The sequence below is a fragment of the Brachyistius frenatus genome, unplaced genomic scaffold, assembly GCF_029030835.1.
Source record: "Brachyistius frenatus isolate BFR_SWC_R1_liver_20210118 unplaced genomic scaffold, ASM2903083v1 Contig_18, whole genome shotgun sequence".
Classification (NCBI taxonomy): Eukaryota; Metazoa; Chordata; class Actinopteri; family Embiotocidae; genus Brachyistius; species Brachyistius frenatus.
The window spans coordinates 3899509-3963281 of NW_027210617.1; the positions used below are offsets into that span (position 1 = coordinate 3899509).

Below are 63773 nucleotides of genomic sequence, written 5' to 3' on the forward strand. Positions count from 1 at the left end.
TTCTAAATAGACAAATAATTTGTCAGAGGGATAAAGACTAAAATAAAGAGAGAGAGAGAGAGAGAGAGAGAGAGATGGTGAGCTGGTGTTATCCAAAACAGTTCATTTCTGGTGATGTTCATTAGAACAATGACAAATCCATCTAATTAATTTTTTTTTCTCCAAATCTTCCTATTCAATGTCAGCAGCTAATTGGAGACCTAATTTGCTTAATTCCCATGAATTGGTCTCCACATCAAATCCTCTTCAATTCACCAGCTTTAAGGCTTTAATTTGGTTGCATATGTTTGCTGTACACACACACACACACACACACACACACACACACACACACACACACACACACACACACACACACACACACACACACACACACACACACACACACACACACACACACACACACACACAGAGCCATGCAAACACACCCATGTGCAAAAATTTACAATTCACACAACTTCTAAAATTGTTGCATAAACAAACACACTGAGTGCACAGTTTTTCAAAGAACACAATAAGATAACAGGGGAGCTTGCTGAGTGTTTTGTGCTGTTTTGTATAGACTTTAAATAATAGATGAGCAACTGCATAGCGGAGCAATTTTTGATCATGTTTTTCCTGTTAAAATATTGTTGATAACATCACAAATTATAATTAACTACCCTTTTAAGGAGAATCAGATTGAGGTCATGAGCTCTGTGTGTGTGTGTGTGTGTGTGTGTGTGTGTGTGTGTGTGTGTAAAAGTTTGTGTTTGTGTGTGCGTGTGTGTGTTCATACGTGCATGTGATTTTGTTAATCTAATGAGATGGTCGGAGGAGGTGGAGGGGGCCGTAGATTAAGGTCCAAAGATTTGTTGCTGATTAGCAGAGAGTGAGGTAAGAAGATCAGTCCTGCTGAGACGGCGATGAAACATTATGGCCGTGTTTTAATACAATACATTTACAGCAGCATTCCAAAGCTGATTCCGTTAGCTTATATGTATCTCATTGATTTGACTATAGACACCACATATAACTGTTCACACAACATAGGATGAAGCCTGAATCTATGTGCCACATATAGATCAAAGAGATACACTTGAAAAGGGGGATTTAATAGCAGCAGCTCAGTTCAGGTTATCTCGGTTTTCAGCTTGAAACTACTATTGTGTGTGATAATAGTGTTTTGAATGACGACATTAGCAGCACTATATAAATGATCATACTCATTTAAGTTATTTAAGGGCATCTCTGCTTTTGTCTTATTGACTCATTAAATTCAGAACAGTCACTGACTGTCACTGACAGTAGTCAGCGATAGTTAAAAGTTCTTTGCTTATTTCCATTAAATAAAATTCTAATTTAGCTCAATTTATAGCCTAAATTCAGTGAAGAAAACTACCTGATTGCTTGAACAAATGCATTATAAAATGATAATTGGATACCTTGGAATTTATATATGGTATAAGTCATCTAGCTTTGGTAAACAATTTGTTTTGCATCTTTTGACATCTTAAATATAAATTAATTTTCAGTTCAGTTGAGGTCTTTTGCTGTGTAGTAAAACACATTGAATATCACCTGATGCTATTCGACTGGCTTTTAACTGATAAATAGGGTCATGAACAGTTCAAATGTTTTGATTAAATCCTTAAAACTGAAAAATCTTTAATTAATTTGCTTCATTGAAATTTTTTTAAATTTATATTTTTTAGAGGACGTTTTTTGTGTGGTGTGTGTGTGTGTGTAGTGTAAGAATAAACCAAATAAAAATTAAAAAAAATTCAACATGGACCTGTTACAAAGTATGGACATAAATGTAACTATGAAGTAGACTATCAAAAGTAATTAAATGACAATCTTGTATACTATTTGTTTGACTTTATTCACTTAATTATTCGCCTTAGAAATGTAGCTACGTGTCGTCGTGGTGTGCCTGCAGCTGAATCCCTCTCAATGGGCCTAAAGCCTGGAGGAGCCCAAATTGCGGGTCTATTAGAAAGCATGATTGCGTAGAAGTAAGTAGTATTTAAGGCTTAGGAAGCGCTATAGTTGAACCAAAACCAGCCACTATTTTCTGGTTGTGTCCCACTATGAACAATAGCCTGGCGTTACCTCGGCTTCAAAGGCTCCATAATAGTCAATCGATCAGAATGCGAGGCGCTATTCTGCAGATTACTGTTAACAATAATTTGCCTCCCAGAGCACCGTTGCCATCTTTGAAGCAATGTTTTATTGCGTTTTTTTCATCTGCATCTGTCATCCCCGAGGTCCACTGTTTGATCTCTCCCCACCAGTGTCTGCCTCCCCGGGGTCGCGTTGACCTGTTGATTGGCAGCTGCGATCAGACATATGGTGGGACGAGGAATCGACCGGAGCTCCCCGGAGACAAAGCAGACTAGTGGGGTTTTTCCCCTCCTCTTCTCTCCCGGTGCTGTGGAGCCGAGTAGCAGCACCGAGGAAGACGTCTGATCCGGCCACTAGATGACGCAAGGTGCAAGCGAATATTTCCAGCAGCGTTTCGATCATTTAATGTAAGTGGATGTGGCAAACTTTTAGTATTATTATTCAATGCAACATTTCAGTTCGTCCAGTTGTAACGATTTATTGCATATTGTGGCATATAATTGGTCATTACATGGCCTATTTATCCCAAAAGTCATAATTTGAAATCTCTTTTTTCACTCTCTTAAATTAAAATTATTTCCAAGAAGATTGTTCTTCCTTTGAAGTCCACACTGACATAGACTTCTAAAATTGAGCAGAATGACACATATGTGTTGAGCAGATGAAATAAGACCTCTTGCTGTACAGATTCTTAATATGGACGTGACAAACTCGTGTTTTGTGAGTATTTGTACCAAGTTTCCTCGGATTTCGCCAGCTGTGTGATCACTAGAAACTATTTGGGGGAAGATTGCAGTAGAAAAAAAAAGAAGCACAAATGTGTTGTTTTCTACCTTGTGTGTGTGTGTGTGTGTGTGCGCGTGTGTGTGTGTGTTTCTGTGTGTACAGGTTTAGCATACAGCATGCATAACAGTCCCCCATCCCTCCTTCTGTAGTGAGCAGAGTGTTGCCATGGTGATGCATCCCTTGCTAGGGTCTTGCAGTGATCCCCCCACTGACCCTGATTGGTGACCGCTGACATTTAGGCCATGGCCAGGGTCAAAAGGTCAGCAATGGCCGGAGGGCAACAAGAGCACTTCCACAATTGGCACCCTATCATGCTCGCTGCCGCCTTCATCTGCAGAGCTCACCTCCCTCCCAGTTTGCACCTCTCATTTGCATTTGTTACAGAGACAAATCAGCTGCAGAAGCTTCAGTCCACTGTTTCACGTTGGACTTTAGCAGGTAGCCTGCTCTGCGCTCACGGCAATGCAAGGCTCAATATCATCTAATTTGCATTCAGTGCAGCGTCGTCTGTGGGCTACACGTTCTCGTTTTCCACTTTGGTTTTGTGTAAATTGTGATGATAAAATGTAATCTGCGGCAGGCTAGCATCCTGTATCATGATGGTTATGATAGCAGTAATGATCATCAGTACTCCCATGGCCCCTACAATCCACTGTATGTGAGGATATTTATAGTTCTTCATGTGATAGTGTGTGTGTGTGTGTGTTGGTTCGTTTCTGGGGGGGAAGGGCAATGCACCACACCACGGTTCTTCTCGTGGGGAATAATTACAGAATCGTGGGTACTAAAAGTCATGTGACCCTAGCCTTCTGCTCCCAAATAATTTATCCCCCCGGCTGATAGCTCGTCAATATCAATTTATTAATTTAACAGTTCTGGACTGATAAAAGGTAGTGCGCACAGTTAGCTTGCTGAAGCGGAGAATAAGGATGAATTTTACAGTGCAACGGTGTGAGGGGAAGGAAAGAGGGAGAGACTGGAGGACAAAGCGAGGGGGAGAGTGATCAATGGCAACACAGAGGAGAGAGATGCATATTCGCTGTGCAAAAATGGGCCACCATCACTCATATTCCAAGGTTATCGAACCAAAGTTATGAAAATTAATACACTTATTATCACCATATTAAAAATTAAGATTGAAGACAGCATGCTCATTGTATTGATATTCAAATGTCTCCAATATATTGATCAGGACAACCCGCTTTTACTTCTTCAGGTGAGCAAATGCTACAATTCCAGAGCAAAAAACACAATTGGCAAGAAGAAACTTTGACGATTTTAATTTGTCACACAAAGAAAAGCCTTTTCCATTAGTACACAAACCGAGAACCCTCAGAGGTGTTATAAGATGATCACTTCCTGGAGGATGCATTCTCCAAAACAAAGATACTCCAGAAAAACACATAAATGTTACCTCTTCCGTGTGACCCCTCTTGACCTCCCGGCACCTCCTTTGCATTGTCATTTTAAAAAAAGGATAATGAATATGCATCTGGCATAAAGCAGAGCGCATATATCATCCGCTCTCCACCACAAAACAGTCAACCTGGAACCTAACCTATTCCCAGAGCCATTACATAATATCCCAGAAGGAGGCTAAAAGGCATTTTAACAAGATCCACTGCTCTACGACCTCTGACCTCTTCTCAGTTGACCCTGAGCTCCTGACCCCACTTACACTAGCCAGTGACAGTGGTGGACACAGATCACTTCCTGGTGCGAGGATAACAAAGGAGAGGCTCATTTACAAATTGACTCATGTGAGGATTCAGCATTTCTTTTTCTTTGTCAGGAGCTGACAGACCCGTTCAAATCATTGATCTATCATTCTCTCTCTGTGATTTTGCTCATTTGTCCATCCAGAGATCTTAGGAAAAGAAACCAAACAACCACTGAATCTGACCACTTTTCGCTCTGTATGTCTGCGCATTATATAATCCCCCCTTCTCGGCAGGCTCCGAGGCTCCCCTCACACGGACAATCACTGTAGTGGATTCTCCTCGGGTCTTTGGAGAGCTTCAGGGTAGCGAGTGTCAATAGAAGTGAAGTGTGCGAATGTGAGAGATGATAGACTGAGGTTAAGAGGTGTCAACACAGAAAGAGAGAGGGCTCAAGGACTCTTCACCGGAGCCAGCCTGACACTCCGACACTCTCCTCAACCTCTCCTCTGATTAGCCTCTCTAAAGACGCCATTGAGACACATATACACACCATGTTGATTCTTGGACGCACACTTTACAAATCCCAGCCTCTTCCCTCAAAGTCGCACACTTTTGTGTGAGGCTACATTTCATCCGTGTGTCAGACACACATCAGTTCTGAGGTGTGGAAACCTGAAGATGTGTTGTTCACAGGCACAGAAACTCTCTGAAAGGTTCTGGCAGTCAGGAATGGATTTGTTACACCTCTGATGTGCTGTATATGTTCAGCCAAGTGTAAGACACAACAGAGCCTTCCCACAGGGCTTTGCACCTGTCAGGTGGTGTAGTGCAACATACAAAGTGCAGAACACACACCGACATACATTGTCACTCACATGCACTAAACCACTGCTTCAGGCAGGCGGTCTTTGTGACATTAACATGATCACAGCTCTCATGCACCATATATCAGTTTCCTGTTTAGTCCTTCTTTAGAGCCACACTCATCTGATTGACTCTGAGAAAACAGCACATGCTAGATATATAATCCTTATTTTGCCAGATGCGTACTCCTCAGCAGTTATTTCTTCACAGTTAACACATTAAAGAACATTTTATCTCCTGAACTTGGCTCCATATCAAAGGTGTACATTTTGTTGTGGCTCTATTCCAGTTCGATCTTTCGTTAGTTAGTTTTGATTTGAATTTAATAAGCTAAATTATCTGCAGAGTTCGGCTGGATTGATATGAGTTTATGAGGAGCATTTAATTGGTATTTTCTTTTCTGCTGTTATAGTCATGTGAGATAGTTTAGTTTTTAATCTGCTGTGGTGCTCGCAGCATTGAAAAAGCACAGGTAGGAACTTCAGCAGCAACATGTCCGTCCTTTAGTTGTGCAAAATTCTCATTTTAATAAGTAACTCACATGTTTGATATACACAGAGTGGGGTTTGCAATGCATTTATTAATACCAGCTGAACAGTTTGAATGAATATTTGACTACAGAATATCCCTAGCTGCATGGACTCCATAGATTTGTTCAGACCTGATAACCCATGTTTATCCCTGTATGATCTTCATGTCACGTCAGGGATGTTTTGCTTTATCAGTCTTCAAGTGTCCATAAATGCTCAGTGGGGTTGAGGTCAGGTGACTAAGAAGAAAAGTCCATGACATTTAGCTCTTTGGTCTTCTTTGGTCTTCAGGTAGATCTTCAAAGTTTTTGAGGTATGTTTGAGCTCATTATCCTGCTGCAGTATGAACCCTTCTCTGCAAAGATGCAAATATGAATTTGGAGCAAGTCTCTGAAGAATGGAGTGCTGCTTCTCCTTGGTCAGAGTGGAGTCGACTCAGTGCAGGTGTCCAACTCCAAGACTTAAATAGTCTTAACTCGATGTATCACTGTGTGTTTGATCCACTGCAGTATCATGTTCTCTCCATACACCCTACATACTCTTCTGTTACTGCCACAAATCTCTAACTTGGATTAATCAGTAAACAGAATGTTTTATCGTCGCCCACTATGAAATGCTGGCATGTCTGAGCCCACCTCAAGTGTTTGGCCTCGTTTCTCCTTCTGAGAGATGGTTTAGATACACTGCATGTCCTCTGAGAATACGACTAAGCAGCATCTTTTTGACAGGATTTGAAATGAGTGGTGTCTTGCGTTCTTTATTTAGAAAATGTTGTATCAGTGAGTAAGTTGCTTTTCTATCTCAGTCAACAAAGCAACGGTGCTTCAATGGAAGGACACAACTAAAAGAAATCTGACCTTTTGTACAAACGAGTTACCGCAGTCAATATCACAAAATGTCCTATAGGGTGTGTACACAGTATATAAATCCCAACATTTTCCCTTTCAGTGACAGCGTCTATCTCAACTCCTATTTTATTAATTTGGAAGATAATTCTATTAAAAGCAGCTTATATTTAGGGAGGAATTTTGCATCCGTTATTTGACTTGAAACCAAACAGAATCTCTCATACCAGGAGTCCAAACCACGACAACATATAAACCACATTATAACCACAGCCCATGTTGTTCCACAGAACATGCTGCACAGTTTTTGGAGAGACCATTTCCTTAAAAGTAAACGGATAGTTTTAACGTATAAGTATCATATTAATGCAGAATAACACCATAAGGGTTGACTGACTTAATATTACAACCTATCTTTACTTACCAAGCGCCTCATTAATTCACAGGATGCTATACTAACACTGCATGCTATGCTCATACACCAAAGTGAAATACTACCTGGAACAAACCTTTAGCATCAAGGTGAGAGTGTGTAGTATCTAACTGGGGTTATCAAGTGGGCACCTCCCTTCACCAGCGTTTCATCACGTTAGGCCCATGACACCTCATGAAGACTTAATAGCAGGCGTCCCAGGACTACTCCCCTCAATACTCACATCCACTAAACCTGCTCTACCTTTTTTTTTTACATATAAACTACCGTGACTTGTACCTATATACATTGGCAACATTATCTTTGCTCAAAGTCACAAGTTCATACCTGCTACGCATATTTTAAAATGCAAATAAAATAAACCTAAAACTGCACACAGTAGTGGGAGTAGTCCTGGGACAGCTGCTATTAAGTCTTCATGAGGTGTCGTGGGCCTCACGTGTTGAAACACTAGTGAAGGGAGGTGCCCACTTGATAACCCCAGTTAGATACTTAAAGATAAGTGATAATATATGCTTAATGGTGGGTATAATAATACTTTAATAACTTATAAAACAATCCATTCCCTAAAAACCTTCTGTATAGCTGCCATCTCCATTTTCCTATTGATGGGCCCTGCTCTCACTGGTCTTTAAATGCACCGTAGGCGACATGTCACATGTCACCACATACAGTCTGATTTAAGTGAACTGCTGCTGAGTTCTGCTGGCATTGGCTTGACTTTGTTGTTTGTATAGTGAGTTTGGTTTCTGCTTACTTACAGGAAAGGCTTAATCTCTCTTGTGGCAGACTTTAAATCCATACTAATTCTGTACACTATAACGCACTAATGATCATATGGTGTTTTATAGTAACAGAAAATGATACGTGCAACTGCCAATTAAAATGAACACAGAGAGAGCAAAATGTCTTATATTTAGATTTCCTTTCTGGAGCTCACCACCTCCCAAGAAGCTCTTTGTTTCTTTTGTGCATTACGTTATGAAAAAAACACAATGCCCATCAATGGCAAACTCAAAAATCAACCATATTTAGCGTGCATGCTGTCTTGTTTGAGAATGCAGCACCTCATTTTGTAATTTTTGCTATATTAACACACCACATACTCAAAACCTGCACACAATTACAGTGTTTTATTGATTTGAGACACAAAGGCGCTTCAGCTTTAAACAACCTGCTATTTGAATTTTTGACTTTCTTGCGTCAGTCCAGTTGTTCTAAATACTGTTTGTGTAAGTGTGTGTTACAAGGTCGTTTTATTCAATGCGGCCGGGCTCAGTCCAGCTTTTTTGTACTACTTCACTATTAAGCCTCTCTCTGTGACATGCCCTTTCTCCATCACTATTTAGCATAACGCAAATGGCAGTTCTTAAGTGACCAGACCAAAACTGTACAGAAATAAAGATATAACACACACACTGTGTGGGCTATAGATTGCAGAAAGTGAGAACGCGGCATGAGTCAATACCTAAATGAAGAAAGATGCTGATGTGAACACAGATATATGAGTCATATCTGTAAGAGTTGACATGCAGGCAGGTTCATGAATCTTAATAATCAGAGATGAGAATCAAGTAGGTTGAATGGTATTCGCAAGATATGTCAACGTAACGACATGTGGGTATTTAAAACAAATGGTCACGTTGACAGCGACGGATACAAGACTCTGCTGCCAAAGACCATCTCTCTCTCCCCCATCCCCTCCCTCTCCTCCTCAAACCCTGTGAGGTAGAAACTAGGGAGATGTGAAGAGGTGGGGATGGAGGGAGATAAGCTGAGGTGGAGATAGAGACAGGTGAAAGAGGCAAGGGTCATAGCACATGCTCCTCTCGGCCTTCTCTCGCCAATGTTGTTTTATTAGCCCTGTCAGATTGTAATTTGCCCATCGGTAAACATACAGAACGGGCTTAATTAAGAATTTTTGAACGGGGATACGGTCGAGTCCGGAAACATTAGAGAGATGCAACCGGGTGTCGTAAAGATTGATTGAGACAGAGGATGGAAGGACGTGGTTAGAAACAAAGGGTGGAGGGAGGGGGGTGGGAGTGCTGTGTATGTTACAACGGAGGGGTATTCTTGTGTTGCTCAGGGCAGTAGGGCGAGATAAGTTTGGAAAGATAGGGCCCAACGATTTTTAATGCATTAACAACCCGGCAGTGCGAGGCAATAACAAGGACGAGATCGGCGTTAAAATGTTTGACATCCTGCTTCGAGATCAATGCATCCCGGACAGGGCACACAGACGCAGGCCGCACATTCACCTCGACTACCGGCACAGATAACACACACACACACACACACACACACACACACACACACACACACACACACACACACACACACACACACACACACACACACACACACACACACACACACACACACACACACACACACACACACACACACACACACACACATGCACACATATAGCCATATAGCAGTCTGAGCAGGGTACAGAGCATGTGGGTGGGTGCATGAGTTAACAGCCTTCGAACCTCAGGGCGATGTGTAGGAAATAAAAAATGATACCTATATCCATAACAATATCCGCAGGTAAAAGCATCTTTAAATCAAAACAAAGAGAGGGAGCATCTGGAGTCGATTGGTAAGAGCTGTGCGCACTATGTAAAAGGCCAGCAAACTGAAAGAGTAATGAGCCTATCCATATCTCCCTGTGGACCTTAAGTTTGCATTCAATACATTATTTACAGCTGAATTTTTACTGAGGTATAGGTTTCTCTCAGGGGTGTTTACAGAGTAGTGCTCTAACTGCTCTCCACCGCAAGTAGTTGAGTTGAGCAACATCTTGAAGTAGTCCTTGTTTTTACCCGCATTTACAAGCCTGTACGGTCTGTGCGACATGCACAATTAGTTCTGTCGACACGTTTGTGGGCGAAGAACATGTGGAAGACATAGGAAAATAATCTTCACTTTGTTTGTTTACCAGATATGGATTAATAAACCTTTAACATGTACAGTGTTTTGGTGCGCAAGCGTGGAAATTATTGTAGTTTGACAGGGAACTCTACGGAGGAACTTTCAAAAATAGTAGCTGAGTTCTGAATCGCACACTTTTTCTTTATAATTTCAGTACGTACTGCAGCTGCCATTACAAAGTATGTACTGTTGCGGCAGTATGATTACAATTGGGAGATACCACATCATAAAAATGTGCCTTGAACTTTGACCCTCTTGGTCATATCCGTCACCATCTGTAGGACGACATTTAAAGTAAAAGGAAATAGGATGCGATTTTGAACAAGTATGCGTCTTTTTAATGCCTCTTCTTCTTTTATCTTTTGTAAATTGCAAACGGGTAGAGCATTAGCACCAACAACTCTCTTGATGGCTCAGTCAATGTGATGTTTTTTTTTTTGCTGCACAGAGGATTGTGGGTCAGAACAGCAAGAGCAGCATGCTGGCCTGCACACTGCAAAATAGGACCGGATGCAGTAGGTCATCCTGGTACTTTTGGCATACTACATTTTTAAATACTATGTATTGGGACACGCTGAATCATTTTTCTGGCATACTAAATGGTATGGTAGTAAGGGTATTCGAAAGCACAGTTAGTTAAAGTGATACTGAAACAAATGCAGAGACAAATCTACATTTTCTGTTCTGTTTGCACTTGAATAAAAGTGGATTAAACTGAAACAAATATGACTCTCTGGGCTTTTAAATGATCAAATCTTTGTTGAGGTTGAGTAAGGAATGAAACTGATATTATTCCTATAAGAATATAACAAGCTCCACCCTGGTCTGTACACAGGCTACTGCTTGTTAAGGGGTTTTACCACGTGGGGAAACAAAAAATTAAACAATGCATGAATGCATAGTTTTGGGCGCTATTTACATTCTCTGGTAAAAGTGACCTAATGCTCATACTTAGCCCACATATGGCACAAACCAAATGTGATGAGAACACACTGTACACATGAAAAATGTTATGTGGGGAAAATTCTGACGTGATGAAGCTACCTGCGGTTTTAACATCTGTCTAAATACAGAACGCAGAAAGATTCACTTAAACTGTGCTCACTTTTGACCATCTCTGGTGTCTCCCAACGTGCCCTGCGGCTTGAGGTTCTGTTCATGTTTAGGCAGCATTTGTAGGTTCAGTTTACATCTAAGTTCAGTTTTATGTGGATGACTTTGAGTGTAAATTCATGAATTGGATATTACTTCATTTAAAAAGTTTTCAAAAAAAGAGACGTAAATTAAACTTAAGCTTAGATTTGCTAAAGTTAAATTTAATGTCAGATGCAGGATTCTGGTGTGAGTCTGCGTGCTCTTTTTAAAGCAGTCTTCTAGATCTAAGGGATTTTTTTTTTTTACAATAAGCCCCCCTCCTCCTCTTCTTCCAGCCAGAATACACACAAGCTGCTGTAGCCTGAGAAGTCCCTGCTCCCTTTGTCTTTGTAGTTCAGCAGCTCCCGTCCAAAATACTGTAACTTCTGGGAAGCGGGGAGGTCTCAGTTCTCTGCTCAGAGAGCAACACAAGCAGAGACTGTTTCTCCGTCTCTTTATGACGCTCTCTCTCCCTCGTTCTTTGTCTCTCGCTTTTCAAATAGACTATTTGTCATCTCTGAAATAGAGCATTTTAAAAATTCAACCTGGAGCCAACCCCCACCCTAACTCCCCTCTATTCTCACTCTCAATTCCCCAGACTCTGGCCAGCAACGATCAATAGCCTATTGATCAACTCTCTCCATTCCCATTACACACCAGTGCCAAAAGAGCCAACCATTTTCCCTGAAAAGCTGGTCTGAACCATATTTGCAATGGTAAGGTTTCTCTAATTTTAGTGGGTTATTATTAAATGCGTATAGTGTGTGAGTGCTTTGTTGCTCTGTGATACCGAGAGAGGAGAGTGGCTGAGAAAAGACCTCAGGAAAAGCAGTTACCTTTTAATTGAAAGGTATTGCACTGAGGTAAAGGAGAGTATGGTTTTCCACTTAAGTAAAATAGGAAAGGTGAGAACATTACCACATATGTAGAAAGTAATTCTTTTCCCAGTTGTTTCTACTTCATTTCTCTCCCCCGCCCTCTGTCTTTCTCCTCTCTCTCTCTCTCTCCATAGACAATGCTACGGGCAAAATCAATACTGGAAAGAAAAAAAAAAAGAAGGCATATTTTTAGCCTGTTATTATATGAGCTGGATGAGGAAAACAGTGTTTGTGGGAATGACAGAAATGCCCAGGTGCTGATAAGAGAAAGATTGGGTGGGAGAGATGCAATAGAAGTGAAGGAGTGAGAGTGATGACGGCGGGCCGTATATAAGGGAGTCTAATGGAGATGGATCAAACGAAGGTGGAGATAAGATGGGGTAACTGTGAGAAAATGGCTGATGTCTTGACCACCGATGTATGTGTGTAGCCGGCAGGAGTATGGCTGAGAAAAGACGAGTTTTTTTAGAGGATGTTTAATCTGTAAAATCTGAACAAATGTGCATTATCTCAACATTTCTGGTCTCACTTTTCGTCTTTTGGGTCTTTGTCGGCCTGTCACATCTGAAAATGAACGGTTCCCCTTTCAGTCTAAATCACACTTATTGCACAGCAACGCAACAATGCTCCAACTACCTCCTTCTGCCGCTTTGCTCCACCTCTGTGCATGTTTGTGCTCTCTGTGGATCGTTGTATACTCAACATAGTCTGCACCACAGCCCTCACTTTCACTCCTGCCGCCAATGGCTTTCTGATGGACTCCCTCTCCCTAACCCTTTTTTCGGGCTCTCTCCTCTGCTGCTGTCCGTCAAGCTCCAGCCCTCCTTCCATTGGCTAGAGATGCAGTGTTGATCAAATGGCGGGCTGTCCAATTGGCCAGAGAGCTCGGGGGGGAAGGAAGGAATTGATTTATCTGTGGTATTAGGAGATCAATTAATCCCCATTGTGTGTGCCAGCACAGATAGTCCGATGTGTCTTATTTGGTATGGCTTGTTTCTGCTCGGCCAAGATAAGAGTCTCTCCCATCACTTCCCTCTATGAGCAACAAATCAAATCAAATCGAAAGGGATGACGGCAGGCAGAGGGTTCCTCCCCAGGCTGTGGCTGGCTGATCACAATAAGGAGATGCCATCAATATGAAAAGTATTCTGCGCAGAATAAATGCAGCTCATTTGAGGGCTGAGATGTCTGCCCTGTTGCCATGACAATGCAAGGTGGAAATGTAAACGTTTTAAATAACTTGACTCGTCTCATGACCCCATTTATGATTGATTAATGACATACAACTCAAATGACGCCAAAATAACAGCGCATACAGCCAGAGCTGCGATAGTTCGTCGGTTAAAGGGTGGGTTCACATTTTCACATAACTTAACTTGCATGCTTAAACCTACATCAAAAATAATTCTTAACAAATTTTGCCTAAAAACCTGTTAGCATATTTGTTTGACTTAAACAAAAGGATAAATTTTTACAAAAAATGTGGGGTTTTGTGTCTCATCACTTATTATTCAAATCTGCACATCAGGGCATGTAAATATTGTTTTCAAATACACTTGAAAGCCATCTTCGTAACTTATTACTTAGTTGGCAGAAAAATAACAAATACAATACAATAGAACACAATTTTAATTTTCAATTAACATGTAAGTCATTTTTCAAAGCTTTCAGTCTCTGAAAAATGAAGATTTCCAGCTTTTTTTGGGGGCATTTTCTTACGATTATGAATTCAATATCATTTGATTTTGGACAGTTGGTTGAACAAAATTAGCCATTTGAGGCTTGTGACGGGCATCTTTCACCATTTTCTGATATTTTATAGACCGAATTCTTAATCAATGAATCGACAAAGCATTAGGCGGGATTATCAATAGCAAAAATAGACATCGGTTGCAGCACTACATGCAGCATCTTTGTCTGTATATGACGCATATAAGGAACACTGAGAGCCCTGGAGGAAGGCATGTAATATACCGTACTGCACATTTCTGAGTGGGAAGGCAGTCATATAGCCAGGGGAGGAAGGGAGAAGGGTCAATGGACCGATACTTGCCGATACTCACTCCGAGATGACAGTGAAAGGAAAAGGTAAGAGAGACTCGGGCAGAAGTGGGTGCTAATTCCTACTTTTCAGTTTAAATAAAGATTGGAGCTGGATAAAAGCCATTAAGGGAGAAATCAGACAGGGCATGCTATGTAGGACAAGAGCTGACTGCAGGGAGGTGAGTGGTGGGATCGATACTCAGTCGATGCGCTCAACACCCAGCGCACACACACACACACACACAGAGAGAGAGAGAGAGAGAGAGAGGGGCATGTGGTATTGCCGGGCATCTGCATGTTTGTGTGTGCGCGTGTGTGTGTGCGTGCAGCAGTGACTAATGGAGAAAGAGAGAGAGCCCGGAGAGAAAGAGTGCATGCAATATACAATTAACTCTCTTTTGAGTGAGGGAATATTAAACACAGGCTGCTTGTGCAGACGGTAATTTGTGGTGATAAAAGTATTAAAGTAAAGCAGTTGGACAAAGACGGAAGGGTGGACGGCTGCAGAGATGGATTTATTTTCGGAGGCACAATACAGTTAACAAAGATAGATGTTTCAAAAGAGCGTCTTCAGTCCGAACTGGAGTCTCGATATGACTGCAATCACTCTGCATTCTGTCCTCCCCTCCTCTCCTCTCTTTCTCTTCTTCCTCTCTCCCTAGTTCTTCTACCTTCTCGCTCCCTCCCTCCTCTCTCTCTCTCTCTCTCTCTCTCTCTCTCTCTCTCTCTCTCTCTCTCTCTCTCTCTCGCTCTCTCTCCCCCTACCTCTCTCACCCTCTCTGTAGAATTGATTGACTATGTCTCCTCAATCCATCTCTCCCTCTGTCGCTTAGCAACGGGTGCTCTATCGGGTGTGGAGGGTGGGAGTTTCAGTAGGGGAGGGGTAGGTGGTTGGGTGGGAGAGAGGTAGGGTGGGGGTGGGGGGTACGGGTGGGTGGTGGAGGGGGTTAAGCAAAAGCCAATTGTACTTGATTCCACATCTATTCTGACTGATACATATTTCCCTTTCATACTTTGTGTGTGAGGTTTTACAACTTGGCTGACGATTATAAAAAAAAAAAAAAGATGGACAAGATAACAAAATGATACTGGCAGAAAATGTTTCAATTTATTCTATCTAAAAAAAACATGTGCTGCAGTTGTAGCGCACGCACACACACGGCACACACACACACACACACACACACACACACACACACACACACACACACACACACACACACACACACACACACACACACACACACACACACACACACACACACACACACACACACACACACACACACACACACACACACACACAAAAGAAAATGTTTGAAACCAGAGCCAGGATGACTAGTAGGTCACTGGTTCTGTTTTGTGCATCTGAGTGTTACAAATCCAACCAAGCAGTCCATCACTTTCCCTGAAGCTGTGTCACTGTTTAATACAGCGAGCCGTCTCTGTGAAAATATAAAAGCACAGCGGAGTGAGCCTGCACTTTAAATTTATCTACGCCTCCTCTTTTCTGTCTCAATAAAATGGACAAAAAAACAAGACAGAGAAAGGCAAAACTCCAAAACGGTATTTTGTTTCATAAACACATTTGTAGGACTCTCTAGGTCATCAGCTGCTGTGTAGGACACGGTCACCTTCAAAATATGCAGAATTATTACCATAGCGTTATGTTATACTAAATCAAAACAACAACATAAATTTGGGCTTAAATTATAACAATAAAACACAAGGAGTTTAACTAACCCCTGTGTCCATGAGAATCATTGTTGTGCATGAATGCTAATTTGAAATAAAAAGCTATGCAAAGTAGTCTATGTCCAACCCCTGAAGTAACATGCATAAGGGAATAAGAAAAAGTGTTGTGCAAGAAGCATTGTTCTGTTTTTAAGACCTTATCCTTTTGATCTACACTTAATGTCTGATCCCCTTTGAGGAAGATGTGTAGGCTATTCTTTAAGCCTAATAAATCCAGCGCTAGCAGTACTTAAGACGGGAAAAAGCTGTGCAGTTTAAAACCACGAGGGCAGTGGGAGAAGAACAATGAATAATACTCTTAACTAGCTTGTGAGATAATACATACACATTACAATCTATAATCATTCTAATCTGCAATCTATGAAGTAGAATAAATGTATAGACAGTTCAGATAGGCCTATAGGCTATGTAGAGGGACACGCACCCACATTGCAGACTATGATCCCTCTAATCCAGAGTCTAACAACATAGAAGTAAAAAAAAAACAACGTCTGTGCAGGAGTGAAAGATTTACATTCTTCAGAATAAACACATGTTTGGACTCTACAAAGAGTTATTTTGCTATGAGACATAAATGCATTCACACACACTGTTCCTCTCTCTCACACACACACAAACACACACACACGTCGCCCTGCTTATAGCTCACAACAATTATACTGCGCTTGTATCGTCAGTCAAATACAGACAGTCAATGTACAGTAAACAGAAGATAAAACATTAATTTTGTATTTATTTGCATTTATTCAACTCTTTGGCTCGGGTCCATTTAAAAATATGTATCATCTATCTATAAAGCCTACATTGGTTTGTAGGAATTTGGAAACATCTACGTAATGTAATTCTACTTCCTGCACAAACATTTATCAAGCAAAATAGCACACTAATTATAGGCAGCTAAATACAATTCTGTAACAATTATAGTTTACAATGCACACACACACACACACACACACACACACACACACACACACACACACACACACACACACACACACACACACACACACACACACACACACACACACACACACACACACACACACACACACACACACACACACACACACACCTTATTTCACATTACACAGTCAATGGCAAGCACACACTATGCTACACACACTCAAAATAATATCAACTTCCTTAAAACTCAAATTAATTAAAAGTGGATAAAAGAACAGACATACTTGTAATAAAATGTGTTGGGGTCTGTTCTCATTTATTTATTTTTGAAATGTAAAGTTTTAATTCTCTCCGTTTGCCCATGATCTAAAATATTTTTTCATAAAGAATATCATCCTCTCATCACTACACCGTAAAAGTGATCTATGGTTAATGAAATAAAAAAAATTATTAATTATCTAAATTGAATTTGGATATTTCATTATTACTCCGGAAGTGAAAATCCTGTTGTTGTTTTTTTAGGCCGAGCTCTCAATTGTTTTTTTTATTTTCTTTCTGTCAACACACCTACAGCTTCTCACTAACTCGTTGTGGCCTTAACTGCAAAAGTTGGAGATGTCCGAGAGAAACCAAAAAAGCAAGTTAATCCGTCTAACATTTAGTAATCCAGCCCGATCGGATCGATAGTCTATTGAATGTGTTTGTGATTAGTAGCTCTATTGATTGCAGTGACATCATGTGAACACGCCTGACTGATGGTTATTTCGCTAACAGCTTGTCAAAATTAAAATAAATCTGCAGGGCTTCAATGACCTTTATGACAAAATATATATTTTTCAAAGTGTTATTGTTTCAGATTGCTTTTCTTTTTTTAATAAATGACATGACAGAGACAGAAGAGAGGCTTCGTTTGAACACATTTGTCCTTTGCCAGTTTGGTCAAATGACAGATAATTGAACCCAGATATGTTTTTTGAAAGACGACACACTCAGGAGAAAATCACAGGAAAGTGTGGACAAGAATAAACCTACAAAATATAAACTAAAACACTTCTTTTTTTTTTTTTACTCTTGTCGCGCTTTTTTCTTTTAAAAACAAACGGCCATACCTTTTAGCTGCATTTTCTTTGAGTGTGTGCTTCAATGCGAATAATGTGTCTCATTTTAATTTACGATAAAAAAATTAAAAAAATATATATATATATCAAGAAATATCTTACCGTATTGATTATTGATCGGCCTTCGGGAGGGCATGCCAAGCCTGATTTGGCACCTGTTGTCCTAAAAAAAAAATTCAGAGCCGATACACAGGTGTATATGAAAGCGTCTATTTCTAAATATTTTTCATTTTGACTGAAACCAAGAGCGGAGAAGAAACGTGCGTCCAATTCTTTCTGCCAATCGATCACACTGCGGATAGATCGATATGGCACCAGGGCTATTGATCACCATGGTCCTCTATTGCTGCGCGCTTTCAAATGCAAATGTACCTAAATAATAATCTATGGCAACACACTAATTCCTTAACAAACTGCAGCCAAACGCTTTACAAACACAGCGATTCAATGTGCAAGTGATTCTCTTTTTCCCCGCAACATTTAGGTATTTTTTTTAATGTGTCTTCAGAGCTGTGCATGTGAAACAAACTGTTTAACTGTAGGCTGCCGTTTAAAGATTTAACAGGACAAACATGGAACATTTAAAATGCAGGGGGACATTGATCTAGCCTCTATAGCCTATTGAAACTTTGCACAAGGCGATAAGTTAATGAGGTTCTAGAAAAAAAAGATTAAGTTTATAATATTTGGACAGAAACATAACACTAAAAACAAAGAGTGTTTAACAGAATAAGTAATGGTCCCTGCTCAGAAGGTAAGTCGTGAATAATTTGAATAGTTTCAGTGTTTTGCAATTTATGTGAAATGTTTATGAGCATATTTGTCGATGTTGAAGACGTTTAGTCATGTAAATCCCCACCGCCCCCCTCCACACACACACACACACACACACACACACACACACACACACACACACACACACACACACACACACACACACACACACACACACACACACACACACACACACACACACACACACACTTAAAGTAGAGCCACGGGCAAACAAGGCAGATGTTGAGAGTCTTGTCTTCATGAAGGCCACATCAGTGTGTTTGAGTGTGTGTGTGTGTGTGTGTGTGTGTGTGTGTGTGTGTGTGTATGTCTGTGTATAAGTGTATGTGTGTGTTGGGATGAGAGCAGCAGCAGCAGCGCCCCGTCCCGCTGACTTGCTCAGAGGCCTGATCAATGCGACATTACTAAACACTGCTACTTAACTTTTGCCAATAGCCAGATTCAAGTAAATATACTTTAGAATACATTAAGCGTGATGCATCAGCCACGGAGTCATTCAAGAAGTCATGAAAAGATTAGTCTGTCTCTATCGAGTGATTCCTGGGAAAATAGACAAGCCTACAGGAGAGCTGGTCAAATAGAAAACACTCTCATTAGGATACAATGTTACAATTAAATAAAATATATATATATATATTTTCATTTTTTAATTTTTTTTTTAAGTTTGAGGGAAGTAAAGATTTAATTCTGGGGGCCTGCTGCGTGGAAATATGTTCCTGCAAGAAGGATAAAAACTGGTTTCACTGGATCACAATAAGTCTTTAAAAACAGAAGTAACTTAACAACAATAAGGATAATGTAAATAATAAAAATTAATGTAAGAATTTACTAAAGGAAAAACATAAATTGAATGCAGCCAAACAAGTGGATCACACTAAGCAAAATTAAAAGCTTATTTCCAGTGTAATGAAAATGTCCGTTGAAACAGAACAAACACATAATAGGACACAGAACTTGAGCCTTTTTATGCATTTTTTGGGGGACTATTGACCCTTCAGAAATACATTGAGCGATGCTCTGGGTTCAGCATTGATTTGTTGATCAGCAAACGACAGCACTGCTTAAAGATAAAAAGAAAACGCTTTGGGCCTCATCAAAGACTCCAGTAGTGAGTTTGTAGGTACAGTGACTTTAAAACTTTAAAAAAAAAAACTACATACTTAAAGAAAATATAAGTTATTTTGGAATAAGATTTGTGATATTGGTTTTATAAGGACAATATTACAACACAATCACAGCAGTGTGTGTGTGTGTGTGTGTGTGTGTGTGTGTGTGTGTGTGTGTGTGTGTGTGTGTGTGTGTGTGTGTGTGTGTGTGTGTGTGTGTGTGTGTGTGTGTGTGTGTGTGTGTGTGTGTGTGTGTAAAGTCGATGCCAACGTGGTGCTGAGGCCACCGCCTCACCCGTTATTATTAATATGAAATAAATCACCGGGTCTCCGCGGCATCGCCCCAGTCACACCGCAGATATTGACACAGTTAATATTTCATATTGTATTTGCCACAGGATATGCCTATTTAGGTATGCGAAAATAGTACATTAAAATACAAATTAAAACTGGGCTTTAGGCGGATACATGGATTTTCTTTTTTGTAGGGAATGGCTGAGTTTACTTTGCATTCAAATTTTATTTTGGCTTTCGATCTGATCAAGCCGTATAAAATAAAAGAAAACAACATTGATTTGAAATAGGGAAAATACCCTGATCAGCTGCCCACGCCATGTTGACCCCTGCTGTTGGATTCCCATGCAGCTGTTTTTAACATGAGCTCTCATGCAGCCCGAGATTAAAAAAAAAAAAAAAAAAATATGTATATACAACAAAACTAAAGAGAGACAAAGAGGGGGGTTCTCTTATGAAGTTTACAAGTTCTTGGTGAGAGTATAAAACTTTGCAGCGCGCTCTTTTGGGTTGTAAACCCTGGTGAATTAGGAGCAAGGAGCCAGCAATGAAAGTTAACATCCATCACCACCGCGACCAATAAGCTGCTCTGGCCGGCTGGCTGAGCACAGATGACGGATTCGCTGCTGTGCGGGCTTCGGTAATTCATTTTCGATAGCAGTGGTTGCTGGGATCAATACAGGAACATTAACCCAAGCGGACACTGCTGTTCTCCTGATGGCACAAGCCAAAAGCCACCATTCCCCGTTGGCAGTCAGCAAAGACACAGTTTTTAGGGTCAGTTTTTGGGGAGGGGAGAGGAGCTGCGTGCCAAGGCCACTGATCTCACAATTCATCAGTGGAGTTATGGATGGCCGTGACCTAACAGTTGGTAAACACTGCCCGGGGAAATTATTTTATGCAATTTGCAAATGATTAGTGATGCCACTTCCCGGATTGTGGGACTATTTCTTTTTCTCCAGCATCGGGTCGAAATTCAAATGCGTTCATTTTACATAACATCGGTGGAAATGCCACGGCTTCTCACTTTGGTAACAGTGTTCACATAGTTTAAGGAGCAACTAACGACATTACAGAGGGCGACACACACACACTCATCACACTTATACACACAGACACTCCACAGTGTGTTGGTGTAAACATGTCACAGAAGTGTTGGTGTTGTGATAATTATCAGCTCCATACACGCACGCACGCACACACACACACACACACACACACACACACACACACACACACACACACACACACACACACACACACACACACACACACACACACACACACACACACACACACACACACACACACACACACACACACACACACACACACACACACACACACACACACACACACACACACACACACACACACACACACACACACACACACACACACACACACACACACACACACACACACACACACAGATTTTATTCAACTCTGGAAATTATTGTGGCCATTTATGACATGAAAACCAACAACATTACGCACGTAAACCACAAAACCAGGCCACTAACTCAAAAGCTCCGCCGCAACCGTGTATGTTTTAACTAATTGAATATAATGGAATATAGATTTTAAAGTCCAACCCCCTAACAGGAAGCAATGCCTGAAATAAAAACATTACCCGTATCGTTTATAGGTGAGATTCTATTTGACAACTTAAATGCAGTTTTATACACTCATCACTTTCAACTCAATAGGACTTATTCCTCTTTTTTTCTTTCTTTCTTTCTTGTTTTACAGCACCCAAACCCTCGATCTCAACGTGCCGCTACATCACATTCATACTGCGGGCTCCTGCAATAGGCACCAACCTATCGATGCATCCCCTGATCCATACATACTTTGACATTGACAGATTGCTGAACTGGATTGACATCAGGGAGCAGCGAGTTTCGTGCAGAAGTTTTTCTGAGGCGCCAAACATCATGTGAGAGTTTCTGTTGGAGAGAGTTGGATTTTCGTGGCCTGAATGCGAGGGGCAAAGTTGCTGAATGGGGTCAAAGCCTCGAGGGTGTGATGAAGTAAAACTCCACAGATTTATTCAATAACATTGGCTGGGAGGAATAAAAAAAATAACTTGTAAGAAAAAGTTTTAAGCTGAACGGCAAGACTGGACAGAAACATTTTCTGGTTGGGGAAGTGGTAATAACTGAACTGTCAAAGGTCATACATAGGAGCTGAAGCTGTTAGTCTCACGTTTTAATTTATATAATTCTATACAAATATTGTGCATTTATGGAAAATAAAGGCTGTAAACTGCAGACCTCCTCTTCAAGATAAGTTCTGGTTTTCTCATTAAACTTGTGGCCTTGTGTGACACTTGTCAATTAATATTTAACCTTCAGCAGAGCCATCACATGTTCTGCTGGCGCCTTGTCAAAAGGTCTTATCAGAGAAAACAAGGAGCGAGTCCCGTCTTATCCATCTGCGTGTAAATGTTGCAAACTCGGCAAAGGACTGCACTTCTGTCTTTTATCTAACGTGTCTAATGTAATCTTTTTTTTTTTTTTAGGAATTTGTGGTTCAGTTTGCAACATGAACAACCCATGACATGGGGGCCAGTGACGTCAGATTGGCCCCAGACAGAGTGCGCGAGTGCGAGGATACACCACGGGGGCGCGCACATGCGCACAGGCTCGGTCTCATCTTAACATGAGCGCGGGCACGTCAATATACACACAGCGAGCAGAGCAGCGCTTTGGGTATAGTAGAAGGTGCTCTACAGCGAAAGAAATCAAGGCAGGCGCAGACACCTTCACACACCGAGCTGAGGTTTGCGGCGCATTTCGTGTGGCGGCCGGGACCCGATCTTTTAAAACCATGCTGGATTGACTGCAGAGAGGTAACTACAATCAATGGCTTGGCTTTGAAATCGTTCAAAATTTATTGGAAAGGAGTGTGAGCTAGAGCGACAGTGGGAGAGGGAGCGGGAGAGGGAGAGAAGCGAGGGAGAGAGCGAGAGAGTGGCGAGAGGGGTGGAAATAAAGATCCTTTCAACGATGGAGCTTACGATGGAAAACATTGGAAATCTGCACGGTGTATCTCACTCCCATCAAACGAGCGACTTAATGAACTCCCCGCACGCGCGCCAGTCGTCGGCGTCGCATCGGAACTTGGTGTCGCACGGACGGTCAGCCATGGTGTCCAGCATGGCCTCGATACTGGAGGGAGCAGGGGACTACCGCACAGACCACGCTTTGTCTGGCCCCCTGCATCCGGCAATGACCATGTCGTGCGACTCCGGGATGAGCCTGAGCAGCACCTATACCACGCTGACGCCGCTGCAGCACCTGCCCCCCATATCCACCGTCTCGGAGAAATTTCACCATCCACACCCACATGCTCACCATCATCCGGCGCACCAGAGACTTGCAGCTGGGAACGTCAGCGGCAGCTTTACCCTGATGAGAGACGACCGAAGCCTCGCCTCCATGGGTAACCTCTATGGCCACTACCCCAAAGATATGTCTGGCATGGGGCAGCCCCTGTCCCCTCTGTCCAACGGTCTCGGGTCTTTGCACAGCTCCCAGCAGACTCTCAGCGCCTACGGCCCCGGGGCTCACCTCTCCAACGACAAGATGCTCTCCTCGGGGGGTTTCGAGTCCCATGCAGCCATGCTGTCCCGGGGCGAGGATCACCTGGCCCGGGGTCTCGGGGGCCACGGGGCAGGGCTCATGACATCTTTGAACGGCATACACCATCACAGCCATCCGCACTCTCAGGCAAACGGGTCCATGCTGTCAGACCGGGACAGGCAGACGGTGGTGGGAGGCGGGCAGGGAGCTGGGTCAGGGCAGGTGGAGGAGATAAACACCAAGGAGGTGGCGCAGCGAATAACGGCAGAGCTCAAGCGCTACAGCATCCCCCAGGCCATCTTCGCTCAGAGGATCTTGTGCCGGTCCCAGGGAACTCTGTCCGACCTGCTGCGGAATCCTAAACCGTGGAGTAAACTCAAGTCAGGCCGGGAGACGTTCAGAAGGATGTGGAAGTGGCTCCAGGAGCCCGAGTTCCAGCGGATGTCAGCGCTCAGGCTTGCAGGTGAGTGAGGAGACAGCTCCCAACCTGAGTGATGTGGAGGGATCAATTAGAAGTCAATGTGGCGAGACTGTCAATAGCTGCTCAAACAGACATTACTAGAAGTTATTAGTCGATTGTATCGAGTAAAACTTCATCATGACAGTTGGGGTGTTAAATGTTGGGGGAAATCTATATTTTGATTAATGCTACAATCCACGATAGTATAAACAGACGCTGTGCAACACTCGAGTTGTGATAAACAAAAGACGGGAGCCATCTCCTAGAACCAGACCAGGTGCAAACGCAGCCTTAGACATGTTCAGTTTTACGCACATAACACTTTTACGCACGGATACAGTATGGACCCCTCTCCATCTGCCACACCATCTTTACCTCTATCACTCTCTCTCTCTCTCTCTCTCACACACACACACACACACACACACACACACACACACACACACACACACACACACACACACACACACACACACACACACACACACACACACACACACACACACACACACACACACACACACATAGAAAAACAAACAACGGAAATCAAAGCAGGATATGAAACCGATACATCATGCATATTTTCAGAACCTTTGATTTCACTGCAACTGAAATACACCGTTTTATTTATTAAACAAACTACTTTGGCACTTCCCCAGTCAAATAAGTGCGAGGTCGCAAACAAGGATCGTCTGAGGCCTGGTCAAAGAGTCGGGGGGGAGCATGACCTCCTATGGATCGATATTTCAGGTCCAGGCGTCCCCTTTCAGAGTAGCGCACTGATAAATGATCGATTTGGATCTGAAAGACAGAGACACAAACAGATGCGTCTTTCTCTGGCCTGTGCTCTCTCCTCTGCACTCTGGGACATCTAGTCTCCAAATCTGATTTAAGGCCTGTTTAGTAGCTGACAAATTGTTTATTGTGGTTGGTGAAGTTATGTGGGCTCTTTTGAACACACATCCACCCGCAGATTGACCACTTAGGACGCCCCTCAACAGGACAAACTGGACAAAACTGTGACCCAAACCTTCTATGTCTGCATCTCTTTGATCTATCGTCTCGATTCTTGTTGCGCAAAGATTATCACTCTAAAGGCTGTGATTTGAACTCCGCCCTCTTTTAAACCTGTAACAATTACAACCTGATTAACAGGACGTATGTGAAAACGAAGGACGTCGCGGTGGGGTTAAAACAGAGATGTGAGTGAGAGGTCCCCTCGCATTGATGTTTGTATAAAGGCCCTGTTTATACGTGGTGCGCTTCCAAACGTCAATCAGCGCTTCTGTGTCGTATTTCAGTGAACAGTTCAATTAAACAGATATAGTGGCATATTTTAGTTCCAGTCAATGCCCTATTGAAAAGCACTTAATGGCATGTAAATTGTTCCTTTGCGTATTTAGTGGGGTTCTGGTAAATAAAGATTTAAACACTCCACAATTGTCTCTTTAAGTGCCACTGCTGTTAAAGCTAATTGGGCTGTGGGGTTTTATATCTTCCACACCCGGCATGATAAAACCCCCCAATTGAACTGACGTGTTGGAGTGGCACAGTCCTGTGCAGTGCACACCTACCGCATAATTTAACGTGGTCAGGCCGAGAACAGCCAAGAGGTGTAAGAGGTGTGTGTGTGTGTGTGTGTGTGTGTGTGTGTGTGTGTGTGTGTGTGTGTGTGTGTGTGTGTGTGTGTGTGTGTGTGTGTGTCCGCGCGCGCGTATTTTTTTCTCTAAATGGTTTCAGAACGAAAGTAAGGGCTGCTCTCTTGCCATAATTTGATCCATTGGCGATACATGTTTACAAAATCAGGTGTTTCATAAATTTCCACTTAATATGTGTATTTTTCTCTCTGGAAACAGCAGATTTTAGGCCTCTATTGTGCACGAACCTGCTGCCACATAGATCTCAGGGAGACTCCAGTTGGGCAAAATGACAAATGACCTGTATGTAAATGCAGGGAGCGACATTTTACTTATTGCATTTAAAATCACAATTATCCTCGGTGCGCATGTGGGCTGGGAGTGGGAGCTGGGTGGTGGTGAAGGGGGTTGTGATGCTGAAAGTGAGGCTGGGCTATACTCGCTCGGCCACATCAATCAATAAATTCAAATTACTATTCCAAATTCATCACAGTCACACAAATCAATGCAGCTGCCCTGCTTAGCTAATGCGAAAATGCCAGTGTCTGCGCACACACACATGACAGTCCACTCTTGAAAGGAAAAACATAGCAGAGATAGGCCTGTTTGGGGGAGGGGGGGGGGGGCGACGACACGTGTGTCCTTCACGCTTAACATCTCCCAGTGCAACGAAGGCGAAGAATTCACAGGATTTCCCACCTATTGTGTTTTTCATACGCAGACCCAAAGCACTCCGGCCACGTAAACGGGAGGGCTGTAATACGCTGAGCATCTAAAAGTACAGACGAGTGGAGACCATTAAAAAAAAAAAAAAAAAAAAAAAAAAAAAAAAGGCATATTCATTGTAAAGCTGCACAAGTTAAAAGGACGCGAGAAAAGTGAGGTTTGGGAGGCATTTAAAGATCGCATTAACGATGAAAACAATTCGTCTGTGCATCTGTGTTGAATTCCACACTCCATCTCAATGTATTTGGTCGGGTCAATACAGCCCTGATCGATAAGGATAGCCAGTGCATCTATCAATTATCCCGCCTCAGCACTCTCTCCCATTGGTCTCTCCCCCGGAGCAGAGGAGGGGGGAGGCGGGAGCCGGAAAAGGTTGGGAAAGGGGACAGCTGTTATAAAATAAAATTAAAAAAAAAATAAAGACAAAGGTAGATTTATCTTTCCGCTTCGTGCTCACTTATTTGATCTTTGATATTTAGTACATCCCGGTAGTAAACACGCTTACACGTCTTTCCAGACAGATGCTGGACAACACAGGAAATACTCAACATTATCAACAAAAATAAAAGGCGCAAAGCATTGGGCTACCTTCCTGTTTCTCATTGTACTACCACATATATTTATATTAAACAGTGATGAGGTGCCATGGCATGCCATGGTAAAGGTCCTTTAAAAGAAAAAAAAAAAAAGCGCATTGGTCTATTACCATCTGAATGGTCAGGGCACGTGCCAGGGTGTGCAGGTCAAGACCCACAGGACACGGAGGAAAAACATTGTTGAGAACGAGGGTGGGAGGCCTCTATTCATGTTTCAATGGACTACACGCAGTTTACACAGGCCTAATCCTGGAGCAATACTCATCCCCATTCTCCACCATCCCCCCTCTACCCCCATCACACTGCGCCCTCTCCCCACCACACTGTGCATCCTTGCATAGCCTACATCCATTTTCCTCTGTAAATATCTTTTCATCAAATTGACCAGTCGCCTTTTTTACAGGGTTTATATTCAACAGGGGTTCATAATTTTGAGATAAACTTGAGCTACTTAACTCAATGTTGACTACTTTAAAGGAAATTTTGGGTGAAAAAATAGCTGTTTGGCAAAAAATAAGTTTACATCAGTGTTGCACAAAAAAAGGCTGTAGCTTTTTATTTATTTCTGCAAAGAGATTTTCCTGCAGGTCAGTGTATGGGATTTGGGCGCTGTCCAGGGTGCTGAAACGTCCACACTGATCTGCAGGTGCTGAACTGGACTTTTACCAATACGTACTTAGTAGCATTCTTGTAGGCTCTAAACACCATTATTTCATCCAACAGCTTCCACCCATCGATCAATATTACAATCCACAGTCGCGTCAATCACACCATCCTGCATCCTACTTTCCAGTCCAGCACGAAGCCCACCGGGGTTTCCATTTAAATCACATCTCTTGCTTCTTTTGGGAGCCGCAGAACGCAAACTGGAGATCGTCGTTATTTTGGTATGCTCACCAAAATATTCTGACGCACAAGAAATGTGGTCAGGAGAGGTGCTCTGTTTGGTTATTTAAGACAGGATAATGGGTTTAATTGGACAGGGCATTAAGATGTGATAATCTAAAACAGGATTTATTTATTTTTCATGAAGAGATGGCTTGATGTTGGCCTGCGAAATGATCGATTGGTACTTTAATAATTGATGTATGAAGGGGAGATAGGGGAGTAAACAGTGCAGCTGTGGTTTCAGAGCCTCGTTGTTCGTTGAGCACAGCAACGTGTGCTGTAAGTACTGAAACAAGCATGTACAAGCTTCGCCTGTGCAATCCCCTGGTGGGAGAGCAACAGCCATTTTCGCGAGGTTATACCTCGAGGCTATTTTGTTTAAATCCCGGGTTCAGTGCAGCTCATTCCAGACGAAATGACATCTCGCGCCTTGCATCATTATCTGTAGTCGGGAATGAAGAGGCTCATTGTAAATGTGGTGGACAAAATTCAGCTTTAAAATATGCTGAAAACGCAATGTTTGAGGCTTGCATAAATAGTCATGACGGATACATGAAAAGTTAAATGGAAACTTACAAAAAAAAAAAATCAACCTACAGCCTAAAATATGATTTTGTTTACACGGATAACTGCAAGAGGCTGCAGCTGCCCATATTCAGTAATGCTTCATCAGACCACCATACAGCCTCCGTACGTGTCGCCTCCTCGTTTCTTCTCTCCTGTATGTATGTGATCGGGATGTAGAGTGCGTCTGCGCCACATTGTTAAGGCCGATCTGGCGAGCCCTGAATCTGTATCGATTTCCATTCCCCGACCTCTCCTTTCCATCTCTGGAGCTGCGCCATGCAGCCATGCAACCCCCTCCATCTCCACCATGCAACACCTTTTCTCCCGTTAACAGCTCACCTTTCATAACACACAGCAGAATAAACGCATGCTCTGACACCGGCTTGTTGCACACCTCTCTGGCCCAAACTGTCAAAACGCATGGGAATCTTAAAGATTTAGTGGCTCCCCTCTATTTCTGTGATCCACTGGGATTAGCAACGTGAAACGACTTTGGAGTTCAACGGTTTGACCCCTTTTCGCTCATTATACCTCCCACCCACACTGCTCCGTCCCTGCACACACTGCTCTGACCATGTTGACCGTATTATTCAAAATAATGTAATTTTAATAGAAATCAGATTAGTCTGACTGAAGCAGGAGCCCGCACTGTCCACCACCAACACACACACAAATCTTCACCCATTTCTCTCAGCATGCACACGCGCAAGTTCCAATTCACACGGGGTACGTGGTTAGCGATTATGAATGCAGTAGAGGTGTGGACTCTGTACAGTCTCGAATCCCGTCTCTTCTATTTTAGATGATCAATTCCTACGCTACTCCGTCGCCCCCTCGCCAAACCGGATCGATAGGAGAGAATGACCTTTAAATCAAATTGCTGGCAGAGTCAACGGAATGCACGCGGCGAGCATCAAAGGGTTAATGGCACTGTGCGCGTCCCACTCCTTGCCAGGCAATAACACAAAGGGCCAAACCTAAAGATAATCATGATTAAATCTCATTATTCGTCCTTGCGCTTTGGAATCGAATGGCAGCAGATCGGGATTTTAAAATAGGGGATGATTGGACGCTGTTCTGGATCTGTGAAGAAGGCTGGGAAAAACAAAAACAACAACTTATCTTTGGGCTTTTGACCCTCCACAATCTGTGGTGGTTTACATAACAGCCAAAGCAAGTGACGGTTCCAAAGAGCAGCCTGTTGTGCAATTAAAATGTCGAGCATACCCCATCAGCACCGTGTCGATAGAGTTCAGCCCCCATGTTATGTAACGCCCGGGTGCCCCCCCAAAAAACTGTTAGTCAACTACTGTTAGCAGCTCCTGCAACGGATTACAATCTTGTCGAAGATCATTTCAAAATGACAAAACAAAAAAAAAAGTCAAAACGGTTCAAATCCAACGATAATAGTTATCATCACCTCCTCCTTTAACCCGATGGTATCCAAAACTGTGATGTTTGCAGATGAGCAGTGTCAGATATTCTTAGTGATGAGTGACTGAGACGGAAAGAAGTAACGGGCTGGTTTTTTGGGCGCATGAAGCCACCACTGGTTATAAATCAGCGTCCAGCGGCGTTGAAGCAGCAGTGATTCCACACACTCCCTGCTTATCTGACGCCCTGACAGGCCATCGGTTATTAAAGGCCCGATAATGGCTTGTTTAATGCGCAGGCTAAGAACACAAGGCAAGGACATTGTCCACGCAATTAAAGAGAAGAGAGGCGGGTAGCCTATCCAGTTGATCACTGTAAGGTTTCTGGAGAGGAGAGTCCTTTAACATTGTATTAGGTGTTAAAATCTCACATTTCTGGACAGAGAGCGGGATTAAGGCGACATACTTCTTAAACTGGTGCATGTTTTCATTTTTTTCATTTTTTTTAATATAGGCTATTTGGAGGACAAAAATGATAAATTACTCGACTCTATATATTCCTATTAAAATCAAATAAAATTAACTCTCGAGATAAGTTTTTAATTGGAAGAACGATGTTTTGAGCCAAAACTAGACTAAATGAGGTGTTAAAATGGACATTAAATATACCCTGTACATGTTCGTTTTGTCTCCAGTCGGCTCATGTAACAATAAATAAGCAGGTAAAGCAAGAAATTCTCCTGCTGACAAATCATACCTTGAAAGAAAGAGGAGCCTACAGATGGTTTGTATGGAGCCTCTATAAGTCTTTCAGGGTCGATCAAAACAAAACCGCAAACACACGCACACGCACACACACACACACACACACACACACACACACACACACACACACACACACACACACACACACACACACACACACACACACACACACACACACACACACACACACACAGCTTATCGTACCCACAGATGCAACCCGAAACTCCGGTTGGGCAACCCCACACAGATCAACAAAGGAACAAAACGACTGTGAAATCAATTGATGAATGAATCGATGTCAGCCCATATAGCCTTTGTGCTACATGTTATTAAATATAACGAACTGGCTTCGGGTTATTCTAAAATTAATAATTTGGTTAATTTGTTGCTGCAATGAGACGATGTGAAAACGCTGACTTTTGTTTCTGCAATTCATGATTTCTGAATGTTCGGGAAAACACTGCGGGGTGTGTGTGTGTGTGTGTGTGTGTGTGTGTGTGTGTGTGTGTGTGTGTGTGTGTGTGTGTGTGTGTGTGTGTGTGTGTGTGTGTGTGTGTGTGTGTGTGTGTGTGTGTGTGTGTGTGTGTTTATGAGCGTGTGTGTGGATTGTAATCTATTTCTTTTGACGCAGAAGAATATTTAATACAGATTAAAAGACTTGTAGTCTAAATAATGAATATAATAATAAAAGATATAGCCTATTTTAAATTGTGAAATTATAAGCCTATTTATTATGATTTTTTAAAAATTATTATTAGTTTATACCTGCAGTTAGTTGGTAAATGTTGAAAAGTTTAGGAGTGGATAAATACATAAATATTTAGAAATGTTTTTTACCTACTGTTGTTTTTTTTTGTTTTTTTTAAAGGTGACAAATCAGTCTTCAAATAAACCCCTATAATAAACGTCAATATAAAATAAAAACATTAGCCTACATTAAAGAGCACGGCGATTTGTTCCAGAGTAATAAAGGCATGTCACTTCATTTTAGAATTTCAGTTTAATATGCTTCGTTTTGCATTGTAGAGAATATAAATAAAGTATAAATGCAATACGGGTAGGGTTAGAAATATTTGTGTTTACTACATGATTGAGTGAGGACGGTGTTGAATTGGATCCGGAAGATTCGTGCATATTGAAAACCTGTCTGCGTCCCCGCGGAGAGTAAACTGTTTCATCTGACTGCAGATCAGCGGGACGATTCTCCTGCGACAAATAAGGAAATTAGCAGAAGTGACAGCTCAGCGTCCGCTGACGTTTGCAGAAGTTTTCCAAATGAAATGGTGCCACATATCTTTTTTTTTTTTTTTTTCTTTAATCTGTACACCTCTCTGCTGGAGGTATGAATATAACAGGGGGCCAAACTTCCACCTAATTGACCTCTGTATTTCCGGCTAGTCCCGCGAGACTTTAAAGCTGCTGCTCTTAGTGAGGGATCTTCACGAGAACAAATAGTTTAGGCTTGTTTTCTTGTAATTTTGTTCTCAAATCCGATTGCTTGAGAAAAAATTAGTCACTGACTGATTAAAATAAAGTCTGTGCAATCTATTGAGCAAAAAGTGAAAAGGAGCCAGACAGTTATTTAACTGCCAATTAATTGTAATCAGTTGTTTATAACGTGAATTTTAAAGCAGGCAAAGAGTTTATTTAGGCTATTTACTAATTCTCAAAATTAAAATGTTTGAGAGAGTGAAAGTTCTTTAAAAAAAAAAATTGTGACCACAATTTTTGCCATTTCAATCAGAATATAATTCGAGCAAAATTCGTCGAGATTTCCCCCCAAAAACCTTCTCGTACATTTATAATTAATATGAAAACCACACACACACACACACACACACACACACACACACACACACACACACACACACACACACACACACACACACACACACACACACACACACACACACACGCAACGGCGTCCACACCTGTTGTTTGTGGCAAAAAAACAACAACAACGTAGGGCCTCCCTGTCTGTACAAAATAAAGCAGATCATTACCGCTATCACGCATAACTGCTCAAAGCAATTATGAATGAAATCAATGATAATCACAGATAAGAGTATCACTCTGAGAATGGAGCCACTCATACAAATAAATGGCACATGCACACCAAGGCTGCTATTAAACTAGCAAAAAAAATTAAAAAAAATACTACAGGTTAAATTTCAGTCACACGGTTCTCTCATTCATGCGCTTAAATGGCTGAGCGCATTTAATTATCTAAAACCTCATAAGGAGCCTGATCATCACAGGCAACAGCCTCAACCGATTATTGAATTTTCTTGTGCAATTTCTTAGGTCCACCACTGCGTTGCTAATAACACACTGGGATGAATAAACCTATATTGCTCGGGTGCATCTTGTGCATCTCAAACTGACACACGGCGCGTAAAAGTGTCTCCTTTTTTTTTAATGTGTATTTTCGGATGGAAATGTAAATTCCAAAACATGCATGGCTGCGATAGCTGAGACAGCAAATCTAAAGGCAAGGGCTAAATTTCAAAATGTTGCAGGTAGCAGCAGCAGCAGCAGAGTGTTACAGGACTTCAAGGTGGGATGTGGGCGAAGGTGTAACGGAGGTCAGGTTGAGTGTTATTGAAGTGCGGTAGAGGAAATGCCTCGCAGCTGCAGTCGCAGGAGAAGGCGAACAAACAAATTGTGCCGCTTTATCAGTATATTAACACCAATTCTCACTCATTACATTAAGGAGTATTGAGCTGGAAGTGGTTTGGCCTGGCGAGAGAGAGAGAGACACAGGGAGAGGGAGCTTGGCATTGCCCTGCAGCCGGTATACAGAGGGCCGTGCGCTTATGTACACGTTGCCATCAATCTTTAGGGCAACAGCCCATGCGAAACAGCAGAGACGTTACTTAATAAACAGACTGGAGCCTAAACATCAAATTGCCCAATCACGCTTCGTAGCTACAATATGGAGAAGAGTGCAGCTACAAGCACGCTGCATAGATTATCAGTGGGGACAGGATTGCCTCCTAGACAATAAAAGAGCAGCACTGTGTGTGTACAAACGCACCGAACCGTAACCGGTAAACATGTTTATTGGTAAATTAATTAAATCAGCAGACGATGTTGACCTCGCCTGCTTCACAGGGTTCACAACCAGGGCTCCGGGATTGGATTTCAACCCGGGAAGAGGGCTCAGAACAGCGAGAAGCGGGAGTATTCTTTATGCAGATGTGTGATCATGGTTTCATAAAACACTATGGGCACAATATTAGGCGGTTTGACTTTCTCATTATGAGCAGGAAGGGCAGCGGTGATCAATACATGATTAATGCTCAAGATGGACTCACATCTGCAGGGAGAGAGGAGGAGGCCGTGCTAAAGACAGCTGTGAATATTCAGCTGAAACAGGTGATGATTATTTACCTCTTCCCCCCCCCCCCCCTCCTCTCCCATTTGAACGGTACAGAAAGCTGGATCATCACACGGCTTCCTGTCTGGCTTGTGTTCGCGTCTCCAGCCCTTCATGAATCCTGCTCTCCAGGCCCTCTCCCTCCCCCCCTCCGAGGCATAATTAATTGGACGAACTGAATTTCACACACGAATTATTCACGAATCTATCGATCGATATTGAACACCCAGGGCCTTTTCTCTTAACCTCGCTTGGTTTGTCGTGAAGCAAAGAATATTAATGTCATCAATGGAAAAGAAATAGGCCCGAGTTATAGCGTTTTCACCCGAGCAGAAAGGCTGAAATCACTCCTCGTACAGTCCAATCCAGGAGGCCTTTAAATTGATATTCATGGAGATTAAGTGGACTTTTACTTTGAAGGCCTTTTTTATGGGAAATGTTGTCACAGTAATAGAGGAAATACAATGTTTAGAAGCACAAGACGAGCAAGATTTTATTAATCAATCTTTGTATGTTTGTGAGGAATACATTAAAAAAAATAAATAAATAAATAAAAAAAAAGGCTAGGTCAGCTCCTGCTCACGGCTCAATAAAGCGAGTTATAGAAATCACATCAGCGGGGAGTACACCTCAGAAAACACTCAGCACCGAGCCAGGATTTCTGCTCTTGTCCGGTTGCTCTTTGTGCATGAGTTTATCTCAGTCTCTCTGCTCGGTGCCTACTGTAGCTCTAAAAGCTGCAATGATCGATTTTTTTTCTTTTCTACGCCGAGCTTGGTTCAGTAATCAGGGCCCCCTTCCTCGCCGATCGATCGATATTGATTACTAAATCCAGCGCCTGTAGCAAAGGCAGCGCACTATGGCGCCCCCGTGCAGCCGGGCCACGACGAGAGCGACACCTGCCGACCGAAACGGCGCAAAGCAAGCGGTCGATGAGGTGGCAGGACGTGACTATCCGGTGGAAAGACGCGGGGAGAGGCGATAGGACTGTGTCAGCTTGTTGTGGAGGCAAATTAAGAGAGAAACACTCCTCCCGCTGACTCCTGACTGTGATTCGTCCACAAAAATAGGTGAATTCTCGGTGAAAATGTTCCGATTTTTGTTTCTTTAATCTTACTTTTGAGGTTTTAGGGATTAGAGAGAAGAGAGAAGAGGATTTATTTAACAAAAAAAAAAAGAAAGATGCAAAAATTTAAATTCTGGCGTGCAGTTAGTTTCCCAAGCGTTTCCCAACAAATCAATTATTTTGAAGGAATCCTCTTTCTGTAATGAAATATAATCCATGATGGTTTGCATGTCTGCAAATACACCATGTGAAAGGGAGACCATTCAAATCAAGTAAAATGTAAGCCAAAGTGTTGCTACTTATGAAGCTCCATTAATTTTAGTTTTAATGCAAATTTGGAAAACCCCTCAAATCAAACACTTCTCATCTTAAGATTCAGGACCTGAGGTTGTGTGTGTGTGTGTGTGTGTGTGTGTGTGTGTGTGTGTGTGTGTGTGTGTGTGTGTGTGTGTGTGTGTGTGTGTGTGTGTGTGTGTGTGTGTGTGTGTGTGTGTGTGTGTCCATACCTGTGGAAAGTCACACATCTGGATAAACCACAGGAGGAAAAGGTCACACATCGGGAGGATGTACAGATGCTCAGGCCAACTGGAAGCTGCACAAAATAAATGGAAACTCAGTGTGGACTTCAATATTATAAGATAATACAAAATTTAAAAAAAATCTATATTGATAACACTTAAAAATGGAGAAGGTTGTTTTGAAAGCAGGGTCCCATATAAGAAAAATACTGTCGTAGTTACCGTAACATATATATTTGTAATCAGGCTATATGTACTATCAAATATTAATTATGCAAGTCAAAAGTCATGAAAGTCTCATATTTGTAATAAAACATTCACCTTTTACAATAATCACCGTGACTCATTATCTGCTCGAGCATCTGAGAGACTTCATATTCAGCTTCTCCATTTCCCAATGTGCCAGAGGTGTTTAGTAACGCTGAGGTCTGGCGACTGTGGAGGAACAAACACGTCACACGTGTCAGTATTACTCTGCTGCTCCTCATCGTCATCCTCGGACTTCAGTCGGACCCGGTGGAGCCTCAATGCATGTTTGGGCTCATTGTCCTGCTGGGAAACGAATCCTCTTCCACATGAGTTTAATCCAGACGGGCCGGCAGGTCTCTGCTGGGTGGAGCAGTGCCTTCAACCTGATCGGTGCGATGATCCAGTGAGAGTGCCCAAATGTGGAATAAGTCGAGGACGTTCGCTCGCTTCAGCTTCGTTGTGGTGTTAAAACTATAATTTGACTACAGCAGTACATTAATTAATCATACCGAACAGTATTTGAAAAAGTCAGATGTGTAATTTTGACGTAAGCATTTCATAAAAATGGATGTCTGTCAGTCAAGTAAATTATATACTGAAGCGAGTAAGCTTACCCCGTTTATATAAAAATCTAATTATAAATATTTCTTGGTAGTGTCGTCAGACCAGATCATCGATTCTTTTCATATTGATGAATGACAAATAAATCAATTTACTAGTAAATCCATTATATAAGCTGGCCTGCTCGTGTTTGTCCCCAGAAATACCAGGTGGTATTTACCTCGGGCTACAGTTGTAGCTTAATGTCACCAGAAGAAATTGTGTTTAGAGCACCTTCATTAAAGAAAAGACAATAAATCCCAGATGTTACAGTTTCAGTAATTACAGCTCTTACGTATATGATTTCCTCACAAAAGGTGTTGTCTCATTTCTCACAATTTTGTCTGTAACATTTGAATAATTTCAGCTCCCAAAAAATGATATCCTCCTGCTTTTTCTCATCGTTATGACAACCCTTAGACCTACAATAAATCCAACTACTTATAATATACACACAAGCAGGCATTTGGATAATTTTGTATGTGGCATATTAGCATGTGTACGTTTGTGGCATATATTTTGCAGCAGCGTTGATGTGAAATATTAATATGATGGATGCGCCAGTGTGCAGGTTAGACATCTGTAGTAAACATATTGGACTGCAATGGCTGATCAATGGGCTCTGCTCCACTGTAATTAGACACACAGCGCCACTGCTTGGCTCCAGCCACTTCGGCATAATCACAACCTTCCCACAAACACACACACACACACACACACACACACACACACACACACACACACACACACACACACACACACACACACACACACACACACACACACAAGCGGGAAAAAAGAAATCTGTCCTTAAATGCATCAAGACAAACACACAAACACACACACGCACACACACACACACACACACACACACACACAGCGTGAGAGTGAGACATTAGTGAAGGCGAGTATGAAAGTATCACACAATACCAACGGCAGCAGGTGGAGACCCCACAGGGATGGCATCTCTCCCTCTCTTTCTCTCTCCAATTTGCTCCCATTTTATTGAGACAGTAGGGCAGCTGAGAGGGACACACAGTCGGTTCTGGCAGGATTCGATCCTCAGTCAGCAGGGGAACGTGGCTGCAGTGGTGGTGCCTTAACCTTACACGCGCACGCGCGCGCGCACACACACACGCACGCACGCACACACACACACACACAACTCCTCTATCTCTGGGCGCCATTTCTGCCTCGTACCGTCCACCCGTCTGCCGCTTTCCACCCGTCTCTTACAAATACTCTGAGTTACAGCACACTTACCCACAATACAACATTCTATTAACTATTAATTTCTGTGTTCGCTGCACAGAGCCCCCATCGCCCCCTCGAACCACCTCCCAAAAGTAAAAGAGTGTGTTTTCTTTTGAAAATTGCTCTGTGTATGGGAAGGGGCTCACAGCAGCCAGTGCAAGCACCTCTCTAGTGTTTGTGTTTGGGGGGGGGGGGGGGGTTGGAGGTGTAAGGGGGGAGGGGGAAGGGGGTTATAAATACCCTCTCAGAGCTCAATAGAGTGGGCTCCAGTGGGCTCTGTTTGAAGTAGCAGACTGTAGACCTGCTGGGGGGGATTCTGACCTCAGTCCCTACAGAGAACCCCCCAATTCCTACAGCAAAGTCAGTCAATATCTCGCTTTCTCCTTCACTCGCCGCCCCTCCCTCCTCTTCTCAGCTCCTCTCTTTGGTACTTACACACACACACACACACACACACACACACACACACACACACACACACACACACACACACACACACACACACACACACACACACACACACACACACACACACACACACACACACACACATGAATGCACACACTTTGTCTTACTCCTGCACCTTTTTCTGCTCTTGTGTCTCCAGCCTATTCTTCCTCTGCGCCGGCCCCTCCTCTGCCTCTCATTTCCACACACTCAGACACAAAATGCTTACTTTTGTGCAACAGTCACTCAGTCCCCCATTGCGACTCAAACTGCATTAATATTGAATCAAACAGCAGTGTCTCCAGCTAGCAGGCAACAGCCAGTCCCACCCCCACCCCACCCCACCCTCCCCAGCACACACACACACCCCACCCTCCCATCTTTCTCTCACCGCAGGCTGGCTCCCTGTCTGCACTCTGCAGGATGGAAGGAATATTCCCACTGGGCAGGAGGCATGGATTAGCTTTAAATCAACTTTAATATGGCAATAGAGATGGAGCTGTAGCATCTCTGCTGGTGTATAACCTAGTTTTTATGTGTTTAAGTACTAGCTGAAGAATACTTTTAGTTACTTTACTGCCCTCCACCTCCTTTTGTTCGTGATTTAGACATGAAAATAATTACTTTTGTATATTTACCTTGCTTTGTTTTTCTTTCTCCTCTTTGCCTCCCACTCTCATCCCCATCCCTCCCACCGCTGCCATCCACACCAAGCCTGCAAGCGCAAAGAACAGGAGCAACACAAGGACCGCAACACGGCGCCCAAGAAACAACGTCTAGTCTTCACTGACCTGCAGCGCCGCACGCTCATCGCCATCTTCAAGGAGAACAAGCGCCCGTCCAAGGAAATGCAGATCACCATCTCCCAACAGCTCGGCTTGGAGCTCAGCACCGTCAGCAACTTCTTCATGAATGCGCGCCGCCGCTGCGTGGACCGCTGGCACGATGACCATGGCACCAGCCCCGGGCAGCCGGGCACATCTGCCACCACCTTCTCTAAGGCCTGAGAGGAGGAGAGGGCCTTCAGAGGGCTGGGGAACCAGGTTGGAACGACAGGCTACATGGGAAATTGGCTGTGAAACCTGTCTGTAACAACCCTGCCTGGCCTGGACCACCTGAATGTGTCCTCTGCCCGAAAAATCCTTTGTGCCATGCAATCATCTTTTTTGTCAGTCAAGATTTCAAGCTCTCACCTGAAACAAGCATAATCTAAAAAGGTGTATTGTGAAGTCAGGTCCACTCTGCATTACTCACACAAGGACAATCATTGATTCTGTCTTTTTTGAAAGAAAATCATTTTTATGGCATCTGACAAAGTAAAGAGACACCAAAGATTTGATGTTTTTTGGTTGTTTTTTTTTGTTGGACGGTATTTGCATTATGCCGGCCGGCCTCCTCCCTCACCACCCAAGTAGCCACTGATTCTGCTTTCCCTCTCAACTCACCTCCGTTGTGTCTGCCTCCTGACTCTCTCTCTCGCATCCCCTCTACGCCGGCACACGGAAGCAACAAGGGCGAAAGAACGGCAATAAATCTGACAAGAGAACAGCACATAGCCTTATTATCAGAGCCCCATCCTGCACACACACACACACACACACACAAGGCCGTCATAAAGAAAACAACGCAGCCTATGAAAAAAACAACAAGGCTTTCCAATTCTCCGCCTCTACCTCCCCCTCCTCCTGTAGTCTCCTTCATTCCTCGGCCAAAGGTATTCCCTGATGGCCAGCCATTTCAGAGAGCAGCTCAGCCTGATCATACAGCAAACTAATGAATTGAAAAATGAATCGATGCAGACGGAGAGAGCGGGGCCTTGACCCCTCCTGAAGGTGAAACTCAAGACGCTTGGCAGTAGATACTCAGGTCTTCCAGGCCCAGGTCTATATTTTTTGCACAGATGTTGGAGGCCTGTAGGGAGACATGTCATTGTTACTCTTAGCCTGAGCCTAGAGTCTGTGTTTCTCTGACCAACAGGAGAGGCGGGTGAGATGTCTGGACATGCTCTTTGTTCTGCTGGGAGCTTTCCCTCTAATCAATAACTGAGAACCAAACGATGACAACAACACGCTCGGGCATCCGGCCAACTACATTACAGCTGCATATGAAAAGCAGAATGTAAGAGGAGCACATGGAACCCGGTGGAGATGGGGACACAAAGGCCTCACTACTACTACTACAGCAGCAGCAGCAGCAGCACACTTCTCCATCCCGGTTCTGCCTGCGCTGGCAGAGCAACAGTGCCCCCTGCTGTTGATAGCAGAGACCTGTATCCAGCAGAGGGAGGGGGTTTCGGAGTGGAGGAGAGGGAGGGAAGAGCCACTAGATGCTGAGGAGAAGTCACGGCACAACACATTCAGGCCCTCACAGCTCTTTGAAGGCAGATCAATAGCCAACCATTATCCTATTGTTGTTCCTCATCCAACCAGCACTGGTGAAGCCGGAGGAGGGGGATGGTTAAACTGAATGCTGAAAATGCAGGGATTTAGCAAAGGCAGGGATTTATTTAGGCAATCCAGATCTGACAAGAATCAACAAAATATAGAAATTACACAAAGAGGGGAGAGAACAGTACAATAGACTCAAATGTAACGGAGAGGCATAGTGATACAGACACATCCAAGGTGCAGCGGAGGTTTAATTTTTTAATTTTTAATTTTATTTTAGGAGGCCTCATATTTTGTCAAATCATTTTTCCATTCATCCATTTCATCAAAAGCTGTCGACAGATGTGATTCAAAGCAAATCTTCTGGTTATTCCCACACAAGGGTTATCAGTAGCTAACCCAAAGCTAACCACCACACTCAGCTGTTCAAATGCTACAACAATTAGTGCCAATGCTTACTGCCTTAATGCGAGTCAGAGAATATGGTACTAGGGTTAACACACAGCTACAGTGCGCCCCCACTGACGACGGGCGGTGTGTGTGTGTGCCATAGCAACCAACAATCAGCTTTTAACTGAATTAAAATATACTTTTTTAGTAAAAAAAATGGAAAAAAAGAATCAGATTTTAAGGCGTACAATAACCAAACCTCAAATGACAAAGATACCACACATACAGTGTGGGTTACAAACACAATGGAAAATGTCTCCAACATATAGCTGGACAGAAAATCTCTCATTCTATCTTTGGTTCTCTCTACCTCCTCTGTCCCTGGAACCCCATTGCCCCTTCCCTCTCCCTTCCCTCTTCCTCTCTCTATTGATGCGGGTATTTAATTAGTACCATAGACACAAAGTTTCTATTTCTTGTTACTATTGTGCTCTGTTGTGCATAAGTAAGGCACCTTGTTGATAAATCAAAAACAAAAAAGGAAGGACTTTTTAAAAGGAGAAAAAAAAAGAGGGATGCAAGGACCGAGGCCGTTGAAGGACGTTTTTTTTTTCTTTTGATTTTTGAAGTCTGTGTGAATATAGACTTGGAGGAGACATTTACCACGAGAAAGAGAGAGAAAAAAAAGAAGAAAAACAGGGAGCTGCTGAAGAGAAGAATAAATGATGGACGCTTTCTCTCTTTTGGCATTTCATGTCAGAACTGTGGTCCTCTCAGCCCCCTTTATGCTGAGCCCCAAGAATGGGGCAAAACGGAGAGGTGGAACAAAACGTGACCTCCAAATGTCCTGGCTGACTCAGTGTTTTATTGAAGGGTGGGGGGTTGGTGGTGGTGGTGGTGGTGTGTGTGTGTGTGTGTGTGTGTGTGTGTGTGTGTGTGTGTGTGTGTGTGTGTGTGTGTGTGTGTGTGTGTGTGTGTGTGTGTGTGTGTGAGGGGGAGGGTTTGAAGCTCGGGACTCAATAGTTATCTGTATGGTCTTAAGATGCAACTGTAGCATTTCCAACGATGTAGTCAGATTAGCGTTGCAGATTAGATAAGAGATGGTCATTGTAGAGGAGTTGATCAGGATGTACTGACTAACTTCACGTTGCTGTAAGCAGTGAGTTAAAGTCGCCAAAGGAAGACGAGCTTAAATTGACTTGTGGTATACAGTTCAGTGAGAATAGGTAAATAGCTAGATTCAGCTCTAGGTATTAAGCTGACAAAATGACATTTGTTTGTAGTGAGAACCAATGTGGCTACCTCACTAAGCTGAGTGGTTTGTGAAACCGCCACTAATACCAAAGATACTGCAGCCTACCAGTCACAAACTGCCTAGGGGGACACAAACCAAAAATAAGAGCCCCCCTCTTTGCCCAAAAACTGTTACAGACAGATACATTGACAATATTGCACACACACACACACACACACACACACACACACACACACACACACACACACACACACACACACACACACACACACACACACACACACACACACACACACACACACACACACACACATTTGTACTAACAGCGCAGTCAGACTGCATCATGCCACATTGGAGGAGGTGGCTGCCTTGCAGACAGAGTTGAGTGCCTTTTCCCTTCAACCACGGGTGGGACTGCACTGGACACATGCTCACACATGCGCACGCACACGCACACGCACACGCACACACACACACACACACACACACACACACACACACACACACACACACACACACACACACACACACACACAGCCATGCATATGCATGCATAGAGCTGCACACCCATTCACAAACATGCACTCACACAGACAATGCACCCATAATTGGATGGACAGAAAGGGGGGCCAAAGAGAGGGACACAGAGTGGGGGCTGTGTCAGCATTTCCTCCCATATTGACTTTCCATCTTGATACACTAGAATACAAGCACTTTATCATGTAGAAAGTCTATAAAACATTTTCTATACACTATTTATTTGAAACAAAATTATATGTTCCTCCTCGATCTGTCAGAGTCTTTGTTACTGTATCGTTGATCTTCTTCTATAGCTCTCAGCCTTGGTGTTTTTTTCTTTTTTGCTCTCTGCCCGGTGTGCTTACAATCCCGGCTGCTTTACCTCTTTCGCATCAGAGATATTTTTGTGTAACAGAGAAAGAGGGGGGTAAAAGAGGCCGTGGCTTTAAGCACTTGGAGGGCTGTAGTTGTAAAACTTTACCACTAAATGTGTCTCTCTCTCTCTCTTTCTCCACTTTGTGCAAGCACAGAGGCTGCACTAGAAACGTGTGGAAGACTCACTGACAGTTTATAGACACAAACTCTTCTCCCTCCACCTTGTCTGTCCAGTCAACCTTTCCCCCTGGCTAGTGCTACGACTCGGTAGGCGTGTGTTGACAATTAATTCTGAAATACCTCAAAAACCTTTCATGTAAACTTTATGTAATTTAAACTGAAAATAATACTGCTAATGATAACAATGATTATGAAACTATGATACTATGATAGTTAGTTTTGGAACTTGTGACTTGAAGCTTTATACTGTTAAATTCCTTTTATTTGTTTGCTTATTTTTCTCGTACGTTCTCTCGTTTGTTTTTGCTACGGCATGTACTTACTGTTTTCATAAAGGAAAAGACATTGTGAATGTTTCTGTGGAGGGTTACACGAGAAAATAAGATACAGAAGAAGAAGGCTGGAACTGAGAGAGATGGGCGAGAGCTATTCACTTCAGATGTGTAGTTCAAAGCTCTCTCACAGGCGGGTGCATTCAAAGAAAAAAAAAAAACACAAAAAAAGAAAGAAAGAAATGACAAAAATATGATTTGGGCTGAATTATAAAACCAAAAATTTGATGTTAAACCAAAGGAGGAATAACCTTATATTTCTTGTTAGCTTTCTTCTGCCTTTAAGTTGTCTTTTCTCTGAAAAAGAAAAAAAAAGTTTCACAGTTACTTTTGAAGGTTCCTGGGTGTGTTCAAGTGCTCCTGATGTTCTTAGAATATTAAAGACCAGCACCTCCTATTGAAAAGAAGGTGCGCTTTTTTCTTTTGTGCATGGATATTGTATAACTGTATAGAAACCAACAGGAATGACCTGTGATTTTGTGGGGAGAGGAGGATGGAAAGACTTGGGAGTGGGTGGAGAAGGGGTGGGGGATATTTTGGTTATCAAAATAAACACAAAAAAAAAGGGTGGGAGGATTTGGGTTTTAGGCGTTGGAGGGGTCCTTGTTTTTAGAATTTCCGTCACTGTTGGATTCACTGGTTGTGTGCATGTGTTGTTGCAACCCTTCCTCTTTCCCCATGTTTCTTTGATGTATATAAATCCAGACAGTAGGGGGCAGTGTGTGCTGGGGGAGGTCAAACTCCTCTCCTCCCAATCAATAGCATTCAATCTTCATTCCTCAGCTTGTGGTCCTCACTCGGGTCCTGCAAAGTGTGTCTTGCTTTTCCAAAGACGGGCTGTTTACTTGGAGTTAATCAGAGGGACACACGCAGACCCGAGCCGGCCTTGAATATACCTGTATGTCTGTCTACATGCTTTTCTTCAATCTGTGTATATGTGTTCATTTGTACCTATGTGGAAGACAAAGTGTTTTCTATTTTATGTTCCTTTGCTATGGGTTGCAATATTTGTCATGCAAAAATTTGAAACCATTTCTTACTGACTGACCGACCAACCGACCGCAGGACCATCCGGCAACTGCTCATCCAACCCGAAATGTCGCCAGCATTTACTGTCAAACAGCATGTGCGTGTGCCATTTCGCTGTGGGATCGAACAGGTTGCCAATGGGACTGATGTGGACACCCCCAGTCACACTGTGCTCTCCCTCTTCTGTTACCTGTTAATCAATCAGAACCAAGTGTCTTTGTGATGGTAGAAGACAATCAGTTTCAAAACAAGAAAAAAGGTAGAGAGAGGGCAGGCCAGTGGGGAGGAGGAAAGGGGAGGATGGACGAACAAAATCACGGGAAAAGAGGCTCTCTGGATCGTGACGAGCTGTAGTGCCCGACTGCCAAACGACTGCCCCGGCCCATCCCCCACTCACTCGTTCATCTCACATCCCATCACAGCCAAATCTGACCGCAGTGCTCAAACTCAAGAAATGGGACGCTCCAAAACCAACACTCATTAGACATGTTAAATCCACACCCTCATTCCCCCTCTCACTTTTCGCTCTGCTTCACCTCCTGCTGCTGTGTAGTGCACTGCATGAGTACACACACACACACACACACACACACACACACACACACACACACACACACACACACACACACACACACACACACACACACACACACACACACACACACACACACACACACACACACACACACACACACACACACACACACAAAGAAGAGCTGTGGTGCAAAGACCATATTTCCCATCACCCACAACTTCCTGCTAATCTAATGATGATGTAACCAGCCGCGAGGAATAAAAATGGCTCCGGTTGGTGGCTTTTGCACAGAGAACTATGCAAACACCTGACCCCCCCAATCTTAATCGTTGCTGCTGGGTCAGAGTGTATAACCCTCAACCCCCCCCCCCCTCCCACCTCTCGACATTTACTTCCCTTATACTTTGACCTCCATGACCTTTTACCGCCCAACCACCCACCCATCCCATGAGCCCAGTGTGGGCGGAGCAACCCCAGTCACTCAGGGTATGGTAGAGAGTGTCTGGGGAGAGAAGAGCACTACAGCGCCCCATGTTTCACCAGACTGATGTCACATAGCTTTACATGAATGCCCCAAACTGCCACTGACATCAAAATGGAGTCCATGCAGATGTTTGCAAGCTAATCCTCCCCCGCTCATGGCTCCATTGTTCGACAATGTTTGACTGTCTTTGTCCCCAGCGCCAAGGAAGGGCCACAATCAATGCAAAGACACTTACATTGTACTTACTTAAGTTTACAAAATTGTCTGGAGATGGTGGCTTATATTGCACTTGGACAGACAGACAGACACACAAACAGACATAGGCACATGCTGGAGAGGGTGAGTCTGCCTTTTGAGAGTGTTTGCTGAAACCAAAGATGAAATCAGAGGTATGACAATCTGGCTGCCAAACCTAGAAGACAATGTTCAGCTCTCTGGGCTGCTCTACGGGTCCTGTTATTTACCGGCCATGTGGACATTCCACGTATTGCACTTAAACACACACACACACACACACACACACACACACACACACACACACACACACACACACACACACACACACACACACACACACACACACACACACACACACACACACACACACACACACACACACACACACACACACTTATGTGCATTCACATTACCCTGGTGTAAACCATTTATACACACACAAACACCTCCACCCACACAGAAACGAGGGATAAATCCACTCACGTCTGATCAGGGAGCCTCTTTTCCCTCCTCCCACTGCAGAAGCCGGAGAGCCTGTGGAGGACTTTTAGTTTCACTCTAGTTGAGACTTTTGAGAAGAAAAAAAATCTGAGTAATAACTGTTACAGAAAAATAAAAACTTAAAAGGATAATATGGGTAAATTGCGTGTTTTGAAATAAATTAACAAATAAAACAATTGTAAAACAAAGCGCTGCTGATGGTTTATTGTGTTGGGTTTGATCTTCATAGGAAATTCCCGGTGACATGAGGTGTTAGAAATTAGATTTTTACCCCAACAGTCTTACACAGCAAATATAAGAGATATTCATACAGAGGTGAACTGTCAATGTAAAGGTAATAAACAAGATTCATGGTGCATCATATATTTTGTATTTTACATGATTTACTTTATTGGAAAACAGTAGCCATACAGCAGTGTGATGGCATCACTAAGAATTGCCCACAAAAACATGTTTGAAATACAGAAACATAATGAGTCCCCTATTCGATTGTATGTTACAGAAATATTCAATATGATCACAGTGTTCAATAGAAAGCTTTAAATGTATTACTCATTATTTATGCACCGTTTGAATGCATCATTATTGGCCTTGCGAGTCAGTAAGGTTACCAGCTGCAGTCACCTTCTCATCCACTGTCACTGCTGTGCTGCTGATGCTGGTCGCCGAGGTGATGAGGCGTCCAGGCGCGGCTCCCTGAGAGACAGCATAGGATGAACGGCGGAGAGACGTCCCTCTGCTGAACTTTGACCTCAGTTCCACTGGCTGGGGGGATATGCTGTGGACCTAGACCACAAACTCAAATTAGTACACAGGATGCTAAAATCTTTTCCCACACTAACAAAAACAGACTGCAAAATTCTGTAATTTGACCCCCAAAATGAACATTGTCATGACAACGGTACCCAACAGCAGCAAGCACAGTCTCCTTTCAGAGCAGAGCAGCATCTGACATGACAATGATAACCAAGAATAATTCAGAAAAAAAAGAAAAAAAAAGGTAATTGGTGAATTTTTTTCAGACTGTTTGAAATTGTACTACAAGGACCACTGTTGTGGGTGCTTAGTTGTCCCATCAAAATCTAAATGATTATTATTATATAATTTCTTTTCTTTTTTTAGGTGGGGGGGAGGGCTTTAATGCCTTTGTTAGAGATTTTGCAAGGAGACATGTGACAGGAAATGATGAGACAGATGTGAAACTCTATTGTACTCTAAAATGCACCAACACATGCAGAATATCTCACCTTGTGTATGTCATGAATGGTGAGAATGATATTGAGGGCATGAGCGGTTACTGACGGCAAAACAGCAATCCAGGCAGTGAGCACAGCTGTGAGCCACACAACTGGATCGATGAAGGCCTTATCAGACACACCTGATGAAAAGAACATGGGGAGCAATTAAACCTGTCCACAGGAGTAGAGACAGATCCTTATTTCCTTCAAGATCAACAGAAAACCAGATTAAATAACAGGTGAAAGTGATCTGTCTTGTTATGCGGTTGTATATTGTTGTCTGCATTTGATATTATTGGTCTCCATCTGAGCTGAACTCAGTGGTTATTCCAGTAATTGGGTGTTAAAATGGCCACAGCCAGGAGCAACAACAAAGAACAGGCCTGCACTGGATGCTGTAGAATGGTACCGAGAAAGAAATAGTCGCTGGGTGATTTCTTAAAAAGGCGGGAGTTGTGGGTGATCCTGTTGCAGATGAAGAACAGCACCACGGAGACACACACCGCTGCTATATTGAACTTCGTCCAGTACCTGATCTGCAGCACAATCTGACAAACAGAACAACTGTTATCAGAGGAGAGCAGTATGTCTGAGTAAGCAGAACAGTAGATATCAGGAAAGCTACTCTTAAAAAATGTTTGATTCAGAAATGAGGTGCAAATGTAAAATTGATACACAACATTCCTGCAACAAAATCGGCAAGATTTGTTTTAAATAGAAAACAATGAAGTAAAAGAGAATAGAATAGAACAGAACATCACATTTATACTGAATATATTCATAAATCACCTACATATTATTTTTTTTAAAAAAGATTGTGTGAATGAAACTCTTTACTCTGAATATGATATGATTTAGTGTGTATATAATAACATCACAAAATTAAATTGATAATTCAATATCTGTGCAATATTCCCCATTTGTTTTTACTTCACACTTTGATATCATCTTTACAAAATCATATAAAAAATGTTCTACTCTGGGATAACAAGTGACTCGCATCTGTGGAAAAAGGTGATACTGACCTCAATTGTGGCAGTGAACGTGGCTGCCATGGCGACAGTGACTGCCATGGTCTGGTAGTCATAGTCAGTGTTGTAGAAAACTCCATATGGGATGAAGAAGAGCACAAACGATGAGTAGACGGCATACAGGAGCGACAAGGACAACATCAGAGGGCTGGAAAGCTCCTGTCTCTGTCCACACTTGTACAGCTCAGGCAATTTTAAGCTCCTTTCTGCATTAACATCCTGCAACACAAACAGGCAGGGTTCACTGTTATATTATTCATCTTTATCTGACTATCCAGTTAAGATAAAACTCCATCTCACCTGTTCAAAAATGGCCAGGCACATTATTGGGGATGCTGTGTAGAAGACAGTGTAGAAAGCGATGAACCAAGGCTCATACAAAGACTGCGGGAAAAATAGACAGTGGAATAAGGCAGAAAGTTGTCACCATGTTCATAATGTGACTGTAAGGCTCTATATAATCCATGTGTTTCTAACCTGAGCACTGAAGCCATTGAAGAGACCAAACCATACATGCACGAGTGCAAAGCCACAGGTCTTATACAGGAAGTAGCGTAGGAAGAGGGAAATGCGACGATAGGACCAGCGGCCGTGGACCAGCAGCAGTCTCTGCAGAAAGCTGAACTGTGACAGAGCGAAGTCTGCATTCTGCACTGCCTGACCTCCCTCCACCCCTGCGAGACCAACACCAATGTGAGCCGCTGGCGTTGTGGGAGGACAACAGAGAACAAGAAGAGGTAGAAAAAAAAATTTGAAAATGTGAACACAGAAATCAGAACACGCCGATTCATTACACGCTTTGTTTACATCTTACAACTACAAAAAAAAAAAAAAAAAAACCATTTAGTCAGACATATTTTCATTTAACCTGACTTACTCTTGATCATGTTTACATCATTGGCTCCATCACCAATGGACATGGTGACTGAGCTGGTGTGTTTCCTGACCAACTTGATGATTTCAGCCTTCTGTGCAGGTGTTACACGGCAGCAAAGCACCGACTGACACTCCTCTGCCAGGCTCATGAATGTGGCCCCCCATTCAGGTCTCTGGTCAAACTCTGCCTGTAGTAAAACACCAACAAACAGCTCATCTTAGGTGCTGACTTTAAACCCACCTACCTTCATGGATGTTTGAAAAAGTTGCCATCTTTGATTTGGGGTTTGAGATGGGCTCTGATGACCTATTAAACATTTTTATACATGCCTAGTAGCGTTTCTTTAAATATCATGACTGAAATAAGCAGTAAACACTGGCTGAGCGTTTACACTTTTGGAGAGGAGGATAGGGGGGAGGGGGGATTGAGGCAAGGACAAGGATCTGTGCATACCAGTGGTGTTTAAAGTACCTGAAAACCACACCTGTGTAAAAGCAAAGAGGATTTTTCTCTCTTGGAGGAAACTTCTAAATGTGTCATTTTGATGAACAGAAATTAATTGTTTTTGGTTTAATTAATGCCTGAGAGGTACAATATTTTTTGGTGGAAAAAAACTACCACCTAAAACCTGTTATTTATCAAATTTAAATCCAGTGCGTGATTACACTGTGAACATTCTAGGCTTTTATTTCTGCTTTCCACACTTTATGAAAATAAATCACATGAAAATAATATGACCGAAGTTATCGGTCCATTTTTAAAACTTTGTAAGTTATCTATTTGCTGCTCAGGCTGCTGTTTACCAGCTCAGGTCCGGTGAGGACCACAGAAGTCTTTGCTCCAGCCATCTTCTTGTCTACAGCCCACAGCTCTGTCTGTCTGGCCTTGAAGAAACTGACCCGTGGGTCTGGGGACTGGAGTATCTGTCTGCAGGGGCATACAAACAAAGATCAATGGGATGGTGTGAGTGTGTGAACGTGTGTGTGCTTGTGTGCATTTGTTTATTTTTATCATTGCTAACCTCAGCTCCTGCCATTCCAATAATCTGGCATCAGGATCCAGCAGTTTGCAAGAATATCCAATATTCACTGCAGTCTCTACAATGTAACAAGGGCAGGAAAGAGAGAGACAAAGACACAAACCACACAGATACTTTGCTTTTATGCGGCTACAGCACAGCATTCAAAGTGCCTCCTGCTACAGTAAGTCACAATACCTTTTTTGTCTCCAGTCAGTACCCATACTTTAATCCCAGCCTGTTGAAGAACAGCAATAGTCTCGGGAACACCCTCCTGAAGCCGGTCCTCTATCGCTGTCACCCCCAGAAGCTGCAATAGCATTTCTGTTCAGCATTCATACTTTATTACAGAGTAGTAAGACTATAAAAAGGTGATGTCAGTGAAGTTCATCCTCGCAATGAGAAGCAACGCATAGGATTAACAAAGATGTATGTGAACAGGGATTATGTCTATGTTGTGCTCCACAACAGAGTTATCCTTATTGGTCCCGCTGTTTCAATGATCAGCGACACCACTTCAAATGGAGGATTGAAAATAAACATAGAAAATCCCTTTGAGGAAAAGCCCACCTGTAGGTCTCTCTCCATCTGATCATACAGCTTTTCCAGCAATGCCTCACGGTCACAGGTCACCATGGCAGCAGACCGAGTCAGAGTTTTACTCCACTGCTCCCATAATGCCTCAGGAACAGATCGAACCGCAACACAGAGTGTCCTCAGACAGGCCTCAGCAAACAGCTGACAGGAGATGAGTTAACATAGTTTTTGATAGGCTGCACATCATTTACAGCATTAGGCGGAACTAAAGCATTGACAGAGAAAAAACAGGAGATAAATATTTCTGTCATGACAGCGATGCCTCATCTGTCTAAGTAGGACTAAACTGGAGATGACTGGCCTGATTCTTTCTTAAACACCCCATTGATCATTGGTCAAGAACTTTTAATTGATCTTCAACTACTCTCAGTACAGTGTGTTGAAGCTCTGATGTTCAGACAATTGAAGATATTCAATTATTAGATATTATACATCGAGTCCAATTTGACTTGTACTCATCTCAACGAGAAAAAAGATTTTATAAATAATTCTACGATATTTGACTTATAACTGTAAACAGGGGAAGGGGGTGGGGGTGGGGGTGGGCGTAGCTTTGAGTAATGACTGCAAACAGGAGTAACAGCCACACTGCTTCAAAAGAAAAGTGCAATAATTTACCTCCAGAGCTTCTTCAATGCTGTCCTGATTTGGGCAGTCCTTCTGCAGTTTTTCCAGGATCACTATATCTGCCCCTTTACAGTACAGTTTTAAGCCACCCTCTGGCTCCCGCACTGAAAGAAAAAACGCACAGCCCGTACATACGTGACGTGGATATAAGTGGATTTAAATAATATGACAAGGGATTGTTTCAGTTGAGTGATTAGTTGAATCAAAGCTTTGTGATCCAAACAGAAAAGAAAATATATTACATCAGTGTGTTGAGAGGTCTACTCTCACCCAGCACAGACATGCATCTCCTCTTGCTGGTAAAGTCAAGAAGTGCCAGTAGCTGATATTGGCGAGGGACACCCAGCTCGGAGACGACAATAAAGTCTCTCGTCCTGGAAAGAAAGACCCAGCCCAGCTCCCTCGCTGCACCAACAAGGGCCTCCTCATCTGGGGATGCAGCCTGATAAACTGGAGTCCCTATTGGAATGTGGTAAATTCACAAGGAGGAAATAAACATGTTGTCTTCCAGGAATGGACCATTCATTGTTCCTCCATCATACATATTATATCAGACTCAGACCAGTGATTAAGGGGTTGGAAAATAACTGAAAAACGTAAGCTTTCCTGTAGTTAACACGTTACATATGCAAGCGAATTACAGTATTTTGACCTGTAATTTTAGCACTCCCATCCAGTCAGTCAGCACATAACAAAAACCTAATTAGTCACAAGGTTTCAGCAAATATCAGACTTGAGGTCAGCTACTGTCTCAGATTTGACACTTTTATCAGTTGAAAGATGAACTACTTCGGTGACGAATCACAAACGACATGAATGCACACACATACAGCCTCACCTTCCTTCCACTCTGCCATGACAGTATGACATAAAGCCAGCGCAGTGAAGAACTGTCTGCTGAGTGAACACTGCTGTCCCCTGAGTCTCTCCACAAGGCTGGGAGCAGACATGAACAGACCACCACAGGAGAACGGATTCCAGCTCAAATCCATGGGCTGTGTAGACAAAGGGAAAACGAAGGTGAACCACATGTCAGTGTGCAATGACATTATCAGATCGGATTCCAGAATACGTTGGAATTGGGCTGGAAAGATACGAGGCAGCAAAAGGACAAAACACAGTTCAAAGATGCAGAGTGTAATCATAGTACCTCCACATCCTCTGCCCTGACTGACGCATCACCTGTAAAGAAATAGAGAAATTATTATTGTTTAATGAATTGGAAAAAGCATTTGAATAGGAGGTAATGTTTATCAGTCAAATGCACACAAGTATTTTTAAAAAAATTAGAGACAAAAATTTAAAAAAAAAATAAAGACAGGAAACAGACATACGAGTTGAACCAGGAAGTGGCTCAGACATACAACATATGGTAGATGTGACTGATATGATATCAGTTACAGTATGTCTTCTGTGGGCAGAGTCCATTTTAAATATTTAGTAGATGTGAAGTGTCTCTCAAAGTGTCTCATTCCTCCAGGGTTTATGTAAGATCGTATCCCCTGGTCATTATCAAACTCTGTTACACAAATTACAAAGTGACTACTGTGTAGCTGTAATTATGGGATGCAATCTTGTAGTTTCACACATTCTTGAGCTCAGCAGCCAAACAAGGAGAACGCGTTTTAAAAACGGTCTCATTGCTATCACTGTTATGTCATACTGAAATGGGGACATTATAAAGTATTTTTACATTTACTATCGTCAACAATGAATGGCCAATCTTTTACATTATTTTTCCACTTTTAAAATCATAAACTGTTCTACAATTTGATACTTTGTAACTATAGTTTAAAACACTTACTAAGTACTCCCTGAAGTCTACAAGGTCTTAATTCCCTTTTAATGAGTTTATAACTTAAAGACTTTTTGCAAAACAACAAGAGTAAGCAATTTATTGTTCTGTATATTGTCTTGACTTTACAGTCAATGATGTTTTCCTGATATACTGTATCTATCAGATGACAAAGTTGTTTTATGTCCTGTAAGAAGGAATTTTTAGAGTATATTACATCCTTATTTGATGTCATCGTGTTGAAACTGAATGAAATGAAGAAAAAAAACAGAGTAGGTTGTAAATTATCTGTGCATCATGAAAAAAAACCCCACTTTTAAGTCTTAGTACTGTGTTGTTGTTTCTTTTAAACTGACAAACTAAAACATCACATAAGAAAATGTAGCTTTTGATATAGAAAATGATATCACCAGGTCATGAGGCAGTTTCAGTCTCATCATCGCTAAGAGAATGTTACCATAGATCTCCCCCACTATGCAGCACTGTCTGAAGAGCAGACGATTCTGGGTTAGTGTCCCAGTTTTGTCACTCAGCAGGTATCCCACTTGGCCAAGCTCCTCAGTCAGTGAGGTATTCCTGGCCTGTGCCGGTCTGTCTGCCTGCTGCCAATACATCTCCATATCCCAGCCAATGAACAGGCTGTGGACCGTGTGGACCACCTCAAACCTGCGAACACGACACACGGAGCATACATACACAGTAAATGCAACATACACACACAAACGCATATCTCTATTTTCAAATGATTGTCGTACTGAATATGGAACTAACGAGATGTAGAGTGCTATGGGCATGGCTGGGCTGAGGAGGACGATGTAGCTCCAGTAGACGAGGAATCCGGTGTAAGATGGATTGCTGTTAACCACCAGAGCAGACAGAACCTCTGTCTGGCTCATGACCTGACTCGAAAACACGCCACTGCCGATTGCAAGGAACAGAGCCGCCAGCAGCACTGCCAGGACTATCTAGAAATCCAGAATATAGACGCACACTGTATAACATAACTCCATAAGATGCCTCATGCTTGTCATCCCCCTGCCCTTTCCTCACTCACCCCGATCACCACTCTGTTGAAAACTTTTTCTGTTCGAGTCATCTTCACTCTCAGTTTCCCGCAGTTTCTCAGGATTTTAGTGTCCGCGCCTGGCATAAAACAGACTACTATCAGACGCTATCGCTGCAGCGGCCTGGCCAAGTGAGTCAGAGGGCCATCCTGCAGCCAGAGGGTGAGAGTTCAAGCCCTCGTGTCAGCAAACTTCTGCTGATGTGCCCTTGAGCAAGATGCTGAATCCCTACCAGCGCCGGGGGTGTCTGACCCCGGTGTGGAGAGGTCAGGGGAAGACAGAATTTTCCTTGCAGGGATCAATAAAAAGTATCGCATTATGTTTTCTGGTGATGTTGTTTCAAACTCACATAGACTGTCGAAAGACGCTGAACTTCATGTGTAAAAATGACAAAACCGTTCAAGGGCAGAAAACTGATTCTAACTTTGCCCTACAAAAGCATTAAGATGTCAACTTTGAGCCTGCTTAATTTAAAGTACGCTATGTCAAGTGTGAGGTTAGTTAGAGTTATAATCGGGCTGAACTGGGGTCACACCAATAGACAGTTTCTGATGATATGTGTAAAACCCATCTCAGGAAGAATTTGATCTATTGATCTGCTTCACAAGAACTGAAAGGGTCATATCTCAGAGATCCACAGCATCTCTGCCTGGTCCAGTAATATCCGATCAATGATCACTTAAAAGACAGGAGGAGCCTGTAATCTGCATGACGTTAACACACCCACACTTAAGACACAGCTGCGAGAGTTAAGTACTTAGTGCCATAATTAGCAGTAGACTGTATTTTATGTATAGAAATTCGTCATTGAAATGAGTGGAGGCCACAGTACAAGGTGTCTTGAGGATAGGTGGTCTGGAAATATTTTTTAATAGTTTTCTTTTACTTTTGTGAGAGACTGCTTCACATATAAGAGCTTCTTTGCATCGGGGTCATTGTTAGACTCATCAGACAAGTTTGACCGTGGCTGGTATACATTTTATGAACAAAATCTGTATCTTTCTACTCTCGCGGGGATAAAAATCTACGATCATATCTGCTTCTCGAAACTGATTATATTCTTCTACCAGTACCAGTGTATATGGCCAAGCCATATGCCAAGTCCGTGTTGCGTAGGACTGTTCCCCTCAGGAGGATGTGCTCGTTGTCAAGGGTAAGACACTCTCCTCGCCACTGCAGCTGACCTCTATAGTTGTACAGGCGATTGTTGGGCTCCTCACAGAGCACAACACCTGTAAAATGAGAAGTTACAAGAACACCCTTTTGTAAGAAGTTAGTTTACGAGTTTACTTTTGCTCTACTTTAAAATGAGCACAGTTGGAATCTGGATTCGGAACACAAAACATTTATTCACCATCAAAGGCACCGAGCGCCTCCTCGGTAGGGTGAGAGGTCAGCTCATTGTGTGTAGCACTGAGAGCCTGCCGATACTTGAGGTTAGTCTCTCTGTATGAAGAAAAAAAACTTTACTCAAACTTTATCGTTAACATTAAACAGTTGATCAAATCAACAGAAACAATAAAAGTTAGAAAGCCAAAGCAACGAGTAGCTAATACATATATGAATAAGCAGTCGTGCAGTCTTAATGTGTTTGGTTTACAAGTTCAGTAAACAGATTTACATGTTGTTTAGTACAGGAGTAATTCATTAAAGCTTATAGACTCATACAACTGTCTTTACTCTGCATTTAACCAAAAGGCACAAACCATAAAAAGGCTAGCTCATATCTGCTTCTTGTCCGAAACTGTCCATCTAAAATGTTAGCTCACTTTCCATAATTTTATGAGTTACCACAGCAACAACAAACACATTCCAGACATATCTGTCCTTTTTTAGTGTCCCCCAGAATTTTTTTTTTGTTGCAGCCTGTGCTTTTTGAGCACATATCTGTATTTGGTGGTCTTTCGTGTTTTCATATTTTTAATGCTTAGTACGTACAGCTGTTTTTAATAATCCTAATGTATTGTAAAACATGCACCACCCTTACTATAAACATAACAACTTGTATATATGTACAGGTGTATAAATGTTTCTGATGACTTCGGGATGAATTAAGCGATACATTTTCACAGAGGCATCAGAATGAATTGATTCGGAGGACTTTGTTTCTCACCCATCAATATCAGCTGTCTCCACGTAACACAGACTATGCGGATCTGAACTACACAGAAGAAGAAAATCCGCCTGGGAGGAAAGGCAGAAAATATAAACTCAAATTGGAGAGGTGGCAAAGAGGAAAATTACTGGAAATATAAATTTAAATTTATTTACAAGTATTTATATTTAAATTCAACCGCTACATACTACTATGCTGAAAATGTGCAAATGTATACTATTCATACTACTTTTATATTGTAGGTTAACAATGTGTACTCTCATCCTCATTCAGTAACAGCAACAAATTAGACCCTGTTTTTAAAAGACTAGTGCTGACTTCTATGTTTTATTACTTGAGAGGCTCACAGGGATGACTTGGTTTTTGTGGATCCGCAGAACATCACCCACACACACATCTTTCCATTGGACTGGGTTGAAACTGAGACAGATGAAGAATGAGCATTTATTTATCATTTAACATATATTATAATAAGCAAGATAAACCCGACTAATTTCACATGAAAAGAAAATCAGTTATGATAACCAAACGAAATCCCATTAAACAAAAAAAAAAATATCAGGAAATACATTTACCAAATTATCAGAGAAAGCACAGCATCTTGAATGTATGAGTAACATAACGTAGTAAAAATACATCTGAACATACTGTAAGAGAAGAGGTTGACCACAGTTCTTGTCTTTGATAGGTGCAGAAAACGCTCTGTGTTTTCGCCCTGCTCTAACTCGCAAAGTGACCATCCAGGGATTCACTCATTCACACTTCATTAGAGATTCATTAGAGGGCTGTTTCAAAGTGGAGCTGTGCTGACTCCTGAGAGAATAACCCACTGTCTTTGTCCTCACCTCTGGGAAATGAGTACGTCACAGGGTCGGGAGTTAATCTCAGAGTCGCAGTGTCTTCTCGCCTGGATCAGAGAGAAAGAGAGTGACAGTGACAGAGAGAAAGAGAGAAAGCGAGAAAGTACAGAGATAGGTTGAGGAGCGTGGCAACGACGGTGGATGAGAGTGATGGACAAGGAGCATGTGAGAGGGAGTGAGAGTGGCCGGGAAAGGTTGAACAGGAGAAAGGAGAAAGGAGAAATGCCATTATGGGGCTCTACAGTGACACCAGCTGGGAGATTTACACCCTCCACTAAATGATTAGTCAATAGAGAGGGGTCAAGCAAGCGTTTCACCCAGAGCTGTTAACGACCGTAACTCAGTGATGCACTTAACCAGAGAATTCTCCATGCAAAACATCCCGCCTGCATTTAAAAGGAAAAGCTTTAATGATAGGACAGAAAATTAATGCTGCTGGGATGACTGGTTTAGTCAATGAGGAGAGGACAAGGAGTCAATGAGGACAATGAAGGGGAGAAAAGAGTGCATACATGTTCAAATGCCAAGAGCATAAATGCATGCGTGAGGCCGGTCATACAGTATATTTGTGCTTACGCGTATGCACCTGTGTGTGTGAGTGTGTACGTACATGCATCTCCGAGATCTAATCCCACTCAAAATTGCCCCAGCTGAGAGAACGAGCACAAGGCAGTCTCACCATGTCGTTGCTGAGGTCTTTCAGGCCTCTCACAAAAAGTACGATAGTCAGCGGGATGATGGTGATGTACCATGGTACGGATGCGATGGCAGGGATACACTGGAAAGCACACACAGGCATGCGCAAACAAAGAAGGAAAAAGGAAACATCTGGTGAAAAACATATGCACATATAAACATGTCCCCACAGGTATGATGATCTATGCAAATGTTGAAAGCTCTGGAAAAAGCTTGTCGGTGCAAAATGAGTTATGGTTATTTTGTCTAAACAAATGTGACATGGTTTGTGTCCACCCTCCTTTATACAGAGAGACTTAAGAATATTTACATAAACAAATAGTTTGAAAGACAACATGATGTAATGTAAAAGAACAGGATATCTTCGTTTGTGTGCACACTTAGAGGAAATCCAGTTTTATCCCAATAAAGCAGAAAAAGTACAAATGCTGACACAGACTGTATCTGAATACCGTAACAATTAATGAAGGCTAAAGCTGGCACCCAAAGGATGATTTATGTTTTGATTGAAAACATTTGAACAGAGTGAGAGAGAACAGCAGAGCCTTCATCTGACCTGCAACACCACCATGAGGAGAAAGTAGAGATTGGCCGCTCGCTGGAACTGTTCGAACAGCGTCAGGGGCAGGAAAGTAAAGGCAGAGTACTTGTAGCTGCGCACAACATTGTCCTGGCAACCAATGTGAAGAGCCACAGAGAGTTGGAGAGGAGAAGCACAAGGGACATAGCAACACATTAACCTGTGTCCAAATGTATCGTGTGGAAGCACACGTGTCCCTGACTCACCGCGTATCGCCCCCAGCGGAAGCACAGGAAGGATTTCTTCTGTTTGTGTTCGTGGTAGTAGCGGCTGTTTGCCCTCACCTCCCATGTGAAGCCTGTGAAACAGACTCTAAGCTCTCAGAGATCATTAGCGGGCAATGATTCATATATAATGTGTATCTAGAGACCGCAGGTAAATGTGTGTGCATGCTTCTGGCTGTGTTAATATGCAAGTGCACGTATGTAGTGTAATTCTGTTAACCATATCTCAAAGGGATTCTTATAGTCCCCCTGTTAGAGCCTCAAGAAGGCCAAAATTAATCTTAGAGCATCCGCTCAAGAAACATGACCCCCTATATAGGAACAAAAAATAAAAATCTAGAGGTACTGACATTTTGTGGCAATGAATATCAGTACTATGCTGTACTTTTCAATTTGAAAAACACTTAACTTCACTCCCTACTGGGTGGATCTTATTAAAAACGGTAAGCAGTAAGACAATAGTTAGCAAGAGAAAAATAAAGTATGGATATCAAACAAAACGTACCAGATTCAAGACTTTCCTTGGTCATGATGCGGTGGAGACTTAGACGTTAATAGACTCGGGTTATGCTGCACGAAATAGATAACAGAGCTGCTTATGTCCCTCAGCTGAGTTACGTTCATCAGTCTTGTATCTCATTACGCTGTTACCATGCTTACTAACACTACAGCACAACAGACAGAAGGATATAAATCACTGCTGCTGATCTAAACAGACTCCTCTGCCAGTTGTAGGTCTACAAAACCCTGCTATTAACTACTTCATGATGTAAACAAAATGTTACTGAGCTGAACAGAAGGCAACTCTGGGCTTGTCTTCTATATGATGAAATACTCAGGAATTTACCAACTCTTCTGGCTGAATATTTGCTGGAAGCTAAATGGGCAACCTTGGTGAGAGAGACCCACAGCTGCTCAGATCCAACTATCTGCATCAGACCTGCAACAAAGTCGTGACAGTTTAACCAGCACAAGAGTTATAATTTACCAGCTGCTTAGTCATTAGTAGCTGAGCCACATTGTTCAACCAATTGATAAAGAGAGTAAAGCATGGGGGAACATTAAACCAATCTGTTCTGACTATTCCTAAATCATTGTTAACAGTTAACTGTTAACAGTAACATTGTTGTTGAAATTACTCATAAACAGCCTCATATAAATACCCCACACGCTGAAGAAAGAGTCGTGCATTTACCTCCATTGCATGCTGCAACTGTTCTCGAGTCCTTGCAAATCACCTGCAACTAGTTGTCATATCAGAGCCATCAATCAAAGCTCCACTGACCACAGCCAGAGATTACCATGAGCATTTTCATAACTATTCTTCAGCTTCTTTTCCGAACACAAAACAGCTTCATCCGCCTCCGTCCTTTGTCCTGCCACAACATGACGCTGGCCCCACCTTTCTCCTGCTCCCAGGTGAGGACTCTAGCATCAAACACTGTACTCCCCATCCGCCTTACCTGAGGAAACAAAAAATAAGGAGGTGGAGGAGCAGCAAAGCCAGTTTAAGCATTTTAAATACCACATCACTGTGTTAACGTTTCTGGAACTGGACTGGGGTGTGTCAAGTTTACAGAAATATTGAGTCTTTTTTTTTTTTTTATCTAACCTAAATACCTGGGTGTCCCAGAAAGTCTTTGTGACAGTATGAACAGTATTATACTGTTGCTTTTTCACTGTAACAGCAGTGGGATTATTGGTTTACAGGAATGTGAAAGCAGTGAAACTGCATTCCGACAAGGCATGCACCAAACCATAGTTCTCATTTACTGCTTTTATTTGTTTGTTTCTCACACAGTTTAAATACCCTGTAATCTATGTTCTATTAAACATTATCACTGTTTTAATATAGAAATGAAAACTGATCATACCGTTGCTTAAACACACACAATAGAAGTCAATCATTGCTTCCAGTATAGTTTATATTTGACAATAGTTTCTAGAGTGATTGAGTCAGAGATTGTTGTTTGAATGACAAAAGTGCCTCTGCACAAAGTAGCAGTGCACTTCCAAAAAACACGACACAAAGTATCCTACGCATAAATGACTACATATAATTTTTTGCAATTTCTCCTGCATGAAAAAACAAACAAATCAACAACAAACAAACAAAAAAAACAAACATGAGAAATAAAATGTGGCTTGGTTTTAAGTGTTAAATCAGTCATGTACTTTCAGATTACAATTAAACATTAAACCAAAATGTTGGAAATGACAGCAGGTTTCCCTTCATATCCTGTATAATATGCATCATACACTGTATGAAATGTTTTTTAAACTACTTGTGTTCAAGTTCTATCGAATTCATTTACTTGTGAGAGTTAATGTATGTATTTTTAATATGACTATTCACTTAAACCAATCTTTAACGTTACATAGAAGTCTCATGTTATTTGAGGCCTCTATAATAAGCATTCTGTCTTCTTCATGAATCTAATGCCACCTGGTGGATATGAGCATCCACTGCATCGCCATCAGACGAAGGTCAAAAAGGGTCAGCCTGTAAACAATGGCAGCTCAGAACAAAAGGCAGCTCACTAAGCTGACGTTCACTCAGTGTCAGTTAAATGTACTATTTGTGGTTTCATATCTCTTTGTCTCATTTCTCTTCCCTAAGTGAGGTCGCCCCCACAAAGGCCACACAGAAACACCTGAAGGTATGCGTATCTTATTTCTTATGTGTCTGTATGTGAGTGTGCGTTCATATCTGAGGCAATCTTTCCTATCTATTTTTACAGCTGGGTTGTGCAGCAGAGTGGTTAGGCGTGATGCGCCAGTTGGTGGCACGGCTGCTTTTAGGCCTCCGCATACAAATGACAGCCAACTGGCCAGACCTTTCCTCCCACAATTTAACCGTTGCCCTAACAGGGCTGTTAGAACTCACAACCATAAACACAAACAAACTTTAGTGTCTACAAGCTTGTTGGCTTGGATTTAGGATCGAGCTAATATATCTAAAGGTTTGGATATTACAAGTCATGGCCTGTATTTCAAAATAAAAAGGCACAAAATCTAAATTTAAGTAATAATATATCCATGCCTAACATTCTTTGCTAAAATAGAGAAATAGAAGATTTGCTTACATCTGAATGTTGTGGGCAAAAATATGCAGTCTAAAAGATACAAATAAATAACTTTAATGTTTATGCCATCATATCAAACAAAAACAAAATCTGGGTAACATTTAGTTAATATTCACAGTCCTAATACAGCATTAGCAGCCGGTGAGGAAAATTACAAGATGCAGAGGTGGCAAGTTTAACTTCCTCATATTTTGTTCAATACAAAATAGAAATGTATACAAACTTCTAAAGCTTTAACGCTGCAATGCCCACTGCAGTAACCAGCATGCTACATGTCAGAAATGTACCATGAACAGTGTTAGAAAAATTACTCAGAGGCTGTATTCAAAATCAAACACATCGGACATTTATTCTTGCAAGAAGGAGCAAATACATGTACACTCAAAGAGAGGTGTCCAGCATTTTTCGAAGTCTCTTCTCCGTAGTTCAGCTTTTATACAGTGTGACAAACAGTTGACAGTCATCCCTACTTCCTCTGTATATCTGATTTTGTAGATAGTACTGAGTGAGGTCGTAGGTCACAGGATAACGGTACAGAGACGTTGTAACTGAGACGATAGAACCATGTTGTGCAACAGGTAGACCAATATTTGACAAGTATGATGAGTTCATTATTTTTCCATCAAACAGACAGCAATTTGTTGATTGTAATCTTATGTTAGGTTATATTAAATGAGACAGTGCTGAAAATAATTTGGATATATTATTTAATTCATTTATTTTGGTGACAAGAAAAATTAAGCACTTTTCATATGGATGTCCAATCAATGTTGTAGGCATATGTAATCTAATGAGGCAATAAATTCCTCAGTAAATTCTTTGTTTCTGGGACGTAGCTGCGAAGCCTGCTGTAATAACAGGCTAATTGAGCTGTCTGCTATTCCAGGTGAAGCTCTAGATGTTGCACCAAAACAAAGTTCTGTTCTCTTTGCTTGTACTACAACTAACCATGTTTCCAACAGTGAAAAGGTCATCCCAAAATTTGGCACATAACACTGTTTGAAAAGCATTTTTTTTCAACATGTTGTATCGTTTGTGTTGCTGTTGGTGCATGATATAATCAGTACTGATAGCTTCATGATTAATAACTACTTTCTTTCCTGTTTTTTTTCAGCCTGCAAACAATATCAACGAGCTACTTATTGTTTTTTGTTGTGTAGCTGCAACATGGGAAGGAACTTGGACAAGGAAAGAAAAAGGATTTGGCAGTATGGCGCCTGACACTCGTGCACACAGCATCCTAGTACATGTAGGCACTGTCGGCACAGCTCCACTTGCAGGAAAACTCAGTGTTTTCAGCCGGTACAAAAAAACACTGAGGAATTTTATGCTTTGATTGATTACACTTACCTTTTATGTGGACACCCACATAAAAAGTGCAGAATTTTTCTTTTAAAATGTTTATTTGCTGCACAACACAGCATTAATGAGCACTGT

General features: G+C 42.3%; 2 protein-coding genes across 2 annotated transcripts; one reads left to right on the top strand and one right to left on the bottom strand.

Moving 5' to 3' along the window:
- Positions 1–22962: 22962 nt before the first annotated feature.
- On the top strand, positions 22963–41947 carry onecut3a (one cut homeobox 3a). The gene is made up of 2 exons (XM_069694955.1): positions 22963–24241; positions 39018–41947. Exons 1-2 carry the CDS (start codon positions 23203–23205, stop codon positions 39308–39310), a joined length of 1332 nt encoding a protein of 443 aa, XP_069551056.1. The 5' UTR covers positions 22963–23202; the 3' UTR covers positions 39311–41947.
- Positions 41948–46976: 5029 nt separating this feature from the next.
- Positions 46977–60171, bottom strand: atp8b3 (ATPase phospholipid transporting 8B3). The gene is made up of 28 exons (XM_069694627.1): positions 60098–60171; positions 59756–59820; positions 59233–59324; positions 59003–59116; positions 58430–58528; positions 57736–57797; positions 57238–57310; positions 56888–56958; positions 56129–56220; positions 55848–56006; positions 54765–54853; positions 54482–54675; positions 54168–54376; positions 53066–53097; positions 52754–52910; positions 52186–52374; positions 51907–52019; positions 51262–51429; positions 50890–51001; positions 50695–50770; positions 50477–50600; positions 49674–49860; positions 49274–49497; positions 49097–49180; positions 48791–49015; positions 48175–48313; positions 47775–47905; positions 46977–47313 (listed from the first exon to the last, which is right to left on the bottom strand). The coding sequence occupies exons 2-28, from the start codon at positions 59778–59780 to the stop codon at positions 47110–47112; spliced, it is 3444 nt and encodes a 1147-aa protein (XP_069550728.1). The 5' UTR covers positions 59781–59820; positions 60098–60171; the 3' UTR covers positions 46977–47109.
- Between the last annotated feature and the right edge of the window lie 3602 nt (positions 60172–63773).

Bases quoted from the DNA above. Each gene is read 5' to 3' on its own strand.
- onecut3a (XM_069694955.1), top strand. From the start codon at position 23,203: ATGGAGCTTACGATGGAAAACATTGGAAATCTGCACGGTGTATCTCAC. The intron at 24,242-39,017 runs GTGAGTGAGGAG...ATCCACACCAAG, and splicing joins GTCAGCGCTCAGGCTTGCAG to CCTGCAAGCGCAAAGAACAG.
- atp8b3 (XM_069694627.1), bottom strand. From the start codon at position 59,780: ATGACCAAGGAAAGTCTTGAATCTG. The intron at 53,098-54,167 runs GTAACATTCTCT...ATTTCTTTACAG, and splicing joins CATAGTGGGGGAGATCTATG to GTGATGCGTCAGTCAGGGCA. The intron at 52,375-52,753 runs GTGAGGCTGTAT...ACATTCCAATAG, and splicing joins CATGGCAGAGTGGAAGGAAG to GGACTCCAGTTTATCAGGCT.